This window comes from Wolffia australiana, chromosome 1 (genome assembly GCF_029677425.1).
Source record: "Wolffia australiana isolate 7733 chromosome 1, ASM2967742v1".
Classification (NCBI taxonomy): Eukaryota; Viridiplantae; Streptophyta; class Magnoliopsida; order Alismatales; family Araceae; genus Wolffia; species Wolffia australiana.
In genome coordinates, this window is record NC_135835.1 from 26,909,822 (window position 1) to 26,981,910 (window position 72,089).

At 37.8% G+C, this 72,089-nt stretch overlaps 3 protein-coding genes across 8 annotated transcripts; 2 read left to right on the forward strand and 1 right to left on the reverse strand.

Moving 5' to 3' along the window:
* Nucleotides 1-12,606: 12,606 nt before the first annotated feature.
* Nucleotides 12,607-19,755, reverse strand: LOC144712998 (pto-interacting protein 1-like). Of its 4 annotated transcripts, none has more exons than XM_078587474.1 (9): nucleotides 19,594-19,748; nucleotides 19,476-19,508; nucleotides 17,000-17,115; nucleotides 16,167-16,417; nucleotides 15,952-16,078; nucleotides 14,374-14,641; nucleotides 13,597-13,729; nucleotides 13,333-13,419; nucleotides 12,607-12,959 (listed from the first exon to the last, which is right to left on the reverse strand). In XM_078587474.1, exons 3-9 carry the CDS (start codon nucleotides 17,082-17,084, stop codon nucleotides 12,843-12,845), a joined length of 1,068 nt encoding a protein of 355 aa, XP_078443600.1. In that variant the 5' UTR covers nucleotides 17,085-17,115; nucleotides 19,476-19,508; nucleotides 19,594-19,748; the 3' UTR covers nucleotides 12,607-12,842. The 4 variants fall into 4 exon arrangements, with proteins under 4 accessions (XP_078443600.1, XP_078443593.1, XP_078443585.1 ...); XM_078587467.1 differs by having other exon boundaries at nucleotides 19,480-19,508; nucleotides 19,594-19,747; XM_078587459.1 differs by lacking the exon at nucleotides 19,476-19,508 and having other exon boundaries at nucleotides 19,594-19,755.
* Nucleotides 19,756-30,376: 10,621 nt separating this feature from the next.
* Nucleotides 30,377-34,497, forward strand: LOC144713021 (S-adenosylmethionine synthase 5-like). Of its 3 annotated transcripts, none has more exons than XM_078587488.1 (3): nucleotides 30,377-30,455; nucleotides 31,443-31,935; nucleotides 33,659-34,497. In XM_078587488.1, the coding sequence occupies exons 2-3, from the start codon at nucleotides 31,462-31,464 to the stop codon at nucleotides 34,370-34,372; spliced, it is 1,188 nt and encodes a 395-aa protein (XP_078443614.1). In that variant the 5' UTR covers nucleotides 30,377-30,455; nucleotides 31,443-31,461; the 3' UTR covers nucleotides 34,373-34,497. The 3 variants fall into 3 exon arrangements, with proteins under 3 accessions (XP_078443614.1, XP_078443633.1, XP_078443622.1); XM_078587507.1 differs by having other exon boundaries at nucleotides 30,379-30,434; XM_078587496.1 differs by having other exon boundaries at nucleotides 30,382-30,455; nucleotides 31,460-31,935.
* Nucleotides 34,498-53,261: 18,764 nt separating this feature from the next.
* On the forward strand, nucleotides 53,262-53,850 carry LOC144713033 (uncharacterized). The gene has a single exon (XM_078587518.1). It carries the CDS (start codon nucleotides 53,355-53,357, stop codon nucleotides 53,691-53,693), a length of 339 nt encoding a protein of 112 aa, XP_078443644.1. The 5' UTR covers nucleotides 53,262-53,354; the 3' UTR covers nucleotides 53,694-53,850.
* Nucleotides 53,851-72,089: the final 18,239 nt, after the last annotated feature.

Consider the following 72,089-nt stretch of genomic DNA (forward strand, 5'->3'; position numbering starts at 1 on the left):
CTCAATTAAACACTATATTGATGATTGATAACATGCGAATAAGAGTTAAATAAGTGCTAATTTCATCATATTTTCTTGTTTTAAATGCTTAAAAACATTGATTTTAATGCATGTTATCATGATTTTAGGTTAAAAGAAGAATTTTCCTTAAATTTGAAGTTAAATAATATGTTGGATAAATAATTAGGTCAATATATAAATTTTAAACGTTTTAAAAAATCAATTTTAAAAGAAATTAAATGTTTAATTGACCTATTTCAATAAACAAAAAGAAAGTAAAGAATAAAACATATTTTAGAAATGAATAAATTAGTTTTTAGACATTAAGAAGCAATCTTTACAATTTACTTTAAGTGTTTTTTTTGACAAAACTGTTTTTTTATTGAATCCGGCCCTTATTGGGCCGGTTTAAGCGCTTATTGTTTGTTAAATGTGCAGGGAAACACACCAAGCGGTGCACGGACCAATTAGAAGCCAGGGGCAAGCTTTGGTGCGTGACACGCACATACACAAAGTAGTGTGTGTCGCTCACCACGTCAAGTACGATGCTCAGCACAGTCTGCGCGATGTGGAACAATCACAGTTGACATAACCGCGTCGCATGCAATGCACGACGTGGACCAAGAGAAAAAGAGATCGGAATGAACCCTTCAAAGTGCATTCCGTGAGTTGCACACGCACGCACCGCCGTGCGCACAAAGCCTGATGCTTTACCGTAATATGTGGACCAACCAGCTTGCTCCGTATGCCCTGCGTGAAAAGCAAACAAAACAAAGTTAGTAACGGAATTGGAAGAATGAGTTCTTCCAATTCCATGGCAATAAAAGGGGTAAAATGAAAATTAAAGGGGGAATCTTGATTTTTAAGCTCAATGAACGATCGCCTAGCCTTCTTGAAGACTCAAGACCGCCATGGAGTGATTTGGAGAAAGGAATGAGCTCGAATTCATCGATCCGGCCACCATTCTTCCCCAAATCCAATCTTCAAATATGTGGAAATTAGGTGTTGTTCATTGTGCGGATTCTCCTCAAACAAAGTCCTAATCGCCTCCTGGTACTCCTAAGCATCCTTTGAATTCATTTTGCGTTAATTTTTGCGTTCAATGTTTCCCAATTGCATAGTTCATTTCTGTCCGCCGTTCTTGTTTAAATCCTGATTTTAATTACCTTGTTTTTTAATCAATTAGTAATCCTAGATTAACAATGAATTCAAAGGATATCCATCTCTTGTATTTCTTAAATTATATCCATCTCTTAAATCATCCAAACTAATCTTGTATTTCTTAAATTAGCAAATCGTGAATAAAATCGTGAATTGTATTCACGATTTGCTAATTTAGGACCTCTTTGCCAATTCGAATTAAATAAGGTAAAATACAAATTTTAATCAAAAAATTATTAACATTCTAAATCCGTGGGAAAATTTGAATTAGATTTTAGAAAAAAAATTGGTAATATTAATTACGATTTACTATCTTTTTTCTACCATTTCCAATTAACTAAAAAAACCTCCAAAAACATTATTCAAGTGAATTAAGTGCTTGTTTTAAATAAATGAGCAAAAGCATGATTAACAAGAACCTATCGATCTAGATTTTAGTGAAGCTCATATCATAAAAAAATTTAAGAGCAAATGAATACTTAAACAGTCTAATAGAGGATTAGTTAGTAATTCTTATCAAGAATTGCTAACTAATCATAAAATCTGTTAAAATCTAAAAAATTATATCTGTTAAAACCCAGAGTGCTAATCCCTAATTTTGAGGAAAATTGAATTTCTATCACCTCCCTAGGGTTCGACGCCGTACCTAAACACTAAGGGAAAAATATTTTTATTGATTAAGTTCAAAATCCCTTAAAATAACGACATATAAATACATATTTCTGAACTTATGAATGATGATAATGTGTGGTCATCTAATCTTAAATTTCATATTTTTTTCGTTAATTTTGTATACTCATATTTGTTGAAGCCATTTAATTCATTGCAAATGACAGATCTAGAGAGCCCAAATTCCTTATAAAAGTTTTTCCTGATAAAATTTTCTATGAATTCATAAAAAAACATTTTATTTTTTAAATATTCCTTTCTATCATACATGACTTTGCACTAGAGAGTTCGTGCACGATCAGGTAGTTTACTATATGGGAATAACTTATTAATTTACTAGTGTAAATTGATAAATCATGTTCATTAGAAAATGCTCCTTAGACAAGAAATTAAGAACCACTGTATATTTATAAATATGACACCATCATTTTTTCACATCCATATCTATCCTTTCTCTAAATAAACCTCTTGTAATAATAAAATTTATCTCAATAATCTAAGCATACTCTCCTATTTACTTATTTAAACTTTAAAAACAAAATGATGAGAACAAACTGCAATAAAGCTCTCTAAAAAGCAATGATGGATTTGCTCGAATGAAAGGATAGTTTCTGTTAGGTCCTTTCTATTATTTATGTAATTTACTTGGGAAGCTTATTGGGTCTTCCTAGCATAGTACGTGACCTCCTGTTTCCTTTTCATCCCCTGCATCAATAATAATTGAACTGCAAAATCTAATCATCAAAAAATTTGAAAGGAAAATCCAAGCTAGGAGCCTGAACAATGGGGCACGTATGTGTCTGTGCTCGATATAAATTAAATCAGCATTATGATTTTAAGAAAAGTAAAGTGGCTCATTTTAAAAGTAAGATAAAGAGAGGTTTGAGGATTATATAAAAACCATTTTTTGAATATTTTATGGAACTTAAAATGGCAAGGAAACTTCCATTTTTCTTGACTTGGATGGAGGTGAGAGGCTTAATCACTTAAGCATTGAACACATGGACCTCAAATCTATTTTTGCTGATTCAATCTCCCAGAATTTTTATCTTGTCCCATGAAGTGAGACTTTTACCAACAAAGAACAAGATTTTTTTCAATGCATATTTGTAAAAGATTGGTGAGTTTCACAGACATGCACATCAAAGTTGGTTGACTTCAGATGGATGGAGAATGGCAGTCAATGGTCAGCAGAGATAGACAGTTGGCATGCCAAACCAGCCGAGTATGGAGTGCATGAAGGAGACCAAGAGAACGTGAGAAATGGAGAACGACAAACAAAGAAGATTGGAGATGGGGAGAACGTTGGGGAACATCTGAATGAAGGCATAGAATAGGAGAATGATAGTTCATGGCTGGCGGAGATAGGGAGAACGTTTGATGGGTGGTAGGAAGGAGACCCATGTTCGGAGGAGAACTGTGATTAATAGGAAAGACGTATGATGGGTCGTAAGCTGGAAAAAGGAGTCTTGCATGCAAAAGTCTGTAGAGAGCAGCGATCTGTAGTCTGGACAAAGAATCTGGAATGGAGAGCAGCACTGGTAAGTGATCACCTAAGCTTGATGAAGTTCACTTAGGATTATGTGCACATTTCCTGGCAAGGATGAAGGCAGAACTATGGAGGTAAGATTGAGGAGATTTCTTCCTTCCTGGCATCTCCATGGAAACATACATTGTAATCAGCGTCTGGACAAAACATCAAAGTAGATGCAGAGGTGAAGTGGCTCTGGGTTATACTTGAAAATGGGGCTGTTGAGCAACCGCCCATGACACATATCATTGAAGCCAGTAGAGGTCCAATGGGCTATCAGACATGGCACAAGCTGGAGGTGATAGCCAGGCCATTTGGGCAGCTTCGTGACATCATCTTGACTTGCTTGGTGTGGTGATCTTCAGGTGTTGGTGTGATCTTGGCAATGGTGGTGTTGGGGGGAGGCCAGCCACCAAGGCTAGCCTTGCTTCAAGACCCAAAGTGTAACTTCAGCATCAACCTGACAGTGCAACCCCCTCCACCAGCACCTGGGTTAGAAGGTGGAGTTGGCATAGAGAATGAGGCACTCATGGAGAAAACTAGTGGGGGGGACAGAGGAGGAGAATGCAATGGTTACCCGTCAAGCACCAGACAAACAACAGCCCTCTGCAGATATACATAGGGAGGAGACAATGGCTGCAAGTTTGAGTGGGCATGCACCCACCATCAAAAGTGGCTTGGGTACAAGGCAGTTTGACATCAGAACTCAGAGGTCAACACCAATACCAAGTCTGATAGAGGCCGAGCCAAAGGAGGAGGACAATCCTTTTGTGATTTCACAACGTTGAAGAAGGACAAGAAGACTCGATGGAGTCAGAACGGCGTGGACAAAGAAGGGGAAAGAATACAACTTTATTCAAAGAGAATGAGATACAAAGATTGCCAAAAGGGGGATATTTTATAGCATTCTAAGTAACAGAAATAAGTCTCTTGGAATCCCGTCGAACGTTCTCTCATCCTCAAAAACGTTCCCGTTGATCGCACTCCCCGTAACGGTCAGAATTAACATATCTCCCCCTTCACCGATATCGTGGAGTGCTAAAAGATTAATGACGATGAAGCCCAATGAGCCGTTGACAGAAATCAAATTTGTTCTCGTGAGTACTTATTTTCTTGATACATAAATCTCCTCTCAAGAAAATTTCACGCACAAAGTGATAGCGTACATCCATATGGTTTGTGCGTTCATGAAACATTTGGTCCTTTGAGAGATATATGGCACTTTGGCTACTTGAGAATAAAATGATTACTGTTTCAATATTGCATAGCTCACACAAGAAACCTTTGAGCCAAACGCCTTCTTTGAGTGCCTATAATAGCCATATACTCGGCTTCTGTGGTTGACAATGTCGTGGTACTCTGGAGCGATGATTTCCACGATATAGCAGTTTCTCCAAAAGTAAACAGATAACCAGTGATAGATCTCCGTTTATCGAGATCTCTGGCAAAGTCAAAGTCCACATAGCCCTTGATATTTGCAGATGTTTATCCAAAGCGAAGACATTGGACGGCTTTCCAATGATCTTTCCCTGGGTTTGCCATAAAGTGGCTTTGACTGCTTTAGCAATATCAGGTCGAGTGTAGATCATTGCATACATGAGGGAGCCGACAACAGATGTATATGGAACCTTGGACATATATATTTTTTCCTCTTCTGTTCTACGAGAGAGTGAATTTGAAAGCTTGAAGTGGCCGGGAAGGGGAGTTCTTACTGGCTTTAGTTTCTCCATGTTAAAACGACAGAGGATCTTCTCGATATACCCTTTATGACTTAAGAGTATAGTTCCTGAAGCTCGATCTCTTTTTATTTCCATTCCCAAGTCTTTCATTTCAAATTCTTTATTGAGCTGATACTTGATACTTTGAATGTCCTGTTTGTCCTTGGCAACAAATAAGATGTCATCAACATATAAAAGGAGATAGATGAAAGAACAGTTGGAGTTCTTGAAATAAACACAACAGTCATATTGATTTTGTCTAAAACCCAGGGAAGAAATAACAGTGTTAAACCTTTTATACCACTATCTTGGTGATTGTTTCAGACCGTAGAGGGGCTTGTTAAGCTTGCACACCATCTTCTCTTGCTTGGTGTCAACAAAGCCTTCTGGCTGGAGCATGTAGATTTCCTCTTCAAGTTCCCCATGGAGAAATGTTGTCTTGACGTCCATCTATTCTGACTCATAATCATTATGAGCAGTCAAAGCAAGAACGGCACAAATAGAGGACTGTTTGACCACAGGAGAAAAAATGTCATTGTAGTCAATCCCAGAAATTTGACTAAAACCTTTTGCTACTAGCCTAGCTTTGTACCTGGGTTCTTCAACACCGGGAATGCCTTCTTTCTGCTTGTAGATCCATTTGCATCTTGTAGCTCTCTTGTTGCTTGAAAGTTCAACTAGATCCAAGGTGCAGTTTCTTTGCTGTGATTCCATTTCCTCCTCAATAGCAGAAATCCATTTAGCCGAAGCTCTTGACTGTATTGCTTCCTCAAAAGAAGAAGGTTCGGATGAGTTTTCAATTACTTCAGCAACGGCCAAGGCATATGCTACACAATCTGCATGTGCATATCTCAATAGAGGGTGTATCTCCTTTCGAGGTTGATCCCTGGCAATAGAGTAGTTCGAATTGATTGCTACATCTTGAGCAAGAGAAGACGAGAGGACATGAGTAGGGACAGTTTGTCCAACTTCATGAGAGAGCTTCGATGGAGGATTTGGAATCTCTATGTCAGCAGTTTGATCTACTGAGGGCAATTGTGAATTGCTGATTTCTAAACTCGATAATGATGATCTCATGAGTGCAGCTTCATCAAATACAACATCTCTGTTGTAAATGATTTTGCGGTCCTCAGGCTGATATAATTTATACCCTTTTACTCCGGTTTAAATCCAAGAAAAATGCATTTGATAGAGAGAGGTTCAAGCTTACCTTTGTTGACTTTAGCATATGCAGGGAATTCAAAGATTCTGAGGAAGGAGTAGTCCCCGAGAAATCCAGACCATACTTCTTGGGCTGTTTGTTTCCCAATAGCTAAAGATGGAGATGGATTGATGAGGTACACTGCCATGTTTGTGGCTTCAGCCCAGAATTGTTTGGTAGAGAGGCGTTTGACAACAAATAACATACCTTTTCAAGGATTGTGCGATTCATTCTCTCAGCTACACCGTTCTGCCGTGGTGTATGACAGACTGTGAGATGCCTCAAGATGCCTTCAGATTTACAGAATTCCTGAAATTGATTTGAACAATACTCCATCCCACTGTCAGTTCGGAGAATTTTAACACACTTGCCAGTCTGTTTCTCTACCATAATTTTCCATTCTTTAAACCGTTGTAATGTCTCAAACTTATTCCTCAGAAAATAAACCCATACCTTTCTTGAGTAGTCATCAATGAAGGTTAGCATGTATGAGGCTCCTCCTTGTGATGGGATACTTGACGGCCCCCAATTGTCTGAGTGGACATAGTCCAGAATCCCAGTAGATTTGTGTTGATCTGCTGGGAAGCTGAAGCTAACATGTTTTCCATATAAGCAATGTTCACAAAACTCCAGAGTAGTTGACTTTATGCCGTCAAGTAGGCCGCGTCTGCATAACTCAGCCATTCCTTGCTCGCCCATGTGTCCTAACCGCATGTGCCATAATTTGGTAGTGTATTGTAAAGAGTGTATTGAACCAACCAACGCCGTATCACCCATAACAGTATGTCCATCAAGAACATATAAGTTTGCCACCTTTCGATGACCTTTAAGTATGACCAAAGATCCTTTACAGACTTTATGAATACCTCCTTCTCCGATGAACTTGTAGCCCTAACAGTCCAATGCGCTGAGAGATACAAGGTTTTTCTTCAGCTCAAGGACATATCTGACATTACTCAGGGTATGTCTTGAATTTTGCCATCAAACATCTTGATGGAAACATTTCCAATGCCTTGAATTTTGCAAGAGGAGTTGTTTCCCATGAGGACGACACCGACAGTAGATGGAGTAAGTGAGGTGGATGCTTCTTGGTTGAAACATATGTGGAAGGTACATGCGGATTCCAGAACCCAATCTTCAGATGAAGATGCCTTGCATTTAGCTACAACAAGAATCTCACCACAATACTGCTGTTGGGTTATGTTTGCTGCTAGTTGCTCAGACGAGGAAGACAAATTTGAACTGGACGCTTCTCTCTTTATCTTGTTTTGTAGCTTGTAGCATTCTGATTTAATATGACCTTTATTTTTGCAGTAATTGCAGGTTTTTTCAAGATGGTGAGACTTGGATCTTCCTTTTGACGTTGGCTTCTTTCTTTTCGAGTCATGTCCTCTAACAACGAGGCCTTCGGCTTGAGATGAGGAGGATGTTTCTGAGAACTTGCTCATGCTTTCTTTAGATGAGAGATCTTCATAAATGGTCTCAAGGGATAATCCTTTTGACCCACAATATACGATGTCCCGAAAACCAGAAAAGGATGGCGGCAGTGGCATTAGAAGCAGCGAACATAAATCTTCTTCGATTAATGTGTTCGCATCAAGAGCTTCAAGTTCAACCATGATATCCTTAAAAGCAGCTAGATGGGATTCCAAAGAAGTACCTTCCACCATGCGTAGACCGAAGACTCTCTGTTTGGCGAGATTTCGTGGAGTAACAGTTTTAGCCATGCATATTTGTTCAAGTCTTGACCATAACCTGTGGGCTTCTTTCTCCTTTTGAACATCCCGGAGAATGTCATTGGAAAGATGGAGTTGAATTTGAGTCCGAGCCTTCCAATTGATCCTTCTCTTCTGATCCTCTGGCCATGATTCAGGCATTGTTGGAGCTAGAGCATCCTCCAGATCGAGCTGAGTGAGCACAGCCTTCATCTTGACTTGCCACAATGTAAAGTTTGTCTTCTTATCAAGCTGATGAAGTTCCACCTTTGTTGACGCCATAACACCTTCCCAGAGCTCATTCGATCAGCGAAGATTGAGAAGAGCGAGGGAACCAAGATTTGTCGTTGACTCCTTGATTCTCCGCGTAGGGCTCTGATACCACCTGTTTTAATTTCACAACATTGACGGACAAGAAGACTTGATGGAGTCAGAACAGCGTAGACAAAGAAGGGGAAAGAAGACAACTTTATTCAAAGAGAATGAGATACAAAGATTCTAAGTAACAGAAAAAAAGTCTCTTGGTATCCCGTCGAACGTTCTCTCATCCTCAAAAATGTTCCCATTGATTGCACTCCCCGTAACGGTCAGATTTAACATGTCCAAGCACAACACCAAGGGAGACGATGAAAGAATTGATAGTGGACATCACACTATTGTGAATGGAGATCACAATATGAGGAAAACAACCAATGGGAGAAGCAAATGGGAGCTCAAAGTCACTAGGGTGGACATACGTGGGATGCACCATGGGAACACAATAAAGGGGGAAGAATGAGATAGAGATTGAGCTGATATCACTGCTAGAGACTACTAGAAAGGACAGAGATGAGAAATCTTGGGGAACATTGGCTCATCAGACTTCCAAGAAGATCACGGCTCAAGACCATAAGAGATTTAAAGAGTTGCCTATAAGAGGGGTAAACTATTCTTGAAGGACAAGGGGGAAGGAGAAGCATGGGTGAAAGTAAAGAGAGAGGAGGCATTCTATGGGAAGACAACAGGATTTGTCGAGAGGTCGATGAAATGAATCTCTTGAAACGTGCCAAAGCAAAAAGAGTCCTCAAATGCAGTAAAGACTAGGCATGTTCTTATGCTCAATTGATCTGGTTAAGAGATTGTCCACGGTCGATGTTTGGTCACTCTCATAGCCCTTGTTAGACCATTCACCCATTATGTGACAAACACAAGAGGGGCAGGGCCGATCCACATATTTGAAATTTGACAAATCTTGACAACATGAGGAGCGGTTTTAGATAGAGGTGAATAAGTGGTGGGCAAGACAAGATAGACAAGAGATGGCATTTCTTAAGTTAGCCACAAAGCTAGCAAGGCTTCAAAAACAACTCATGGGAGTCACAAAACACATCCGAGAAGAGAGAAATCAAAGGTGGACATATGCCTTTCTAGGCATCAAACAATTGGACGCCCTCGAAGATACAAGAACACTAACAGAAGATGAGTCAACGATGTGAAGGAATTAACGAGACACGGTCATCGAGGAGGACATGAAGGTGGAGATGAATTGGAGACAAAGTCCAAGACAAATATGGCTGAAGGAGTGTGATGCCAACACCAGATTTTTCAATTCACAACAAATGGACGGAGAAGTGCAAACAGCGTAAGGAAGATGCAAGTGGAGGGCGAGGAGTTTGAGGGGTCTTAGTAGGATGTGTGCTGGCAGAACACTTCTGGCATTCTCCAAGCATGCAACTAAAAGCAAATGGAAATGGAGTGGTATAGGGGCCAATGGAGTTACAAGGGAGCAACATATTAAGTTGGTGAGGCCTTTCACAGTGGACATAGTACAGGAGGCGGAGAAGCAATTGAATGGAGAAGGAGCTCCTGGCCTTGATGGGTTCCTAGTGTTCTCCTTCAAGGAGTTCTGGGATCTAGTCAGAGTTGAGGTTATGGACATGCCGAGGGAGTTTTTGCGAGTAAACTATGACTTTGGAGCACCTTAACAGGTCACACTTATTTCTCCCACCGAAATGCCAAAGACCATTAAGAGTTGGCAATTTTCAACCCATTCATTATCCAACTCTATATACCTCATAATTGTGAAGGTTATGGCCAACAGGTTATGAGTGGTGACCAAAGACTTCGTTGACCTCTTTCAGTCAATGTCCATACTAGGTTGTAGTTATTTGATGAAGCTGTGGTGGCAGGTGAAATCATAGCAGTATGGCAGAGAAATGGAACTAAGGGTTTAATGTGGAATGTTGATTTTTCAAAAGTTGACGACTCAATTGACTGGGACTTCCTATGGGCATCTATAAGGAAGAGATGATTTCTAGTTTAGTGTGTGCAATGAGTTTGGCAATGTGTCACATCACACTTATTCTCAGTATTGGTGAATAGCAGACCAGAGGGCGGGTGGATCCATCCACTTCATAGCATTACGCAGGGATGACCATTGGCACTGCTATTTTTTGTTCTCGTGGTGGGCGCATTGGCTTTATGTACAACAAGTGTACGTGCCCAAGGCTTTTTGAGGGGATTTTTCAAATGGTAAGTTTCCCAACAAGCATCCTACTTTTGTAATATGCAAATGACACTACCTTCTTCATGGAAGGATCAGTGGAGGAAGCCAGAAACCTCTCTACACCACTAAAACTTTTCGCATACTTTTTGGGTTTGCAGATTAACTGAGCAAAATCCATGTTTGTTGACTTTGGACTATCTCATGAATAAGAGATACAATACCCAAAAACTCTAGGGACACCCAACGGGGCATTACCCATGTTATATTTGTGATTGCCACTAACTTGAGGAACACTAAGGAGTACGGACTGGAACCTAGTGATTAAGAGGTGGAGAGGAGATTAGATGGCTGGCAAAGCCACATGTTGTTGAGAGGGGGCTAGTTGGTTCTCCTACAATTGGATATTTCAACCATTCTGTCGTTTTACTTATCATTCTCTAATTTGTCTCATGGAATTGGCAAGCACCTGGAGGCCATGATGGGATTTTTTTTCTAGAAAGGACGGTAAGCAAAAAATGGTAGAGGAATTGCTCAGGTCTCTTGGGCAGTGGTTTGCCAAGATGTGGAGTGAGGGGGGCTTGGGGTGCTATACTTGCGAGACATGAACGAGGAATTATAGAAAAATGGGCATGCAAGATCATGGGTCAGTGGAAGATATGAACATGAAGTTAGTGCGAGACACTCATGGTATAGAAATGAATTGGGAGCGATGAATAGCCCCAATCAGAGGAGTTTCTCCCTTATGGCAAGGCATAAGAATCATCTTCCCTTAAATCTAGATATTGTTTGAAGCCAGGCTAGGAGATAGATCTCTACTCTGATACTGGATGATTGACTAATCACTTGCGGTAATCTATGGGAGTTCTCACATGTATTCTAGAGGCCATAGAAGCTCATGGGGGCGGATGTATCTTCTAATGAGGCATGTTGGGGCTCAATCCATGGGAGTGCAGTTAGGGGACATATGGGATGGGAATGGGTCCTTGCAATATTATGGGCAATATGGCTCCACCGCGACAAGGTGGTGTACAAGGTAAGGAATGACTCGATAGACAATGTCTTACATGACGTGGATAGAGACATTACATATTGGATTGGGAGGGAGGGACGATGAGAGATAAGGCCATGTTGGTCGTGTACTGCACATTCATGTATATCACTAATTCCGTGTTGATCACCGATTTCAGCTGACCTTCCCTCGTTTTTTCAAGATATATATATATATACATATATGTTCTTGGAGAAAAAAATACAACTCTGCCTCTAGGAGAAGTGATACAAGGTTTGTGTGATCTCTCATTTTTATTTCACTTTTCTGACATTAGAATGGACAACCTAGATGATAATCCTTCAAACACCACAAACCACACTAAACATTTCCTTGTGTATAAAATGTTTCAACACTTCTTTTTCCACCAGACACTGTCGCCCAGCTCAAACAAAATTTATCGACAATTTTTTCCTGTCCGCACAACTTCCCAAAACTTTTGCTCTAGAGCATTGAAACAGTTATTTCGATTTATCTTGATTTTTTTATTTCTCCAAATATCCTTTAAAATTCCTAAAAATTGTGTAAAATATTTATTTATCTGAATTGGAATTTTTTGAAAGTAAAATATTTATTTAAATTAGTTCTAACATATTTTCTTTCATTTTAGTGAACATTATTCATATATAATCTCTTAGGTCCAAAAATCTTTAAACAGTTCTAAAATTAATTTTTAAATACATTTTAACTAAAATTTGTTATCTCAATACCTGCTCTCTATGGATTTGTCACTTACTTGCCCTATACTAAGAAAACTGTATAAATGCTGTAACAAATATTAGAGCACTAAACAAAATATTTAACCCATTTTGTATTATACGAGCCATTGTGTGCATAAATTAATGCTAATCAGAACTTATCCTGATAATCTGTCATCATCCATTACCTTTACCAAATTGGACATTTCACTCATTCAGGGGCCAGGATGGGTGATTGATGATGATCCATCATCTGTATAACTCCACTCCGTGTTTGACAAGAAAAAGGGAATAGATGTGGAAAATAATCTTTAAGTTGGAAATTTTAAGGCAGATTGAAATTAAAACACCTTGTATGGACATTCAAACTTTGGATACAATGATTTCAACTTTTCTCATTCATTGGATTCTTCAAACAAGCCATAGTCCAATCAAGGCCCATCCTACACAGAGAGGGAGAGAACAACAGTGGAAAAAAGAGAGGTATACAGAAGGTTATATAGAGATATAAAGAGACGAGAAGAAAATAACAGCCAGAGAAGGGAAAAGATGGATCCATAGCTACTAGAAATGTAGCAAACATAAAGAGATGGTGGGGATGGAGAAACGGGGAAGGTCAAATCTCAGGAGCCCTTGGCTTGTCCAGAAGAGGCTGCAGAGCTTTGACCACAATGCTCATGTTTGGCCGCAAATCCGCCTCATACTGCACACATAAAGCTATGACAGCTGCCATCTGTGAAAGAATTAAAAGAATGCATCAGAGAATAGGAAAATCTACCAAACCAATTTTGAGAGAAGAGTAAAAAAATGAAATCTATCATACCATCGTAAGTCAAATAGCTGAAAAGTTTTCGCATTGATGAAGGATTTTTTAAGAATGATGCTTTATATAACACATTGAAAGAGAGAGAGTGGACAAGTGGAATAATGTAAAAATATGCTCAGGCCAGGTGCCACAAAGTATGACAAAAAGTCCAGTATTTTCACAATACAACTATAAAACAAGTAAAAATAATTAACTTTTTCCCTCTAGATCCAGCAGATCAAGGTGAATAGAAACAGAAAAATGCACTAATCTTGGAAAATCATAAGTTTCCTTTAGTTACCTTAGCAACTGCCTTGTGATGGTAGTTGTCTCCCAGCCTGGGGTCCACGCACTGTTTGACCTTATCTTCACTGAGCTTTGGCGTGGCCTGCACATTCACCCTCATTTTTAAGTACAGCTTCAGATTAATTTTCAGGAGGAAAACGTTTGATCTCACTTGAGGAAAGAGGAAAAGCAATTAGAATTTATTTGATATGAGAATTTTAATTTTTTCGGGTTAAAAATTGTGCTTATTATCTAGTGGGTTGAGTTTAAAAGTCAGTACCCATGTCACAAGGCTTTGCTGCCCGCGAGGTAGTGTGTGATCAACGGGCTTGCGACCCGTCAGAAGTTCCAAGAGGACAACACCAAAGCTGTACACATCGCTCTTAGGGCCAAGCTGCCCAGTCATGGCAAATCTGCCAACAGAGAAAGTGTGTAAAGAAACAATGAATGCATGGAAGTCTAGACCCAAGCCAATAACCAAAGGAAATCTTTCATGAGGGACAGACAGATAAACTTTATATAAATCCTTTGAATTAATCTGCTCTCTGACACCCAATGATCGGGCTTAAGAAAGAGGAGTTAGTGAGGGATAGAAAGGGAGATATATGTAGATAGAGGAGAGAGAGAGAGAGTTAGAGTTGGGCAATGACAATAAACCAGAACTCAATTAAGGAGAGGATGCCTTACACTTATGTAGGGATAGGAATCCTATGAAAGGAAATTGCAACAGTACCCCTTTCTATCCCTCACTAACAAGAAGAATTAAACAGAATATTGAAGTTAATTTATACTGGAGCATGATAACCTAAGATTCAAAGAACATGGGTTGAATAGATTCCCTACCCTTTTCTGGGATCGGAGCCCTAAGAAAGGAAATGACAATAAAGCCATTACTAACACGAAAGAATATTGAAGTTTAATTACTCTCGAGCATGATAACCTAAGGTTCCAAGAACACGGGTTGTGTGGACTCCCTACCTTCATATAGAGATTGGAGTCCCAAGAAATGAATTTACAATAACAAGAGCAATTAGAAGTAATATTGAAATTTGCTTACTCCGGAGCATGATAACCAAATGTTCCAAGCACACGGGTCGAGTGGAGACGTGCCGCCATGTCAGGGGCTTGATTTGAGAGATCAAAATCTGCAATTTTTGCGATGTCATCCGAAAATATCAAAACATTACTGGACTTTATGTCTCGGTGGATCACATGAGCTTTCTCATGGAGGTATTCCAGGCCTCGGGCTGCTCCGACAGCGATTTTAACTCGCTGAGTCCATGACAATAATGGACCTGGCTGAGAGTCCTTCACTCCCTTTCTCCCTATAAACAGAAAGTAGAGTCTTTAGCTTCATGGGCATTTGAAAAAAGCCTCAGTAATAGGCTCTACAAATCAGATCATTGGAAAGAAAAGGAGTGTGAAAAACAGCACTCATAGGAAGGTTAGATAATAAGCTTTTACGGTGCAAATCCTATGTCAGGGATATTTTTGCAATTTGAAACTAGGAAAGTTTCCCTTTATATAGATATAGCCTCGCCTCATGGAAGGCAGGCACAAAGATGTAGACAATGAGCTAATTCTGAAAGGAGAAGGAAGCAGGTGAAACAGTGGAAAGGGGCCAATCTGGGTCTTTCCTCTGTTATCTCTTTAATTTTTTAGTTCTATTTTTCTATCACTCTCTATCCTCCGTTCAAAATCCTATCCCGAAACAAAATACATTAAGATCTCACATCAAAATCTTGCCGTGATGTGAGCACCAGAAAATACTCAGATAATTTAGAAGGTTCTGGATTTTTCAGGGAAGGTCATGTTGCAATAATGAAAATATTGAACCAAAAAGATTATTTTTCAAGGTAAGGATATGAAAGTTAAGAGATTTAAGTTTTTAGGACGAATATGCATAAACAGATGGCCGGAGGCAATTCTAGATTTCAATTTTCAAAGTCAACTATTTCTCTAGAGGAACTTTGACGATGTGTAAAGTAATTATGCAGATAAAAGACTACCACAAATGAACGAGCTACGGCCAGTGACTGCACAAAATCAGAGGTTCAGAAAATAAATAAATAATAATCCCACGTCAGAGTGAACTAAGTAGTATAAACGATTGAAACAAGCCCACAAATCAGTGTCAATGTACAGGGGACAAACTAATTTCTGAAGATTGACAATTTTTCAAAATAAAAATCAGCCACTTCTGGAGGTACTTTGATTTGATATCTTAGTGAATGAAAAAAACAGTGTTCCAGAGACCTCCATATATAAAGAAGAAAATAAGGGAAAAAATGAAATAGCTTATTAAAGAGAGATAATAAAGTTTTTTTCAAAGACTAGTGCTGATTCGGTTGAAAAAATACAATCAAGAACAAGTTTAAAAACGTAAATGTAGCTGAATCAAATGATAATAATAATATTCTGCATATCTATCACTGGTTAGCCTAATTCCAAGTACAACTCATGTCAGAGACATAGGGGTATGCAAAAATGGAAAAATATGTATCCAATATAAGAATTTTCCAAAGGTAAGATTTGATGAAGAGACCTTTAAGAATAGGATGATTTGCATGTTTTATCTATGTCAAAAAGAATATTTTAATAAATTTCAGAGGACAAAGCATGGAAAGAGATAAACCATGGAGAATATCGTGGAGGGACCCCATTGTTGCATATTCAAACGCTAGAGCACGCACATTCCCGTCAACATGGTAACCAAGTAATTCCATCACATTTTCATGCTTCAATCTCGAAACCATAGACACCTGAAAATTCATCAGTAATATCACGTATCCACTCTATAAATGAATTAAAAAACATACAACTTACTTATTTTCATAGAGAATTACAAACCTGAGCAAGGAATTCGTGTTCTGGCTGCTTATTATCATCCAATTTCTTTATAGCAGCCTCTTTCCCGTTCTTCAATCGACCATGATACACTCTACCGTACGAGCCCTCACCAATCAAAGCTGACGGTCCAAAATTATCGGTAACCCTCTTTAATTCGTCCAATGGCACTGATGGAACTTCAATGGGTTGAACTCTGACCGCCTGCACAGTCTTTGGAGGCACCTCCTGGGTTTGATAACCTCTCTCGTTACCTGTAATAAAAATGTATATCATCTTAATTCAACGATGCAATGATATGGATTAGATAAAATTTAGAACGTCTAACTCAGCAGGCTTGGACGGTAATATCATAATCATCATTGTCATCGTCATCGAAGTGACAGATGATGTTGGGGACAATGATGATGACCATGGAAGGCAAATCCCCCCATCTGCAGCCACAAGCTACTCCTCTTTGCTCAAGATGATGAGATGACTATCACGAAATCATTTGTGTCCTAGTCATACGTCTGAGTCAATGTAAGATGATAATGAGATCGTCATCATCAGTTGTCTGTAACTAGAATGATGATGACGAAAGCATCATTCACATTAGTTTGTGACAATGAAAACTTTGTCCTGAGATGACTAACCCTACTCTGCAACCAGTCACAGTCATCATCCCCAATTTTATATCTAACGGGGGTTTGGGTTATAGATGTCATTAGAATTTGAGAGATTTGGTTTCCTTAATGCTTAGTAGAAAAAAAAATCACACTGAATCTGATGATCGAAAAAAAATTTACAGACATAAAACACATTTTCTGAGTTCCAAAAAGAATTATGAACGATACCTGGTGCATTGTTTGTAGCAGAAGGCCGAACTCCAACTGGCGGTCTATGGTAATCCTCGTCTTCACAACACGAGAAGCAACCCATAACTTTTGTTTGCGATGGGAAAACAGCACCTCTACAATTCATAACAAGACGATGGCCCAAGTTTAAGCATGATCAGAAATGAAAATCAAATGTATCGAACACACATATAGCTGATCTTAGAGTTTATACCATTTCACTATTACAAGTGTCGAGTAATTAGAGTTTATGAGGGAGTCCCTCAATTTTCAAAATAAATAAAGCTGATATTTGTACTTGTTCAAAATTTCTCGTGTCAATAAGTAACAATGTGAGGAATCCATTCCTCTCTACCTTTCATTGGTTTTCTACGTAATAAATGAAAGTAAATTCAATTCGCATATTTTTTACAAAATGACTAGTCGGAGGATTATAGAGCAACGACAAAAAACCACTCAGTTGCATTTCCACATTAAGAGAATTTTCACAAAGACAAGAGATAGAGCCTCTGGATTCCAACATCATAATCCAAACCTCATAATTATGAATAAAAGAAGATAAAGAAGAAGAATCTGAGCAACCATAAAAATGAATCAGCCCAAATACGAGGTGTAACGGCTGTTAAATGATCAAAATAAGGAAAAAAACCTATAGGATTAACGGTAATATTTTTCACATGCCTAGGTCAAAATTTGTTGGTTATACCTTTGTTGGCTGCATTTGGTAGACTTACCGGTTATACTAATTAATATCGTAATAGAAATTTATCACTCTAGATGAAAAATATCTTTGCCCAATATTTTACAGGTATACAAAATGGGAAATGACAGATCCATCATTGAACCAAAAGTATGAAACAGACCAAGATGGACTGCAAGATCATATCTGCTGAAGCTTTGTAAGCATGTCACAGTACAAACGATAATAACATGTATCCAAGAAAAATGTAAGACCTTCGTTTCACTATAAACCATAAATAGTGATTTAAGACCACTGCAAAACACTTCAAATATCCTCTCCGCAAGGACCAAGGAACACCTCCCCAAAAATAGTAAATAACCCAGCAAGGCCCTTGGCGAATGCGTTTCACAGATATTAAATTAGTGTGTAGAAGAAATTCATCACTTGCAAAAAAGTAGAAACGCAGAAAGCACCATGAAAGGAGAAAAAATAAAAGAAATGACCTATCTGAACCAAGTAATTTTAGGTAAAATTAGAATCTGGATGTAGACCGAATCCACAAAGCCAACACTCAGCACCACAATCTCCAAACGCGATGAAGTCCAATCTAAGAACAACAGCCACATCTTACATGGATAATCCTCATTACTCCAGTAACACAAGTGAACTCAGAGTTGACCACAATAGTCATTAGAACTGATGATCTTATATTTAGAGAGAGAACTTGCCAAAAGAACAATGAACTACATTCCTCTCAAACACCTCCTACCCCACCTATTTAACTGAATCAAAGAGAAAAAAATAAACAAAGCAGACAACCCACCTACAAACTAAAGTCTCCTATAAACCCAAATCAAGGAATATTGACTGATCAGAGAAATCCAGATTTCTAAATCAATCGAAAGAAAGAATCTTATAGACCTCGGCCTACTTCACCTAACCTTCTCAGGAGGAAACGAACTCCCCCTTTTATTTCATCAGTACTCCCAGTCCACAAGAAGTCAACTGCGAGTTGACCACAATAATCATCAGAACAGATGATTGCGATACTACCAAACGACTCATGAGTTCCGTCCATCTCAAAACCCCACTTTCACCGCCAACTTAAGTGAATCAGAGGAAAAAAAAGCAAACAAAGCAGACAACCCACCTACAAATCAAAACCTCCTTGAAAGCCCAATTCTTCAAGATCCAAGCCCAAATCAACGAAGACTGACTGATCAGAGGAAACCCAGATTTCTAAATCAATCGAGAGAAACAACCTTGCAGCCCTCGATCTGCTTCACCTAACCTTCTCAGGAGGCGAAGAATTTCCCCTTTTATTTCACCAAAATAACCATCAATACAGATGATTGAGATATTGCCAAACGATTCATAAATTCCATCCCTATCAAAACCCTCTTTCTACCGCCAACTCAAATGAATCAAACAGAGAAAAAAAAGAGAAACAAAGCAGACAATTCACCTACCAATTAAAATCTCCTAGAAAGCCAGGTTCTCTCAAGATCCGAGCCCAATTCAATGAAGATCGACTGATCAGAGAAAACCCAGATTTCTAAATCAATCGAGAGAAACAACCTTGCAGCCCCCAATCTGCTTCACCTAATATTCATCTTTTGTTTCATCAGTACTCCCAGTCCACAAGAAGTCAACCAAGAGTTGACCACAATAATCATCAATACAGATGATTGAGATATTGCCGAACGATTCATAAATTTCATCCCTCTCAAATCCCCCCGCCTTTTCCGCCAACTTAATTGAATCAAAGAAAAAAAAACAAAGCAGACAACACACCTACCAATGAAAACCTCCTTGAAAGCCAAATTCCTTCAAGATCCGAGCCCAATTCAATGAAGATCGACTGATCAGAGAAAACCCAGATTTCGAAATCAATCGAGAGAAAGATACTTACAGCCCCCGATCTGCTTCACCGAATCTTATCTAGAGACTAGAGGCGGAGAAATTCCCCTTTAACTTCCTCTTTTTCTCTCAAATCTCGACGAATCTTCGCTTTCCCTTCCTCTTCTACGCGGAATTCTTCCCCTGTCTGACCATTTCTGTTGATAAAGATCTCAACGTTCTCGGGACCCACGTCAAATTTCTTACCTTACAAGAAGAGCAAGCAAAGATGGATCCGGTCACCGCCTGAACTCCTCTTCTGAGTGGTCAACGGACGGTGACCGCATCCGCCGTTCTTGGTCAGATCTTCTCTTTGAGTCTTCTGGTCAACTTCGATGGCGCCAGCGAGGCGCTCAACCAGGATTTCTTTTATTTTTTTTAAAGATGTTATTTTTCTTTTATTTTTTTTGACGTCATATTTCTGTTTATTTGACCCATCTTCCAATATAGACTGAACGCTGTTATTAATTTATGTTTTCTTTTTATTATCTTTCTTTTGTTTTTTGATGAACCCATAACTTTTTTTTTAATCTAAACACACACCTTCCAATTTCAACAATGAACGCTGGCTTTAATTTATGTTTTCTTTTAATTATCTTTCTTTCTTTTGGGAGCCCATTTTTTTCTGATCCATCTTCCAATTTAGACAATCCATCCTGCTTTTAATTTGATGTTTTCTTTTTTTATCTTTCTTTTGTTTTTCGATGAATCCATAGCTTTTTTATCTGACCCATCTTCCAATTGAGACTAAACGCTGCATTAATTAATGTTTTCTTTTTATTATTTTCCTTTTGTTTTTTTGATAAACTCATAACTTTTTTAAATCCAAATCATCTTCCTCTGTAGACGATGATCTCTCCTTTTAATTGATGTTTTCGTTTTTCATATCATTTTTAAAATTTTGATAAACCCATTTTTCGTTATCTTACCCATCTTCCAATGTAGACAGAGGATGGTGTTTTCCATTGCTGTTTAATTTTGTTTTATTTTTTGGAGAACCGTCTTTTTTATCTGACCCTTCTTCCTGTTTAGAGAATGGACACAGATTTTAATTACTGTTATTTTTATTTTTTGTTTCTTGATGAGCCCATAACTTTTTTATCTGACCCATCTTCCATTCAAACAATGGACACTGCTTTTAATTGATGTTTTCTTTTGATTATCATTCTATTGGTTTCTTGATAAACCCGTGTCTTTTTTTAATCTGACCCATCTTCTTGTGTAGACAAAGAACGATGCTTTAATTAATTTTTTAAATATATTTCTTATGTTTTTTTATGAACCCATGTGTTTTTTCATCGGACCCATCTTCCAATTTAGAATATGAACACTGTTTTTCATTACCGTTTTCTTTTTATTTAGTTTACGTTTTACTTTTTAATGATTTTTCTAAAATCTGCACCATCTTCCCGTTTAGACAATTAACGGTGCTTTCAATTACTGTTTTGTTTTCGTATTATCTCTTTTTTTGTTTTTTTGACGATCCCATGTCTTTTTAATCGTATCCATATTCCAATTAGACAACGGAGGCTGTTTTCAATTAATGCTTTTTTTTATATATATTTCTTTTATTTTGTATGAACCATACCCTTTTTATCTGACCCATCTTCCTTTGTAAACGATGAATCCTGCTTTAAATTGATGTTTTCTTTTTCTAATTTTTTCTATTTTTTTGATAAACCAAATTCATTTTTTCATCTGACCCATCTTCCAATTTAGACATTGGACGCTGCTTTTAATTCATGTTTTCTTTTAAGTCGGTATGTATGAATATTATATGAAATAAATGAAATAAAGAAAGATAATCAATTGGATTGCCTGAGGAGTGTTCTGTTAATAAATACTCAACCCATTTCTTATTTTCCGTTTTGGTATTTTATATTAATTTATAAAACTAAGGCCTTTATTCTTTTATGTTTGTCCCACCATATTAAAAGAACAATTTTTACCTGCCCATGGGGAGGAGAATTGACTCATTCATTGGGTCCAGTTTGCCAGCTGTTTGACTGGTCAAGTCGGTTTTGATACTTGGCAATTTGAGAGAGTTAATTTTTACCTACATATTATTTTGATGGGATGAGTGGCTTTCGGAATCAGCATGTCTCATTTTTTTCATGCAATCCGACAAAAAAATCCCGGTATCCCTCCATGGAAAATCAAATTAATCATCTTGATTCAATTAAACAGGCTCTAGAATAAACATTCAGATCAAACAAAAATCAAAAAGAAGATTTTTAAATTTTGAAGTAGTTTAGTATTATTCAGATTATCACATGGAATGTTATTCTGCTGTTTTTTGTGGTTTGTCAATTTACATAGATTGGCTGGTATAAGAGGATCTGATTGGATGAGTGAACTCAGCCAAGATGGTAGATAAAAAATTGTACTCAAGTTTTTATCAAATTTTAGCCATCATGATGGATCAATAGGAAATCTATGTTAAAACCAAAAGTAGGATGGAGATTAGAATTTAATTAAATATATTAAATTATTTCACATTTTTTAACAAATTCTTATCTAATATGAATTTTTCGATGCAATATTAGATTGATTCTCGATTACATGAATAAAAATTGTATGAATAAACTTTCTTTCTTAAACTATAATCATCAAAATGAAAGTCAAATTGTTCATCTTTCTCTGTTCACTATAGTATTAAAATATTTAGTAATCAATCCACATATTCTAATTAACAGCATACTTTCCGCTTTATCTCTAAGACATAGAAAAGCTTAACCAACAAAAAAATATTTAAAAACATTGACATGGCTCGCTCACAGATCATATTCATGAAAGATTAACCACTATTCAGCAGCAGCAAGCATGATTAACTGATAGGTGAACCAGAATTTTAAAAAAGACATTAATAAACTTAAATAAACATTATGAAACAAAACTTCAGTAAATAATTAATCTAAATTAGGAAGATGGCAATCTTGCCAATCTAGAATTGCAAGTGGTATGATCTCATTCATTCATGCAGTTAACTTTGTAAGTCAAAGGCCATTTCTTTGTAAGTCAAAGGCCATTTCTATGTAAGTCAGGACAACACCTTCGAGGCCAGTGAGTTCAGGATTTAATGGCCGGGCCTGTCTCTCCGACAACACAAAATGTTTTGCAAGGGACAGTTGGATCACGAACAGTGACGGGTTGCATAGTCATTGTGCGGTGCAGTTAGAAATTTTAAACTACCCTTCAAGCATCCCTTGGAGTGTCTATCCACCTCACACATTGTGGAGTTCCATGAAGGTTTTTTCAAATAAGAAAAAAATGTTACAATCTTAATGACGCCATCGTTGTTCCACCCCTTCCAGATGTAGCTTAGAATCCCATTTGGTGAAGCCCATCAGCAGATGGTGAGCCAAGTAATATAATCTCCTAAAAACTATTAAAATATATAGACAGTCACCTTGAGATGCACAAAATCCTCTAACAGATTCTGCACCTGCCTTAATATGCAAAATATTGCTGCTTCACTTCTTTACAGCTGAAAATATTATGTTTTATATCTTTAAATGTTATTGACCCACACGATAACATATGATAGATTCTGTAAGTCCCATCATCTTCAATAGATCTGATCAGGCATATAAGGTTTTTGATCCTCTATTTTTTCTTGTTAGTGATAATTTTCCGATAGTTTAGTTGTCCTTTGAAGATTACTGTCATTTTGGATGGCCCTCTTCCTTCATTGGTCTATTTGAGGCCCCATCAAATTTCTGAAAGACACAATTTGAAGTATAGTTTTGTTCTAAGGACCCTTTTCTGCTCATTAGAGAGTACTCCAGCGCTTGGGGATTCAATCATACCTCCCTAATGGGCTCAAGGTTTGATGAGGCTTGTTTTGTGAATTCATGACTTAGTTGTTTCAAGTAGAGTAAGGCTTGTGCAATCAAGTTATTCTGCATGGTTCCCACACCAAGGTTCCATAACTTTCTCATTTCTATTTTCATTTCTCGTCTCTCTTATATCTTGTCTCTACCATTTTCCTATCTCTCTCTCTCCCTCACGCACTCTCTTCCTCAATCCCTCTCTACATCTCTCCCCCTCTATCGCTATCATTCTCTTTCCCTCCCTCCCTCCCTCTATCCCTTTCTCTCTCTTTCCATCCCTCATTCTTTCTCTCTCACTCTACCCTCCCTCACTCTCTCCCATGTGAAACTAGAAGGGAGAGCTATATCTCTTGAAAATATAAAACTCATTTTCAAGAAGGGCGTCTTAAATTTTAATGTATTTCCATGAAGTAAAAGGTGATAAACACAAGGGCTAAATGGGAGAATTGATGGATATTTTGTGGCCATCAATTCAATGGCACTTTCATGTTTTAATTAAATTAAATGAATATTTATTTAAAATTTGTCTCAGGTAATGTTTATAATGGAGTCCCCGAAGCATCAAGTGACTTATTGAATTATGATGAGATCATAAAACAGTGATCACTAGTTTTCAAGCATGTGTGGTAAATATTCCTATTCGTTGGATACTCGAGACAGACATCAAGTTATCTAGATAGAATAACACAATCTAATCCTACTTATACGATAAGTATGAATGATCATGTAGCCATTAGTATGGAGACATTAAGAGAAAATGGTGGGTTCTCTTAAGAGAAAAAAGTTTATCGAACTGATCCCTTGATGGTGTTATACCTAAGTGCCAATGAGGTGGATTCATTTCATGATTATATAAGTGGTCCGTTGACCTGTGATGAGTCGTGATTCAATCATATAAATCAACACTCATTGGGGGTTTTGAGAGGTCAAGAAGAGGGAAGAGGCATGCGTTTCCGTGTTAAAATTCCTCATTTATGCGATTTTTCAAGCATAATGTGCATCATTATATTTTAACAGGTTTTTGTATTAACAAGCATAGAAATCTTTCAATCACTATATGCAACATTATATTCTACGGCTAAACGAATGAACAAAAAGACGAAAAAAAAGAAGAATAAAAGATGGGTCGCATTCAAGTAAGCCAAGGCGCAGCCCTGGCAAAGCCGTCCTGAACTCGCTGCCGCAACCGCAAGAAACGTGCGCAGCACAAGCCCAATTAACGGCCGCGGCCTCAAAGCAAGCTATGGAGATTTGTCAGCGCCCAAAGGTAAGTGTCGATTCAATTTCATTATTGGAGGAAATGCAAAATTTATATACCAATATGTATTTTAAAAATCGTCGATATGAGATTGCGGAATCCCATGTCTCACATGCAATCGGGCTGGGCCAGTGCGGGAAGAGAACGATCGTGGCCCATCGGGCCGCAATCTAAGGGGAACGAGATTTAAATTTTGAACGGGCTCCGAGCTGACCTGGCCCGAAGCCCATGTCAGTTCGAGCTTTACTTAAAGCCATGTCTTAATCTTGACCGTCCATCTTTCTTCGGAAGATCGAACGGTCAAGATTGTCCTTATATTTTGTCTTTGTTTTCTTTTATTTCAGGTAGACAGCTCAGCGTCGTGCTCCATCCTGGACGAATTGGAGGAGAACAAGCAGGCAGTCGACGCTGACATGGAATCACCGCTGGAGCAGGGGTCTACCGAACTTAAAGGGGTCCACGGCTACGATTTAATCGTAGCCGTTGAACCCCTAATGACTCAGACCTAACGACCAGGGGATCTCAGCATCTTCCCCACCGTCGACCGCTGGCTCTGTGGCCGGCGATATCACTCCGGTGAACAAGAAGACTGTTTTCTACCGATTCGCCGCCGAAGAATCCCCCTGAGATATCCCATACCGGTCAGGCTGGTCTTCGGACCATTACTGACCTACAAAATGGTTGTGAATCGCGGGAAAATGGATTTTTTTTTTTCGCCGCCGAATTCAGAATCTACAAATTCACGTTTTTCTGCACGGCTGAACACCCTTTCTCCCTTCTCTCGTTCGTCAGTGGTGACAGCTCCGCGACCTGAAGGGAGTGCTGAAGGAGGAAGAAATTCACGGAAGATCACATTTTCTTACTTGAAGGAAGACGCGGCCGGAACAGAGGTCTGAAGCCGTTGGCGACCTCCGTCCCCCGCCAAATCCGGTAAGATCAATACTTCTACATTGTTTTGGATCAATAGACCATTTCATAATTAGAAAAACTAAAGAGTTAAACTCAATCAAGTACTCGAAATCGAATCGAATCGATTTCGAGCAAAACAAAAACAGGAAAAAGAAAACAAACTAATTCAGGCATTTCGTCGAGCAATTTGCAGTTCATCTTTGAAATCGATTTTCTTTCAACCCAAATTAAATACTTTTAAGACAATTAAAAAATCTCCAAAAATTACAACAAAATTAAAGGATATATAGTTCTTAAAATACGTCCATCTTTCTATAAAACACTTTAAAAATTCCCTCTCGTTCCTTGTAAGAAAAACACGAAAATTAGATATTCTCTTTCAGACATTTCAACAAACACCTTGCAACCGTAAATTCAACTCTCTTTTGTCCCTATTATCTAATCTCTAAAAATTCCATACAAATATTCAAAAATCATTAATCTACTTCCTTTTCTAGTGTATAAAGTATGAGATCAATATAAAATCTGTAGCGAGGATTTTCCTTATAAACAACCTTAACAACTTCTCTTTAATCTTTCTTCATCATTCTACTCATTAGTCGAATTCCATCTCTAAGTGCCAATCCCTGAGGAGACGACCTTGCTCATCATTATATGATTTGAGTAAGTTACACAAACATATTTTCATTTGATTGAAAGCAAAAATAACAACGACGATTTACTCCCCATTTTCGCCTTCATCAACTTTGAATTCAGGTGTAAATCGTCGTTGTTATTTTTGCTTTCAATCAAATGAAAATATGTTTGTGTAACTTACTCAAATCGTATAATGGGGTGTTATACCTAAGTGCCAATGAGGTGGATTCATTTCATGATTATATAAGTGGTCCGTTGACCTGTGATGCCAAGGAGAACTTGTTTATAAATGGTCATGTTTTGACTGAGACGTATGACTCCCCAACCGTGGGATTCAAACACATGTTAGCTTGGACATATCAAGAAATAATCAATAGTGATTGAGGGGTCACGAGGGGATCATCCACCCACTATATAAGAGGAGATTTACTTGAGGAAGAAGATGCATCAAATCCCTGTCTAGGGTAGTAGAGATATTGGAGAAAGTGTTCTCCAATGAACCCCATTACTCATCAGGACTAACTGAATGACAGATAAGGGTTTGAGAACTATCCATACTCTAAGTCTAGAGCAGATGAATGATTATACATTTATTGTAAGTTATGATGGTAAAAGTTCTATGAGAGAGTTGATTTGATACTTTTTATATTCCACATCACAAGGTGCATCTTGGCGCCCATGGGCTGTAAACTTAACCTATCAATTGGGTTAAATCAATCCCGGATTAAGCAATCTATATGTTGATATAGTTAATTAATAAGTTTGGGTAATAATTTTATTGGGAATATAAAGTTATTAACCATATTGATATATGGGCCTAGAGGCTCACACACATAAGATTATAAGACGTTGGAAGATATACTTTATTAATAAGAACGTTTATGAAAAGTTCTAAATAAGTATAAATAGGCTGGGTATTCTAGGTGCCCATGCCTCCCTTTTATTTATCTCATTCTCCCCGCCTCGTAAAAGTACATTATTCTGAAGACATAAATTAGGTCTTCAGGAAGAGTTGGAAAGGAGAGGAGATCCCATTGATCGCTTGGATATTTCTAGAATCAGGGAATGTGAACAGCTTCAAAACACTCTCATAAGGATAAAGTCAAGAGTTGAACAAGTTCCAGAAAATGTAGTTTTAGTTTACTTTTATTAGAGATCAAGTGAGAACTACTTTTCAGCCTATGCCTCTCAGAAAAGAGTTTTCCAAGCTTCTGTTCATGGGCCAGAACCCAAAAATAATATTATGCAAGAATAAAACTTATAGAAATAAGAAAAATATGATACTTACACATGCAAAATAGAAATAAAAAAGAATGAAGAAGTATTGTATCTTTAGTTAATAGAAAAAACCAGCGCCATGTGAGACGAGTTAGGGGTCATATATTAAGTTTGTGTACTTTGCCCGTCTTTCATTTTTTTCTTATAAGTGTACCTTCATCAAGTTTTGATAGAATGGATTGAAGTCCAAGTAGAAACCAATCCATCAGGAATAAGACACTAGTACTCCCAATAGCTAGCTTTAGAAATAAGCAGATAATATATATTACGATCAATCTAGTTTGCCCAATTGACTACTCACTAGGAAATCAGAAAATGGATCCATCGATTACTCGAACAAAATCTAAGCAGCATTCCTCCAGGTCTTCATACATCAAGATTTCTTTCATGCGAAGGTAAGGAGGTGAGGTTCTCATTGTGAGTAAACAATGCGTCAAATCCCTCTTTGAAAGCCCTGATACTCGACCAATGCCCTTTGTTCCCATCAAGGAATGCACATAACTCAATAAATTATGGTACATATTTACCAAGATGTAACACAAAAGGAAACATTATAAACACCATCTAAATATTCTTTCTCTTGAAAAATTCTGAAAAAATATAATTGGAAAAAATAACCAATACAAACAGTGGCAAAGAATTAAACTAGAAGCTAAAGGATGAAATCATCATCCTAACCACATAGGGGATGACTTCTCCATGGGCTTTGTCATGTGAAAGAGAAGAATATCTCCATGGTCTTTGTCATGTGAAAGAGAATAATATTTTCATGGCCTTTGTCATGTGATAGAGAATAATATCTCCATTTTTTCATCCTTGTCATCATCCACTATGAAGGTGAACTCAACATGTGATAAGGTAAAAAATGGAGCTATTATCCTTGTCCGAATTTGATTTGAGCATCAGACCAGACCAAAGAATGGAGATATTTTTGTATTTTCATAGAGTAAAAAATATATTAACTGACTTTTCTTTTCCCCAATCTTGTATGCTGCAGCCGCAAGCTTGGCCCTCATCGTCACCACCCAATTGATTGCCGCCTATGCCACTGCCACAGCCCCCATGTAGGTTATCTTTCCGGTCATTGCTGCTTTGGGAGCCATTCTTTCTAGCTCTAAATGAATAACATAATGTGGCAATCTCTGAACATTATTTTCTAAAATGCATGCCATATATTCTTATTTTTATTTGAAATGCCTGGCATATTACTCTTGTCTTTAGCAGCATGTTTGATCTTCATCCTGTTCATTTTCCTCTTTTACTTCCGAGGGAAAATTTTCTATTAAGTATAAATTTCTTAAATTTTCATTTCATTTATTCATTTTTTTTGGGAACCATTTTTCTACCCCTCAGTCAGTTGCATCACATGGCTGATCATGTCTACTTTTGTTAAATGCATGTCATGTAATATTTTGGTTCCATTTGAAATGCATGGTATGTTGTCATTGGGAGTGCGGACATGCCTGGGTATATCACCTTGATGGAGAAACAGGGTAAAATAACTAGTTTCTTTGTTTCATCTTGATCCCGCTCTTTTCTCTCATTTGCTCATGCAAGCATTTTGTGGCATCCTATTATGGATAAATCAATGCCTTTCATTTTCCATTCACATATTCAATTTCTGCTTCGTTAACCATTCTTTATACCTTTAAATTGCAAAGACGTCACTTCTGCCTCTACTGAATTACATTTTCAGACACATATCATGCAATATTTAATTTTGTCTAGAAATGCATGTCAGTTGTTTTGTGGAGCCTTCACACGTCTGGTCATGACACCTTTTATAATATATTATTCCTCCTTGCAGATTTTCATGCCAATATTTTATCTGATTTGTAGCATTGGTTCTATGAGCAAAATTGCAGGTTTATCTTTTAATATTAATTCATAATTCTTAATTTCCGTTACAAAGTTATGGCTTTGATTCTTCAAATTTTACTTGACACTGACTAGTCAACCTGACTCGGCCAAGACCGGACCAAACTTCTTGTCTAACTCTACGTTCAAGACCAAGAGTCTCAAATGAGAGTGGGCCCTACAAACTATGGCTTTGACTTTTTAACTTTATCTTGACACTGATTAGTCAACCTAATTGGATCAAGGCCAGATAAAAAATCACATCTAGATTCAGGACTCAGACAAAAACTATCAGTGGGCCCAACTAACGATGGCTTTGACTTTATAACTTTGACTTTGACACCGACTAACCTGACTAGAGACCGGATCAAACATCAAGTTTACATTCAGCACCGACGGGGACAGTGGGCCCTACAATCTATGACTTTGACTTTGATACCGACTAGTCAACCTGACTGGATCAAGACCGGACCAAAAGTCAAGTCTACATTCAGCACTGAACATGCAACAGATGGACCAAGGCCGGACCAAACTTCACATCTACATTCAGGACCGAGGCCGGTAACAGAGAGTGGGCCCTACAAACTATGTCTTTGACTTTTTCACTTTATCTTTGACGCCGAGTCTTCAGCCTAACTGGACCAAGGCGGGATCAAACTTCACATCTACATTCATGTCTGAGACCGGCAACTGACAGTGGGCCCAACAAACTATGGCTTTGACTTGTTGACTTTGACTTTGAAACCAACTAGTCAACATAACAGAACCAAACTTCACGTCTACGTTCAGGACCGAGATGGGCAACTGACAGTGGGCCCTACAATCGTACCATCAAACGGCCCTTAATACGGACAACTGGCGTGATCCTGTCCGTAGGATGAGCCCTTAATCTCTCATCTGATGGCTGAGAGCGATTATAAACCGTAGGATCTGACCCATTTACCAGTGAGAAAAAATAGAGAGAAATTTAATCAAGATAATTGTCAGAGCGACACGTCGCATAGCTATAAAACGGTGCAAGAAGGCGGGAGAAACCGCTAGAAGGCCTTTCATCAGCTAGTTCTAGGCGGAGATTTCAGAGCGGTTTGATCTCGAATTTTCTAGGTGATTCTCGCTGTTTCACTTTGATTTCGCTTACTTTTTGTTTCACGCATGCTGATTTCTCCTTTTCTTTGGATTCTATACGTTTTCTGTCTCAGTTTGCTGTTTTATAGATGGCCTAATGCAAGTTCTTTTCCGATTATTTCGTAGTTTCTGTGAAACTCGTGATTTTTCATCCGCGATCCCTGGCTGAAAATGCAATTTGCCCATTCGCTCCTCCGAAAATTTTCATTTAAGATGATAAACTAGTGCATTACTGTGTAGGATCGATTAAGAGTTTTTCGAGGCTTTTTATGCGGATCTGATGTTGTTCCCCTGGATCGAAAATACCGTAAAAAACAGTGCGTGCAAGTATACAAAAGGTTTATACAATTTAATATTGAAGCGAAGCAGCGAATTTGGAATGATTCCAGCGACAGAAACCGATGACAGTGCTGTGAAAACCCTAAGCCGCCGACAGATGATACCATTCTGATATTTTTCGTGTGGAGGAAGCATAGAGCTGTGTTCTGTGCTATGTTTTATATGTTATGTGTAATGTGTTTTATGTAATGCGGTAAGCGTTATGTGTTATTTGTTATAGATTATGTGTTATGCATTATGTGTAATGTGTTGTGTAAAGTCCTATATATGTGTCATTTGTTATGTGCTATGTGTTATCATGTGGTATGTTTTGTGTGTTAGTTGTTTTGAGTTATGCATTGTGTGTTATGTTTTATAAGTTATGTGTTATGTGCCGTGTGTCTTGTGTTATCTATTGTGTGTCAGTTGTTGACTCATGTGTAATGTGTTATGTATTGTGTGTCGGGTGTTATGACTCATGTGTAATGTGTTATGTATGTGTTATGTATGTGTCATGTGCTATATGTTGTGTATTAATGTGTTGCTATGCACTATATGTTATGATTTGTTATGTGTTATTATTTGAAATGTGTTTTATGTTTTATTGGCTCAACTAAGACATGGAGTAACTCACTGTTTCCTGAACAGTGTGGTCCATTTCTCAGATATGACCAAGGAAATGGACACCTTCCTCTTCACATCCGAGTCCGTAAATGAAGGGCACCCAGACAAACTCTGTGACCAGATCTCAGATGCAGTTCTAGACGCGTGCCTGGCACAAGACCCAGACAGCAAAGTGGCATGCGAGACATGCGCCACAACAAACTTTGTAATGGTGTTCGGCGAGATCACCACCAAGGCTGAAGTGGACTACGAGAAGATTGTCCGTGATACATGTCGCTCTGTGGGCTTTGTATCTGAAGAGGTTGGTCTTGATGCAGATAACTGCAAGGTTCTTGTGAAAATTGTGCAGCAGAGCCCTGATATTGCACAGGGCGTTCATGGGCACTTCACTAGGCGGCCCGAGGACATTGGCGCCGGCGACCAGGGCCATATGTTTGGTTATGCAACAGATGAGACCCCAGAGCTACTTCCCCTCAGCCATGTCCTTGCCACCAAGCTTGGCGCCCGCCTCGCCCAGGTTAGTGCAATTATAGTTCCGGATCGTCCCGGATGTGGACGATGGACGGGACGGGACGAATTTCATCCCGTCTGACGTCCAGAGTAAGTTCAGGGATGAAGGACGGGCCGGTGTTTCGTCCAACGATTAAAAAACCGTCCCGTCCAATCATACCGGCACAGTTTTTCGTCCCGTCCAGTCCTCCCGGGATGAATTTTTGTCCCGAAATTCATCCCGGACGAAAAAAACCCATTTTATATTTTTAATATATTAATATAGATTTTTCTAAGTTTTTTAAGGGAAATATGGAGGAGAGAGAATAGAAATGGACATATGTACAATTAATTCTGAGCGGCGTCGGTTTGCAGGTGCAAAAAAATACAGGGTCCTTGATGCAAATTGTCATAGCGAGGCCACGTGGCGAGATCTCAACCATCAGATGTGAATCCGGAGGTTTTTCGTCCACATCCGTCTGTCCATCATCCGAGACCTCCGGACGGACGGTTTTTTCATCCCACGGGACAAAAACCATCCCGTCCGGTGGTCCCCGGGATAAATTTTAGTCCCGAAATTCGTGCGTATCCTCGACGGGATGATTTTTTCATCTCGGGATGAAAATACCGTCCTGTCCGCATCCCTGAACTATAAGTGCAATACTCGAAACATAGTTTAAGACAAGAGAGGATAGAAAAGAAGTTTAGAGTTTAAGAGTAAGACTTCTATGCTAACATTAGGGGGTAACCCAAGCATTTATAAAAGATAGCTTGTTGACATCCTTTATATCCTTTATCCATTCTTTAGATATGATTGGACATTCACAAGTTGTATCTATCTTGTACCTCTAACCCCATTTTGGCATTCTTGCCCATTAGGGGCAATTTGGTAATTTAACCTGCACAAAAGGAGAGCCATTTTCCCTTCTACAAACACATTTTCAAATCCATTACACTGACCTATTTCAGGTCAATGAAACCAATTCAAAACTTGGTTCAAGACGATAGAATAGAAAATAGGTGTAGAGTATAAGAATAAGATGGAGATAAAGCGGAGAATAGGAGACGACTGTAACTGAAGAAAAGGTCAAAAAATAAAATACAGTCCTTTGTAGCTAGACATTTCCCATCGGAAGCAGACGCCTGATTTCAGGATGTCATTTTCCAAGATTATAAACATGTCTGAAACTTATAGAGAAATTAATTTGACATCATTGACACCCAGAATGTTTTGAACAGTTTTTTTTTTTATAAAAGAATTCTTTGAACAAAGCACCGTGAGCTCTTGATAGATAGATGATGTAAATAGTTTGCTATGCTATGTAAGAGATAGTGCGGTGGAGAGGGTGTCCAATTTCTTTCCAGTTTTTGGTCTGTTGCCTGATCAGTGATAAGTCCTTTTCATTATAATCCCAAGTTAAGGTCTTGGTCATATCGTAGACAATTTCTTATGAAAACATTGCCTTTGTAGAATAAAACGGCAATTTTTTTTATTAATATTGAACTTGTTCCCAATTTCTTGGCTGGTTCCCTGGTCTAGCAATACGCCCTCTACAGTTTAAACACAATACAAGGTTTTTTTTCGTATTGTAGTAAGTGTATTGCTGTTTTATAATAAAATGGCTACGATATTACTAATATTGTGGTGGAGAATGTGTTCAAGTTGTTTTTTTCATATTGGTGAATATGAGTTCACATAAATTTTGAGTTAAAGATCTAATATTTAATTGGATTTAAAAAAATTGACACAGGTGAGAAAAACTGGCACATGTCCCTGGCTCAGGCCTGATGGCAAGACCCAGGTAACGGTCGAGTACCACAACGAAGGCGGCGCAATGGTCCCTATCCGGGTCCACACCGTGGTCATCTCTACCCAGCACGACGAGACCGTCTCCAATGACGTCATCACTTCAGATCTCATGCACCACGTCATCCGTCACGTCATCCCAAGCAAGTACCTGGACAAAGACACTGTCTTCCACCTCAACCCATCGGGCCGGTTCGTCATCGGTGGGCCCCAGGGGGACGCCGGGCTGACAGGGAGGAAGATCGTAGTGGACACGTACGGGGGGTGGGGGGCCCACGGCGGTGGGGCCTTCTCGGGAAAGGACCCCACCAAGGTCGACCGGAGTGGGGCCTACGTAGCTCGACAGGCGGCGAAGAGCGTGGTGGCCTCCGACTTAGCAAGAAGATGCCTTGTGCAGGTGTCGTATGCAATTGGCGTACCGGATCCGTTATCGGTGTTTGTGGATAGCTATGGAACGGGGACGATACCCGATAAGGAGATTTTGAAGCTGGTGAAGGAGAATTTTGACTTTCGGCCGGGTATGATCGCCATCAATCTTGATCTCAAAAGAGGGGGAAATCGGTATGTTAAGACTGCGGCTTACGGCCACTTTGGCCGTGACGACCCTGACTTTACTTGGGAGGTTGTCAAGCCCCTCGTATACGAGTCCCAGCCTTGAACCCCTCCCTCTGTCTCTCTCTCTCTCTATTTCTCTTGTGTCTCCCCCTCTCTCTCTTCTCTCTCCATATTTATTTATCTCTTCATTTCTCTCTCTCTAATTATATCTATACCAGTCTCTCTCCATTTCTGTCCCTCTAATCTCTTACTCCATTTCTCTCTCTCTAATTGTAGCAATACTAGTCTCTCCATTTCTCTCTCTAATTATATCTATACTACTATCTTTCCATTTCTCCCTCTAATTATCTCTCTCCAGTTCCTTCTCCCTAATTATATTTATATTGCTTTCTCGATTTCTCTCTCGCTTCCATTTCTCTCTCTAATTATCTCTCTACTATCTCTCCATTTCTCCCTCTCCCTCTACTTCATTCCTCTCCATTTCTCTCTTTCTCTGCTTTTATCTATTTCTCTCTCTTTATCTCTCTCTATTTCAGCCTCCCCAGTTCCCTCTACTTATCTTTCTCCATTTCCCTATCTAACTATCTCTTTCCATCTCTCTTTCTATCTCTATTTTTCACTCATTAAATCTCTTTTCTTGATTATTTCTCTCCATTTCTTTCTATCTCATTATCTCTCTTTCTCTGTCTCCCTCTCCTTGTCTGTCTCTGTTTTTCTCTATCATATATCCATCTATTCTATGTATGTATCTCCATCTATTGTACTTATATTTGTATTCATATTAATTTCCATATACATACCCATGTACATAGTTACCCATATCCATCCATATCCATCCATATCCATTTCCTCATTGGTACTTGTAATTATAGTTTTAGATTTAGTATAGTTATCTTTTTGTTCCTTTCAAAGCCCCATAGCTACTCCATCCATGGTTCTTCTCCCCAGATGGGCCTCTCTTTTTGTAGTTAAGGATTGAACCAGTTCAGATTAAATTTTAAGTCACACTATTTAACTTTTCGGTACAATCGTTATAATGATCTCTTGAAACTCCACAGGGCACAAAATATCATTTAAATTCAGAATAATGCTTCGGTAATATTTTAACCAGAACATCAATGAATCAGTTAATAAAACAAGGTCATGAGATTAGCATGCACAAAAATGAATAGATGATAGATGTCACTCAACTTTCCTGCCAATACGGTGAATTCCAATCACACACTATTTACATTCAAGTTTTTCTCCTGTACAGCTAAATTTAAAATCAATGGATGGCATTGGTCCAAAGTATAGTCTCATTTAATCTAATTATGTACCAAAATATAAATAAATGTTGGTAGAGTTTATTAGTTAAGTATATCTGATGTGGACTTGGATTAGGATAGGCTAACAGATGTCATTTAGAGAAAGAAGTGTGATGAGCTAGAATTCGAACGAGAAGATTAGATGATGAGGCGGAATGTCAGTGAAATTGATGCGAGTTAAAATCTGGGAAAGTGAAAATTTATTAACTGTAGGTACTGTTCACATTTATTATGATCTAAATGTGATTGGAAAGCATGGCATGTGTCAGCACATAAAACAATTGATTAAATGTCAATTCAAAGTCTGAAAATGTGTGGACATGTGGTCTTTTATTATTGCCCAAGAATAGAAAAATATATTGATGTGGCTCTGAAATGCTGATTTAAAAGTGATATTTTTTATATCATTGCACGAGAGGCAGGTTGAGGAATATCCAGGGAACACATCAATCATTACCAAAATTTTAGAGAATCCTAGGATGCAGGTTGACATGCAAATTATGATGATTAAACGTAAAAATTGGAGTAAATTATTATCTGAATCTGAGGATTCCTCTAACAAGCTGGCCTTACATGTGGATCCAAGAAGAGAGAGAAATCCAACAGCTCAAAAATATCCACCCTTCAAATGACATATCTGATGACCAAGAAAGGGTCTTGGGCTGAAATTTTGAGGGTAGCTTTGTCTCTCTCTCTCTCTCTCTCTCTCCTCTATCCATCCATATCCTCTAATCTAGTAATATACCCCTCGATCCGTGTAAAATTCGATGTTTAAGAAGTATTTTTTTCTCATTCCCTAATCATTCTTTAGAAAGGCATTGACTTGAATTGAAAGGTGTTTTTTGTTTCGAGAGATTGATAGTCTTTGTGAAGTGAATTGAACAAGAAAATATGCAAATTTGAAGCTTTAAGATAATAATGTAGATTGGGGTATTTTTTAGCTAACTAGAGTTTTTTTTGGAATTATATATACATATAGTTTTTTCATTATCTTACGGAATTTTCTTACAATTAATCAAATATGTTCCTCGTTGTCTATCTGATTCACTAGTGATTTAATCCAAAACTTGTATTTACTTTCTGTATGCATGAATAATCAGCACCGTACTGATTTGATGATATGGTTTTTCTTGTTACATTTATGTCATTATATATAATGTCAACTGGGTATACAAAATATGGTATTTACTGATATTTTTGTAATATTGATCAGATCCAAATGTAATTTTTTCATGATTTCAAAATGGGATAAACAAATGTACACAATTTTGACAATATAGCTACCACAGATAATGATAACTTTGATTGGGGGGGAGAAATGATAAAAAGTGAGGGGGAGTAAAGAATCTAGAAGTGAAATTTTGCCTTCTAGATTTAAAAAGAATAAATCCTGAAAAATTAAAATCAATTTGTACAGTTTTTTAAATCATCAGAAAAGGGGAAGATTGTTGAGAACTTTATTAACTCTTGTGATATTATTTAGTTGATTGAATTCATTATTTGGTCTGTTTTTATTGTTCACACTCTTCCGCTTTAAAGAATGTGGAAGGTATCTATTTTTTATTTTGGGAAAATTTGGGATGACAGCATGAAGAATATGACAGTAAAAGTTTAGAAGTTGTTTTAGGGTTATTAAACTATTTGAATTGATAACTCAAATTGTTATTTATATAGTGAGAAAATTTTTTTATGAGCTGATATTCCAATATGTCCATTTAGAAGTAAATATGAATTAAATTTTAAAAATATGGTGTTCTTCCTCTTTGGTGAAAAACAATTATCTCTCCCTCAACAGTGTTGCATTCTCTCTTTCTCCTTGACCTTTCTCCAATGATCTATCTCTCTCACACTCTGACATTCTTTATGAATGGCATCTCTCTCACTGTGGCATTCTTTCTGGACAGTATCTCCCTCACATTGATATTCTTTCTGAACGATCTCTCTTCACTAGAATTCTTTCTGAACAACCCAGAGCTACATTTATGATAGTAAGACCCTAACTCACTTTTTTCTATTGCTTTCTGATTCTTGATGAATTCTCTCAGTCAAACTCTACCCTACAGTTAGGAGGAGGAGAATCAACAGACAAAGAATAAGAAAATGATAACTTGTCATAGGATAAATCTGTTCATGTGCATCCCTAGTTGATAATAAGGCATAGGACATGTTATACACCATCAGATTTCCCAAAGAGCCTATTACATGTCAAATAGGAAAGTCTACTAAAATAAGATTTGCAAGCTAACAGCCTCCATCAAGCTGTTAGGTAGATGCTTCTAACTCTAAGCTTGAGATCAATTTTCTCCCTGATAAAATATGCTTCTGGGAACACGCTCGGTGAGGAAGTCTACAGCCTGATTGGTAGTAGACAGATACTCGACCTTGGCCAACTTCTGATATATATTCTCCCTGATAAAATTTCAATTAATTTGAATATGTTTTGTTCTGCCATATTTTGTATGATGTTGACCATTTTTAATTTCCTACGATCATCACAGTGGATGATAACTGTTGAGTCAAGTGGATTCTGCAGCACTCTAAAATCTTCAAGGATGATACACAGCCGTACACCTTTGTAGATACCCTTAGCAAGAGCCCCGAGTCCACTTCTGCACTAGAGAGAGCAATCGTAGGTTTTTTATTTATCTTCCATGTAATTAAATACCCTTCAAGGAAGAGACACTTTATGTGGTTGACCAGTGACCAATGAGAGATCCTCCATATTATAAGTTTTTAGAAATCTCCAGATTGATTCCATCATTTTTCATGTACAACAAGCCATGACCTGTTGTGTCTTTCAGATATTATTACACTCTGTAAGCTGTCTGCATATGGGATTCTCTATGACTATGCATACATTAACTTAGAAATCTAATATCAAAAACAATATATTGTCTGTTGTGGTTGAGATAAAATTTAGTCTCACCATCAAATGCTGGTATCTCTACTTATTCATTGGGGTTGACTGTTCACTTAAAACCAAATTAATATTAGATTCAAGTGGTGTTAAAGGAGGCTTTCAGCCACTTATATTGTGAGATAAAAATCCATTATTTTGAGTATGCAACCTCAATACCAAGGAAAGACCTCAATGGTCTGAAGAGTTTAATCTCAAAGACCTTCGACATGCAGACAGCAAACTATATCTTTTTATCATTATATGTCATAATAACATTATTCACATACACCAGGAGGACTGCTACTTTTCTAGAAGGAGATTGCTTCGCAACTCGGGTGTGATCACCATGGTTTTGAGTGTATCCCATGTTCTCTAAGCTCTGAAACACCATGGTTTGGAGCCTGTTTGGTACCATACAATGTCTGTTTTATCTTGCATACCTTAGAAACATATAGGTCATAATAATATCTAGGAGACAATTACAAACAAATTTCTTTGTCTAACTCTCAATATAGAAAGACATTTTTAACATCTAATTGTCCTATTTGCCATCCCAAACTCGATGTTACTATACTTAACTTTGTTACTGTAGCAAAGGTTTCATCGTAATCAATTCCATAACATTGAGTATAAACTAAGGCAACTAACTGGGGTTTGTACCTTTTTACAGATCCATCAGCTTTATATTTCACAATATATACACATGGACATCAGTCTATACACCTTTAAGTAGGTTGCCTATTTCCCATGCGCCACTTCTCATGAGAGATTTCATCTTGACATACATGACTTCTATCCACCTGTCATCTATGAGAACTGCATTAACAATTTTAGGAATAATCATTGAATCTAGTGTATAGAGAAATGTCTGAAACTTAGCGGAGTTATGGTCATACATCACAATATGCAAGGGGGGATACTTATCTCCTTTGGTCCAGGTCAATCCAGACCAGGTAATTTATTACATTTAAAAATAACACATTTATTTAGATTAGATTAATGACTCTGGGGCTACCAATCGTATGAATCCTTGTTGTGCACAATTTTGCTCATATAGTTCATATGATGGAGATAGAAAAGTTTTTACTCCTGGGGAAGACATGCTACATGTAAATGTTATTGGTGATGTAAAGGTGGAGAATTGGGGATAATTTAAAATTTCCTCCATGTACACATATTGAAGGTTCAGATAATCTCTCATCAACGTCCAGTTCAATATATTGAATGCAAACTAACTATTGATCCTATTAGTTGTATTGTTGTTTGATTGGATGACTCTCCATTTTCTACGTGACCTCCTCTAGTATCCACAGAATGAGTTTTGTTTTTTTGGAGGTCCCCCTTGCAAATCCCAGCAGTTGTCTTTTGTATGCCCTTGCCATTTGCAGTAATACACACAATTTTGCTTTTGTAGACTTAATCTCGTTGATTCTTACTATTCATATCAATACCCTCGTGCACATTGGCATTAGTTGAACCTTTAGAGTTTAGAACTACAAAAGTCTTTTAAACCTTCACCATGATGGAAATATATGTGGTCGGCAAGCCAATCACACATTCCACATCTAGTTCCATATTCATTATAACAACATTTTCATTATAATGCACGTCTGATGCTTATAATGAAGTCCATGAATACATGATCTGACTTAGTGAATTATGATGCGTTCATAATACAGAGATCACTAGTCTTTAAGCATGTGCTCTAAATATTCCAATTCGACGGATACACGAGAAGGACATCAAAGTCTCTGGATAGAATAACGCTATCTAGCCTCACCCATATGATGAGTATGGTCGTTCCCATAGCCATTAGTGTGGATACACTAAGGGTTAAATAGTGGGTGCTCTTTAGTGTAAAGAGTCCATTGAATTGATCCGTATGAATACTTGAATGGTATTATACTGAACTGTCAATCAAGTTGATTTATGTCACGATTGTGTAAGTGGTCCTTAGACTTGCGACACCAAAGATGTCTCGTGGATGGACAGTTGTACTTTGATTATGATCTACAAGTCCCTAATCATGCGATTATGATATGAATAGTCTCACTTCTGGTGCATCAAGAAGTTCACAAAGATGATTGAGTGGTCAAGATGGGATCTTCCACCCTTAGTATAAGAGGTGAGAGCTCAAGGAAGATGTTGTGACGAAGTCCTTGACCAAGGATGTGAAATATCAGAGGAGTTCTCCGATGATTTTCAAACGCATTAGTACTAACTCAGCTGACCAATTAGGGTTTGATAGTTGACAATACCCTAAATCGTCCTAGGAGCATCAAGTGGATGAGGGACTATACATACACGATAACCGGTATACATGGGCCTAGAGGGTCACACACAAATGGTATTTTGGATGTCAAAAGATATACTTAAGTTTTGAGATTTTTTGTAAAAAATATCGTCTTAGTATAAATAAGGGAAGGCCCTGAACGAAATTCATCCAGGCCAGAACCATTCATGGGCCTTCCCCTTCTCCCTTCTCCCTATGACTCCTCTCCATTCCCAATGCGATTGGGATGGCGTAATGATGGCGATGGAGATTGAACGAGGCTCATCAACCAGAAAGAGGAGATTTGACATGCCGAGGACCGCATGGATACTTCTAGAGGCTGCACACATGAGCAGCTCCATGTGACTCGTTCGAGGATCAAAGGAATCATGGATGAGATCTATGTCAAGGTAATTTTTTTCATGATTTTAATGATGTCGTTTGATTCTATTATGAGTCTTCTGTTGCATGGAATCCTCGTCTTCATCTAGATCAAGGCCTCTAGAACCTAACACACGACACCTATCAATCAGGTTCCATTCTCTTATTTCAATGCACTAGAAGCCTCCTGTAGTTGACCTTACTTCAATATACTATTAATAGCCTGTTTGAGATCGAGAACCTTTTTCCATGTTAAGAATCTTACTTCCTGCTAACTCATATGCTTAAACATCATAGCCATGCGGGTATACTCCCTAGCATCCAGATTATGAATTTTTTGGTAGTGGTCCCATTCTAACCAAATAACCTGAAGTTCATTCATATAATCTCTTTCAGCCCTGTCACCTTGTTGTAAGTTCCACGCCTTGATGACAAGATCATAGGCCCACCAAATATTTCTCTACTTAAGTACATTCTTCTGAACAAAGTCCCTTTTTTTTATCTTCAAAAGGTACATCTTTAGAAGCTGGTCCTTAGTCGCACTTCCCATAAGAAAGACATGAACATTTGCATCATTTTACTTCCAAACCTTGTATGATGAATCAGATTGATCAAACTATAAAAATGATAACATGGATTTGAGTTGATTAATGTGATGATATTTACATGTTTACTTGCATTAAAGTTATTACACATGAGTGTTATCAAGCCTAAAATGATTCGATCTCATTTTACAAGGATTCTTTGACATGTATGAGTTTTAAAGTATTTTTACATATTTTTATGACATTATATTCTAAAATTAAATATTTTCTGCGTCAAATATGATTTTTCTATATTTTTATATCATATTCATGAAGATATGATATTTCAAAGTCAAAAAGTACATTTAGTTATATTTTTTTCATTTTATTTCATTTTATATGACTTATGGGATTAACCCTGACTGGGCCACGTGGCATGATCTGAATTGCTAAAAAGGGATGAATCATTGTCTTCTACAATTATTAACTCACGAATCATTGTCAAAAGTTCCATTATGACATCGCAAATTGTGACGCAAAATGGCCAATTATAAATGGTTATCTTTTTTAAATCGTAGTGATGATGTGGCCCAATCAAATAAAGGCAAGACTTAATTTGCAATAAATGTGATTTCAGAAATCAAGAAGATGAATAAAATACTTCTCCCCTTTTGCTATTTTTTTTAATTTTGAGTAGTCAAAAGTTATGGTGCCAACTAACACGTCGCATGACACATGGCACCAGGTTTACATGTGGTGCTCATGTGTATGCATGGAAATGATGTGTCCAATGACCACTTGCACTTAACGCAAAGTATGTGGACATGGCATGCGCAGATGTGCCACCATATCACATGTATCTTTTATTTTTTAAGATATTATTAATTATAATATTATTATAATAAGGATTATACGTGATGATTGGCATTATGTGTGATAATAATATATCATTTTCTCTTTTTCTGTCTCTTTTCAGAAGGGACACATGGGTGACGTGAGACATCGACTGAGGATGACACTGAATCAACGTAGCCAATCATTACATTTAATGCCAAACTAAAGCCAAAACCCAAAAAAATGATGTGGTAATGATGACCATGATTGAGAGAAATGTTTAGATTAAATCAAGGAATGGGAATCATCCAACTTCAAAAGTTGATATCCAACAAACAAGAAGACAGATTGAGCTGAAATTTCGAGGATAGATTTTTATTTCTCCCCCATCCATCTATATTTATAGAGCCTCAAATCTATAAATTGAGCCCCAGATTTTTTTAAGAAACATCTTTGAAGCCACCTCCTCCTAGAGAGGTAGATTGAAGGAGAGTGAGGTTTTTGAAGAACTATCAAATTTTTCTTGGTTTATTGAGTGCTTGGCGAAGGTCAATAGAGAATAGGAGAGGTTGTTCTACATCAAAAAATTTACCCAGGTCCAAGAAGAATGTAGGGATCTAAGGGTAGTGTCTTGCCTTACACTAGCATTCCCCATTATCCATATTACCTTCCTCATCATCACCCTTCCAATCCATCACCATTCATCAACATCCATCATCACCATCGCACACCTTCCACATCATCATAATTATACTTATTGACCTATTGTCCATTTAAATCATAAATCCTAAATCATCACCTTTGTCTCCTTCCCTTCTTATTCATCTCCTATATACAACATTTTCATCTATCTTATTCCCTTAATTCCATTAATCATATTCACATCATCCTACTTCTCTTCTTCTATACCAGCATAACTGATGTAACACGATGGTCCTAATAGACACTTCGTGTTACGTCAAGTAAATAAGCACTAAATGCAATGTTAATAATGATGATTAATGCAAATGAGTTGAGAAAAGAATAACAAGAAATATGTCGATCATCGAATGAAGCAAGAAACAACTCAATTGGGCGACACATGATGGGTGCTGTCAGGATCAAGCTCCAAAGATGTCCGCACCGTCCTCATAAAATAAAAAGATCCAAATACAGTGAAAGAAAATTTAATGCTATTAAGATGGTGGTTATTCCAAAATTCCAAGTCAAATTCACTCTAGGTAATGATTAATTTCGTTATCGGTACTGAAAGAGATAACTAACACTGTAAATGAAAAGGGAGAAGAAGGTCAAAACCTGACGGACGAGTTCTGGATGCAATGATGAATACTGATCGTAGCAGATTTGAAGAAGAATTCAGCACTGTGAACTTCCTGGTTCAAGGAGCTGTAGCAATTGTGTCTAGGAGGTTGTCCAAACAGTTCCTTATCCGGCCAAGGCGGCCGTCTGAAGAGAGAAGTATATGCCTTCCCCTAACGTACACTATCAATTTTTGTGTCAAAATATCTGAAAAATATGAGGCAGTTTGTATTATGTTTCTGTCACCAGAAGGGGACCACTGGTGGCGGCTGAAGATGATCGACCTCGTATGAAGGGGGAATGTAACCCCATACAAGTCAGAATACATTCACCCGAGGCCCAATCTTATTCGTGAGTTGTACAACGGGAAGAGCAGAGGGGAATCACCGACAGCAATATTCAACCAATGGCCCACGACTACCAATAGGAGAGTCAAGTCGATGTTCCAGTTCGATGATAAAGCTACCAACAGGACATTCAAGAGAGTAATCAATTTGAGGGCGATCGTCCGAGCATAATGATGTCACAGAGATGAATATTTCTTGCTTCTTCAGCTGATCATGCAAATTATCCCAGCGTCGGTCCCTTTCTCTTCTTTTTTTTGTTTTCTTCAACCACAAGGGCAACGTTTCCAGTGACAATTGTCTTCTTCAATCGTCCTTGCTAGGATCGGGAACGGATTTCTTCTTCAATCACAAATCAAAGATGATGGCTCGATCAACAATGGGAAAGAACCACGGGGACGACAAAAGCTTCCTCAAAGAAACCCTTTTCGATAAAATAAATTCATGACTTCTTCTTCAACGAAACACAGAACAAAAATTTCCAAATGCTTCTTTTCCAATGCTCTTCTTTTTCTTCTTTCAGAAACGAAGCACGATGAACAAAGAAATAACTGCCATATGAACACATATCTGAATTTTCAACAAGACAACAAGCCTTCCGTTCATAACTTCCACTTCCCCCTCTTCTATATAGAGAAGGAGTGGCAGTTATGGAAGCTTAATTGGGCCCCTTTTAAGGAGAAAACCTATTGGGCTTCCCCTTAATAGGGATCTTTAGGGGGGGAGAAGAAGCCCAACATGAATTTTTTCCCCCTAAAGATGACAATTAACTATAATTGAAATAAAACACGTAGGAGGGTAGGCTGGTACTCACGCAGGAGGGGCCTCCCGATAATCCAAAGATGACGAAAGGAAGAAAAGAACGTAAAGATACCCGACACAAAGCGATATGACGATGTCGCTTCTCAAGCTTGGTAGTACAAGAGTCGATTGTTCACGTCGGCTAGGGCTTCATGACGTGGCTGGCATCGGATCGGGGCGTGATCAACCGGATGGTCCTCCATCAATACCCAAATTACTTAGTACCTCCCCTCTCATCTCACCATTTCCATCACAACACTACCTCTTACCTTACATGTATCTCTTCTCACCCTACCCGAATCACTATCTAGAGATAGTTAAATCCCTAAGGTACATTCCCTGTGGAGATGACCCAAACTCATCCACTAGCTAGAACTATTACGTGAGTATTGGTATATAAATTTTATTGATTAAACTTAAATGACGGCTCCGCAAAACAAAACGCTGACAACAACAACCTAATGTGAGCCATAAATCTGAGTTTATCACTGATCAAGTAGTCACCTAGAACCCACCCAACAAGAGTATGCTCCACTATCTACTCCCACTAGGAACATTTCCTCCTATTATACCAAAGTGGTTCAGCAGTAAGAGGAATTATAGATGGTGCAAATGTACGACTCTTCAAACGCTCCATGAAGTCCTCTATTTTCTTTAGATGAAAACTCACCAAATGACATCTCGAACAATATTGATATGTTGAAGGCAATGATCAGCGCAAATGTGGAGGTTAGACTGCACATTGAGGGTATGGACATGGTTTCCTCTTTTCGACAAAGATGCAGTGTTGACAATACATATGCAAGACTTGGATCTGTGTTGACGGCATGACTACGGTAGCATGATGTTTTGCCCACAACATGCATTACACAATTCACTCTAAGGTTACAATGGTGACTTTGGTGATTATTTTCATGGCATGTTGATAAACTCAAAATTAAGGGATAAAATTGATTCCGTTATGAATTGAGTTTGATCAATAATATGTACAAGCCTTTACTCATGAATAATTTATCTAGATAATGATGAGCATAGTTTGTCTTCACAAGTAACAGATATTAAGGGTAGTAGCTCTTTCGAAGTAAATTTTAGAGGTGAGAAGGATTATGTATAGCGTAGAGATAGTGAGTGGATGAAGATAGTAATCACGATAGACATAGTACTAGTAATTTGAGAAGATGGGGTGAGTAGCTTACAAGTAATGGATTGTTATGAAGCTAGCGGGACTAGAGCTTTGGGTGAAGGAAGACGTGAACAGAGGTGGGGAGAATAGTTTAGAATTAATGATAATAAGTAGCTACTTTAGTGCTTAATAATTTAGGGTTTACTAGCTTAGGGTTTAATAAAATATAAGAGGCTGGGAGGGTGAGACTGGATGAAGATGATAGTGCTATGAGTGATGATGAAGATAGTTGAGTAGGACTAGATTGAGTGAAATGGGAGTATAGTGATTTAGGTTTTCTTGAACAAGTACGGAGGAGACACGTTATGGGAATGTGACGACATAGGTGACACATGAAGTGGATGATAGAGGATGATAGATAGGGATGATAATGGATGAGGATGGATGACCTACCTAAATGTGTTGAAGAGGAATTAATGTAAAGCAAGCGGATAACATTATATCCCTATGTTTCACTGGGATCAACCTTCCCACTTCTTTGTTGACCCTCTCCAAGCACTAAAGACACCAAGAACGACCTTGATAGACTTTTTTCTATCTACCTCTCTAGGAGGAAGTGAGCATAAAATATGCATTTACACAGATTGGGAGCTCAATTTATATATCCAATTGTATGGATGGATAGAGGACATAATGATGAAGCTACCTTTAGAACATTTCAGCTCAATCAGAGTTCTAGATCATCAGATATCAAAATATTTATCTACATATTTCTCTTTCCTTGTCCTCATCAGCGCCATCATATCGTTCTGATAGGGTTTGTCACATCATGGCATTTAATGTGATGATTGGCATAGATTCTTCCTCATCACATGCAATCGACGGCTCTCATCGCATCACATGTCTCCTCGAGAGGAAGATAAAATTAACAGATAACCATTAACATTAAAATATACTATTTAATATGTCATAAATGATGTGGCAGCTGTCAGCGCATTCTAAGTTAGCACACTCCCCTTTAAAGGTAAATGATAGAATGATACATGCATGCCACATGTACAAGTGGTGACATGTGTCTTGTGAAACTTGGGCGTAGTGGCAACTTTTGACTAGTCAAAGAGAAAAGAAGGGTGTCTTTATTTATTGGACCACGTTATCCTGACCTGCCGGGATCGAGCGGTTCGTGTAAACACCACAAGGAATGGAGGGCAGAGCGGCGGAGCGGCAGCACGGTTCCAATACCACAAAACAGAAAAATCGTTGGGTGTAAATGGGAGTATACCATCAAGTACCATTCACATGGGTCACTATAATGCCATAAAGCTAGTTTAAGGGCTAAGGGCTACACCCAATCATATGGAATTGATTATGGTGAGACATTTGCCCTGGTAGAAAAAATGAACACAATGTGTATATTGATAGCAATGACAGAAAAATTAGGATGGCGGTTACTGCATTTTGATGTAGAATGCTTTTCTTCATGGTGATCTAGAGGAAGAGATCTTCATGGATCTACCACCAGGGTATTTCCCTTAGACAATGGAGAAGAAGGTATGCCGGTTGAAGAAAGCATTGTATGGTCTGAAGTAGTCTCCGCACGCATGGTTTGGCAAATTCTCTTTGGCTATGAAAGATATGGGATATAAACAAAGTAATTGGGATCATACTGTCTTTCGTAGGCATAACACTTCAAGGAGGTTGGTAGCGCTACTAGTGTATGTTGATGATATTATCATCATTGGCGATGACGAGGTAGAGATCCATAATTTGAGCACTCAGTTATCAAATTTGTTCAACATCAAGTCTCTTGGCCTTCTGAGATATTTTTTGGGCATCGAAATTGCTTTCTCTAAGGAAGGAGTGCTCATCTCTTAGAGAAAATATACACTTGATATGTTCAAAGAGACAAATATGCTGGACTATAAACCAACCACTACTCCTATTGACCCAAATATGAAACTTGGAAGCTATGAAGATGACAGTCTTGTGAACAAAGATCAGTATCAAAGGTTCATTGGAAAACTCCTATATCTAAGTGTGGCGATCACACACGCCACCCTTGCCTTGACGATCACACACGCCACCAGCACCCGTGTTAACACCTTCGCGCGCAGTTTGGGCGATGCTGTCGCATTCGACGCCCCAAGCTGGGCGTTGCGCGCCCAACACTACCCGTGCGAGCGCTTTGCGCCCTCTATGTCGGATTGGCGCTCTCAGTGCACCACATGCCTTAGTCTCTTGGCGGGATGTCTCCCAATCCCGCATTTCGCACACGCAATGCGTGCGCTGCTTGCGCGGCCGCTGCGCGGCACCCCCCACAACTCCTTACGCTGCACCTGTGGCACGCCGCCCGTCTTGCGCGTCTTGCGCCCACGCGCAGAAATTCCCGCTCTCGCACGGCGCTTGGCGCTCGCGCGTAGCGTTGGCGCCCGCGCATGGCGCTTGACGCTGGCGCATGACGCCTGGCGCGCACGTGCTCACACCTGTCAGCCCGCGCACCCAGCATGAGCGGACTTCACCTGATCCGTCCTGCCTTGGGCGTGGACGGCACGCGCACCGTCTGTTGTGTATCACCGCATACAGGGGAGATGACCTGAAAGATCAGGTTTGGGCATCGCTACCCATTATGACTCAGTCCTTTAATATCGCGAGTCTAGAACGCGAACACGCCCTCCGAATAAGCACGCATGCCTCTAGGCAGGGAATGCCGCCTAGTAAGGGGCTTAACACTAAGACGTATGAGGCCAGATATCTCTTTTATTATGGGGACCTTAAGCCAGCTCATGCAAAACCTAAAAGGAGCACTTATGAATGTTGCTCATTGAGTACTAGTGTACTTGAAAGGTACAGTGGGACAAGGCGTGCTACTCAAGAAAGAAGGTGAAATTTCTCTAGAAGGGTACACTGATGCAAACTATGGAGGGTCTGTCGTGGACCAAAAATAAGCATCAGGATATTGCTCATTCATTGGAGGGAGTTTGGTAACTTGGAGTGGCAAGAAGCAAGATGTGGTTGCCAGGTCTAGTGCCGAAGCAGAATTCTGAGCAGTTGCCTAAGGGATTTGTCAAGCTTTGTGGATTAGGGGAATCCTTACAGATTTAAGATTATCCTAAGATAAACCTTTCATACTACATTATGACAGCAAGGCTGCTATTGACATTGCCCGTAATCATGTCAACATGATCGTACCAAACATGTCGCGATAGATAAGCACTTTATCTGGGAGAGATTGACAAGGGTATTGTGAAGATGTAGTTTGTGCCATCAACCAATCAGGTGGCTTATATCTTTACAAAGGGGTTGGTTGGGAGCACATTTCACAGACTAGTTGGCAACCTGGGACTAGCATCTTTACCTCCCAGCTTGACGGGGGGTGTTAGAAACCTGAATTTCTTATTTCTTGTCTTTCTTTCTGTCATAACCTTGAAAGTTACAATATTGTAGAAATACACTTATGAGATCTATCTTATTGGATCCATTGTATTGGGTTCTTGACCCAATTACAATGGAACCCAATAGAAATATTTGGGGTTGTACGATTGAAAGAAACAAGAAGTGTTTTTGTGTTTTGTCTACAACGGCTAGGGTTTAGACAGGTGAATCAAGGGGAGTGCGTGAAGTCAACCATAACATATAGGCTATGATTCATAATGCGATAAATATTTGTATTTTTATTTTCATTTTGATGGGCTTGACCGGGACTACGAAATTATCTCATTCCACTGCGTATAAGCTTCTATAATTATCCGTACAATCGTAGCTGTTTTATGTGATTATATATTAGCCTAACATCATGGGGAATACTGTTCTTTCAAAAAATATAAATCATTTTTGTTAATTGTATCTACGACATTCCCATTTTTGGAATGGGATGGAGGAAACGGTGGACCTAGTGATTTTTGTAAAATTTTGACTAGTGCTTAATGCAGTCTTGGACATCCTAGAGTTGTGACAGACATAACCAAGTCTGTTTGAGGACCCCTCAAGCCAAAAAAGTTGGAAATAGGGTGCTTTAACATGGACATAAGTAAAATAAATTTTTTTGCTGCAGCCCCAAGGCATTTTTCCACCTCCTCCAAGTCTACCCCCAAAACCTTTGGGCTGAACCCTAAACATTGAAATCCATATCTAGAGCTCTGTATTAAAGAGTGAAAATTAATTATGAAAATTTATTCCAAATAATATTTGAATTAACTCACATGAACACTCAACCTTTACATATATTTATTAACTGTTTCACAAATTGAAATAAAGACTTTTTTATGAATACCATTTCCTCTGATATTTATGCACTAGCTTCAGCGTGAATTTATATCTAATAACTTAGACGACATTGAATCCTATGAATCCAAACATACCTCTTCAAATAGGATCTCCAAAAGATACAGAATGTAAAACCTTGCTCAGTTCAAATATATGTGTCCTTTCTATTGTAGTGATCTTCACTCTGATCAATTTCTTCTTCATGAGTTTACTGATCCCTTCGTCCTTCTGATCTTTCAATTTTGGTATATCTTAAATTCTTGCACCAAATAACACAATCCAAAAACATATGGAATATTCTTATGTTAGGAATGACTTTCATGTTCTATGAATACTCAAAAGTTTTTCTTAATAATCTCTGAGATGCAACCATATGAAATACATTGTTGAAGGGATTGATGTGCTTTAATAGATCCTATAAATCCACCACACACAAACTCCTAGAAGCATCCATAGGGTTTTAAGTATAGATCAAAGAATCTTTATACCATATATAATAAAATAATTGATTCATTTGATTTAAAACATAAACATTTGTGGTTATCTAATCACTAATCTCCTTTAACTTTTGACTCTGAAGTAATCAATTGATGACAATGGATCAAACTTAAGACATGATCTATTTCTAAGTTGGATGTTATTTTCAACAGTCATATGATTTAAATCATTCAAGAAGCTGAATTCAGTTGGTAAAATAAAATAAATTTTGGGCAGAGAAAGCTTGTAGACAATATTTTGGGCTATTTACGATTTGGGGAAATTAGAGGGAAAAGGTTATGAGAGTTTGGTAACATATATTTGTCATGAATGAGTCAAATTACTTCTTAGCTTTGTAAGAAACTAAATAAATCATGTGTCTTTTATTATAACGTGATGATGACCCTCCAAGATATTTAATATGACATTTGATCCACATATGGTGATCCTTTCTTGAACAGAGATTGGTTATGCACTTTGGATAAAGAGTTGGACGAAACATATTGAAAGAATGAATAAAGTTTTTATATTTTTTAAATTTTATTATTCTTTAAATTTAATCTAAAATAGAAACATCTAGAGTTAAATAATTCAAACCCTCTTCATTGGGTGATCAAAGCCTCAAGGTAGCTAGAAAGAAATATATTTTTATGTATCATTTACGTATGTATTACAAAATATGTAAGGGTTATTTAAATATTTCAGACAGATGGAGTGTATTTAATTTTATAATAGGTAGTAGGTTCTTGATTTAAACTTTTTATATTCACTAGAACAAGTAATTTTTTAGAAAGAAGCTTCATATTTTTCAAATTTTCTCCCTCGTATTTTTACTTTTTTATAGACGTTCAATCGTTTTGAGTTGGTATTTTCTCACCTTAAACATAAAACCGTACGACTAAAACTTTTTTGCACAGAACAATCATGTAAAATGTCTTGTTACAAACCATGACGGCCAATTTGATTCTATTTTATGCAGGATGCATGGGTGCAATAAAATTAAATGACTCATCACATAATGATTTTTCAAGGCAATTGTTTCATACATCATCCATTAAATTTAGTTTTCTCATTGAATTAGTCTTCCATTAAGATTGAATCCTCGATATCAACCTTTGAACTTCATATTTAACTCTTAATTTTCAGAAGCTTAATAGAGAAACACAAGGCCTAAATAAAAAAGTATTGAGTGATCCAAAATTCTAAAAGATTTTTAATGGAAGAGGATGAAATTATCTAGAAGATGAAATATTTTAGGAATTCTCTCAGATCCCTCAACAATAATAATTATTAAAAACATATAAAAGGATTTTAATTTTAGGATCTCCCAAATTATTCCAAGTATTTTGAGTAATATTTTGAATTCTCCTATGCACATTACTAACATAAATTGAGTTTCCTAAGAGTCAGATTAAAGTCAAGTGTATGCATACTAATGCATCTTCATTATATATATTTTAGTTCAAAAGTATACATTCTTATCCACTATATTTAGATTTTCTGAAGATTGACATAATGGACCTGACATTAACCCTACTTTTTTTTAACAAAAAGAAGTATGAATAGTTTCCTCAGAGTCGAATTTTAGCCAAAACTGTCAATATCAAATCAGCATTAGGATATTTATTTAACTTTACACTCTTACATTCTTTTATCCACTAAATTTAGATTTTTTGAAGATTGACATAATGTACCTAACATTAAATCTACTTCAGTGTGAGATTCAAATAAAAACTACACATACCAAAGCAACTTCATTGTATTTCTTTAACTTTATAATCATACATTCTTATATCCATTATATTTAGATTTTTTGAAGATTGACATAATGGACCTAATATTTTTTTTTTCTTTAGCAAAAACACGGCGTCGAGTATGGCCAACCCAAGGGTTGTGCCCGTAGACAGATCCAGCCGTGCCCTAAACGCTTATAAACACTTCACTTAGTACGTAAAGTTAAATAAAGATACAAATGTGATATCGGCGACGCTCTCGGAGAAGGCCGCCGGCGCTCATAGCGTGCTCATGTCCCTTAGAGGTGGTCATTATATAAAGGACCTATCATTCACTCTACTTTAGTGTCAGATTCAAATAAAAAACTATACATACCCAGAGCAACTTCATTGTTTTTATTTAACGTTACAATCATACATTCTTACATTGATTACATTTAGATTTTTTGAAGATTGACCTATTGGACCTAACATTTACCCTATTTTTTTTGAACAAAAAGAAGAGAAAAGAAGACGAGACAGAAAACCCACTATACCAGCTTACAAGCCATATTGGGATAGTCGATCCAGCAGGGGTTGGTCGCCGCACTGCACCTTCAAACCAGCCGTTTAATGAACGCTTCTAAAAAAGGTGAGCCGAGTTATGACCCCTCCAATTCAATGCAGCTTCCTCAATACGACAACGCTCCCACCCACTCCCCTCTGCCCCCTCTCCCTATAAAATCCCACTCCTCTCTCTTCCCCTACAAACTCTCTCCCACAGAAGAAAGAATCAAGCAACCGAGAGACATCAAATCTTCCCAACTATCTTCAGAGAGAGAGAGAGAGATGGAGAAGAAGAGTTCAAGTGCAGCAGTGTTCGTTCTCGCAGCGCTGTTCCTCGCTGCTGTTTGCAGTGCAAGGGAAGCTCCTCAGGAGAAAGTGTTACAGCCGGAGACGTTTCCGGGCTTCCCCGGTGGAGCTGCAGCCGGCGCGGCGGGTGGTTTTCCCGGCTTTCCCGGCCTGCCCGGCGCGGCCGGGGCCGGCACGCTGATGGGTCCACTGGTTCCTGGCTTTGGTAACTTGGGTGGGTTCGGTGGCATGCCCGGCGGTGGCGGTATCGCCGGCGCTGGAGGTCTTCCCGGCATCTTCGGTGGAGGCGGCGCCGCTGGCGGTGGGAACCCTTGAAAGAGCGCGGTGGAAGTCCTTTCTTTGTTCTAGGATTTAGTTCTTTTGGATGATGGTGCTTGCGTTCGCACCAGGAGTGTATCGTGGTGTGACTATGACTGTGAATGAGTCTCATAGTGTGGTTTTTTCATTGAATATTATCGTTTGTTTTTATTAATCTTGCTGGGTTCGGACTTCTCATGGCTCTTCGGTTTATTTCGGTTGGATGATGGCGCTTGACTATGAATGAGTCAAATAGTGCGGTTTTTTCATTGAATGTAATGGTCAGTTTTTTTTAGTCTCGGACTTTTCTTTGGCTTTTCGGTTTTGTTTATTTGAAAGATGGCGCTTTACTGGGAATGAGTCTAATAAAGTTGTTTTTTCACCGACTAATATCGTCAGATTTTTGTAACTTGCTGGGTTCAGACTTTCTCTTTGGCTATTCGGTTTAGTTCTTTTGGATGGTGGCGCTCGACTGGGAATGAATCTATCAGTGTTGTTCTTACATTGAATATTATCGTCAGATATTAAGATCTTATTGGACTTTGTCTAGGTATCTGGTATTATGGGTATCTGTAGATCTTATGGATGCTGACGCTTTTTAATTGAATGTTACGGCGAGTTCGAATCGTGTTTGTGTTCCCTCTTGATCTTTAGTGCTTAACATCATGTTTGCTTTTTCCACTCTATTCTCATGCATCTTGTCTGACGAGGACAGTGAAAGAGTCTGTTAGTTTTCAAAGAACAGTGTCGCCAAATGTTTGAATCTTACTGGGTTCAAGCCAGATATTCTCTTCTCTCATGGATCTTTTGTAACTGCGACTGTCGACGAATCATATTATGTAATTTCTGAACGAATATCATTATAGTCATGCAGTTGAAAGATATTTGGTTGTATCTACAATAATGCGTTCTCTCGCGAGTGTTCTCGTAAGTCTCTATCGATTGAATCATATTCAACCTACGAATGATGATCATGGTCGTAGTAATATTTTTCTAAATTTTCGACCTATGCGGAGATTAAGGATCTTGGACTATCGTAACTCACATTCGTGAACACTGATGCGATCGAACTGATCTAGTACAACCTGTACATGGCCTACTAGACACTGTATACAAGTACTTCCCTTTCTCCTACCCGTAAATTCACGGTAACTTCTGCTCAGATCTAACTTATGTTGGGATTAAAAAGATTCTACAATCGTAAAAAATATTGTGAAATATTAAAGATCCAGCACTAGCTGATCATGAAGAACATAGTCATGAATTTCATCTTCGCCTGCGCCGGAGGAACACCATCTCGTAATAAAAGCACTCTTTTCACTCTCTCTCTTACTCTATACCCCTCATTCTAGATCACTTACCATACCCTAAATTGACCGTACCATGGACCATTCCCTAGGTTAACAACCCTTGAAACTTGGTCAATAAAACTAATTTTTTATAGTTCTACATCCTCCTCCCCGAACTGTTGTATCTGCTGTTAATCTTTGGCCCTTTTGTTTCTCTCTACTTCTTTAATTAATCTTAGATGTTCAGGTCAGCCCCACCTTGAATCTCCATTGGCTGTTTCTTTCATATCTTCCTTCCTACTAAAACCACGAGACTCTCCTACGGCTGCAAATCGAGTGTCCAACACCTCAGCAGACAGCCTTCAGGTATCACTGACCGGCATTAAATGTCCTTTCCAAAAACCTTATTTATTTCAATCTTCCTATCTTTCTCTCTCTTCATTCTCTCTCTACTCTAAATACCGGGACGATGCACTGTTGCTAGATGCAGCCCAACACCCTGGCCTCTCCTCCCTGTTCACATCTCCTTCTACCCATGCCTATCTTTACATCAATAACCCCATTCATGCTTTTCCTGAAGCGATTTTCTTTAATAACCCATCTCTCTCTCTACACAAATGTCTATCCTATGTAGTAAATTCAAGGCCATCTCTCTCTCTCATTTTCTGAACCCTATAATAAACCACATCAACCAAATGGGAGGTTCAATTGGTCTGCATTGAATCTTTTGGCAGAGACCATCTCTCTCTCTAAATGTTTTCTCTCTCTAATGTCCCTATTTTCTCTCGGAAATGGACAACATAACCCTACAACTGGACAAGCCAGTGCCTCATCATAAACACCCATTAGTCTATTCGCCATTTTCAACTCTCCCCTGCCTTGAATATCCAACATTTCTGTATATACTCATGTCTCTCACCATGCATCGTGCCAATCTCTTTTGATATATACCTGCAATCTAACTGTAGTAAAAGACAATATTCTGGAACCGTACCTTCAACTACATAGGAGGCTAGCATTTACCTGCATTGAATCATTTCTCTCTCTAAATATCTCATTTACTCTTCTCTCTTAATTCTCTGCACTTGCAACACGACCCTGACATTTCTAGACCCATCTTGCGCGATCATATCTTTTTTCCATCTACGTTACTCTCTCTCTCTCTCTCTCTCTCTCTCTTTCTATCTATCTCTATCTCTTTCTGTCTCCCACTTTTTATTGATTCCAGTCTTTAAATGAATCTTCTCTTTATCTATGTCTCCCTCTAGATCTCTCTCTCTCTCTCTCTCTCTCAAGGAGAGTACAACTGGCTTGCAGAGCTCGTAGGACGCGCCGAGGGTGGCAGAGGCCTCTTAAGTTTGGTCTGATGCGCCAGTACTCCTGCCATGCAGTAAATAAAGGATACCGTCGACATTTATTGTCCCACAGATCTCTCTTACCACCGAACGTCATTTCACAGCTTTCTTATCCCAAGTCAATTAATTTCCCCAATTATTTCCATTTTTAAATTCTTCACAAGACAATTTGAGATGCAAGATTTTTTTCTGAATTTTGATTACACTTCATTTAATTTCCCCAATTATTTCCATTTTAAAATTCTTCACAAGACAATTTGAGATGCAAGATTTTTTTCTGAATTTTGATTACACTTCAATTAATTTCCCCATTTATTCCCATTTTTAAATTCTTCACAAGACAATTATGAGATGCAAGATTTTTTTTCTAAATTTTAATTACACTTCAATTAATTTCCCCAATTATTCCCATTTTTAAATTCTTCACAAGACAATTATGAGATGCAAGATTTGTTTCTGAATTTTGATTGCACTTCAGTTTACTTTGGTGAATTTCATTTTAGAAGACGTGGGGGATGTGTTTAATACATTTTCTTGGGTTTATTTACTTGGGGCTGGTTACTCCTATGGTTACCTTGAAGATATAATTGTTTTATCAACTTGGCCTTCTATATCACAGAGTAGTAATTGCTATAAACATATTTGGGGTTTTTAAGGGTAATCCTGCAGAGGAATAACTTGCAGTTCCATGGGTGATATGCTTTAGGTACTTTTCCCTCTTTACCTTTGATCGACTGTGTAAACCACCTAGAAAAAAAATTTATGGTGTTATGCTTTAAGCAATTATGGGATACGTGATTTTTTCTGAATTTTGATTTACTTCAGTTTACTTTAATTTGGCGAATTTGATTTTAGAAAACATTTGGAATGTGTTTTTATACATTTTCTTGGGTTTATTGACTTGGGGCTGGTTACTCCTATGGTTACCTTGAAGATATAATTGTTTTATCAACTTGGCCTTCTATATCAGAGTAGTAATTGCTATAAACATATTTGGGTTTTTTAAGGGTAATCCTGCAGAGTTAACTTACACATTCGATGGGTGATATGTTTTAGGTACTTTTCCCTCTTTATCTTTGATCGAGTGTCTAAACCACCTAGAAAAAAGCAATTATGGCGTTATGCATGAAGCATAATAATTGAGGCACTCGAAAGTATATCGAGAATTATATTAGTGATGTTATCCTTAAACTCTTAGTACAAAAAATCCTACAAAAAATCTTCCAAAAAGTTCTATAATTGATATACCTCTAATTAAGATTTTTCATGCATCACATATAAACCAAGGTATGTTATTAAGATCTTTACTAACGTTACTTTTTCCTTAATTAATTGATTTCAAATAGTTTACCAATTATCTACATATTCCAACTTACCAATAATTTACAAGATCCAATATTCATGGCTTCCCCTTGACTGAGAAACAAAACTGGATCAAAACTGTACCCGAGTTTTTTTTTGTTCAGTTCTTATGTTTAGACTTAAACATGGAACTGAAAACACCACAAAAGTTGGTAAGCACCACAAAAAATGCATAGTTATAAGATGAACGAAACAGGAGACTGTCTTCCATTTTTTTGTTTCATCTAGTTGAGTGTAGCTGCAAATCCAACTTCACCTGTCATTGGTTTTTTAATGCCAAAGATCCAAGTGAATAGGCATTGGCTCCATGAATTTAACTCCAGTAATTCATTTAGTAAAAAATAATCAAGTTCTAATTTTAAATGGCTTATGTCAATACCTAATATCTTTATGTTTATGAATATATTTTACCATTAACAGAAGAGGAGACACACAAAACCTAACACTTAGACATCAAGTTTTTGAAACCAAAATTTGTTGTTTATCATAGATCAAAACTTCATTATATTTGAATTTACTTGAATTATTAAATGGCATTTATTGGACTTATGCGTGGTTTGTATTAAATTTTTTAGTGAGAAAATACTAGGATACAGTTATTAAATTATTCAATAAAATCATCTCTATTTTAAAAATATTTAAAGGCTATTTTGGTTTTAAATAAAAAGTTATTGCAATTATCAATCCCTTGAATGGTTCGTGTTCAAGAAAATTTACCAAAAAATGTGTATGTTAGTGCTCTGACAAGTATTCAAACGTATGAATTCCTAAATGGTGACTCATCAAAACTTGGCCAATTGTTTTGACACTGGTGAATGACCAACCAAGGAAGTATGTCTGGGCTATTGAAAGAGCACAATCATTGAATTAAGAAAATAATAAAACTAACTCGAATAAAAAGAGTTGAATTTTCATTCTAATGTCTTTGAAATAATCTATGTTCATTGAGTTTAAAATTCCAGTACATGAGTATTCTTGTGCATTACAACCATGCATCATATTTTAGAACAATCTAAGCTAGTTTGACTTATCAAATACAAAATAAATTCTCAGATGTATGATTAGGTCAGAATGATGAAGTTATTCAATCTTTTTCTATATGATAGAATAATGGATACAAAATATTTCTATGTTTTGAATTAGTATCATTTATAGTTTAGAACTAAGTTTTTAGTCATTTTGGGCAGACTTCACACAATGAATTAAGGTTATTCTCAAAGATAAATTAAGATAATCTTTTACACTTTTGAATTAGAAATTTTGGAGTGACATTGTCGGATGGATTAAGGCTATTTGCAAGGATAAATTAGGACCTTCTGATATATTTTAGAATAAATTTGTAGGAAATTTTAGTTTAAGATTGGAAGATGGATTAAGGTTATTTTTCAAATAAATTTGGATCATATGTATGTTATGTAGGGACATTGGAGAACGGATTAATGTTATTTTAAAAGATAAATTAAGATCATATTGTATATTTTAGAATGAAGTTTTATAAACTTTGGAATGAAATTGGAAGATGAATTAAGCTTAGTTTTAGGATAAATTATGATATTCTTTTATATTTCAATTTTAAATATTTAGTATTTTTTATTAAGGCTATTTAATTATTTTTACTTGATTTAAAATTTATGTTCATCAGATCTAATAAAAATCTGAATGTTTGGTTTTAAAATGACGTTTTGACCAGTGAAACAAGAGAATGTTTTAAATAAATAATTATAGGGAGGAATTGTCTTTCCATTTCAATCTCTCATGACATCATAGAAAAAAAGAGATTTCTTATGTTATCTCATGAAATTTTATATCCATCAAAAAGATAATTGAAAATATGAGATTCCTCTGGAACAGCCAATGCATTTTAATCTTGAGAAGAGATCTGAAAAACCTTCTTGGATTCACACTTATTTTAATGATTCTTTTTGCGATTTTGGATCACGAAATAGAAAGACATGCCTGGACTAGTGCCATCCTTTGAAACTCACATATCTATTGTCCTTATCACCTTCAATTGATGCAATCACTAAAGTCAGAGTTTCATATTCATCTGACAAAAAAGGTAGTCTGGAGATGCAAGATTCTTGAAATGTTATATGGTAAAAACAACACAATCTTAAAACTCCAATATCAATTTTCTAGATATCTTATTTCCTTTACTCATTCCTAACAAAAGAGTATGTTTCATATTTTGATTAAGATAATTATTTTCTATATGCAATATTCTTATTTATAAAAATTTGAGTTTTTTTCCAAGACAGGAGAAGTGGAAAAAGAGTGGCATCCTAAAAACATTTTATTACTTTATGGGAAATCACATATTCACATATTTTATTCTAGGTATAAAGATATATATTTTATAGGAAATCACATATTCACATACTTTAAAGGAAATCACATATTCACACACACACACACATACATATATTCACATATTTGATTACTTTATAGGAAATCACATCAAATAAACCTTGGTCAAAAAATTAAAAAATCTAACTCACAACCTTTTGATCATTTAGAATATTATTTTTAGAATTTATTCTAGGACTAAAGATAACTATGGAAGATTTTAAGAAAAATAAATAGGGTTTATATGGTCTCACATACTGATTATAATAGTTTAAATAGGGATTTGATTATCAGGGATGTAAATATTTACGATATGTTTTTATTCTATCAGAGAAAGAGTAATATGCGATTAGAAAAATATAGTGTAATTAGTGAGATATGGTGACAATTGAAAAGTCAAGGATATATATTTGAAAAAACTTCAAAAGATTCAACACCATCACGAAATATTTTATATTTTTGGGAAAAGGGTGTACATACTTAAATTAAGACTTCTAGTATGATTTTTTAAGGTAGAAGAAAATAAATAATCAGGGAATAAATAAGATAAAAAATGGAAGAAAATAAAGAACTTTAAGATTCATGTAAGATCATTTTTGGAGTTTGATATTGATGCCGGGAGTGTAAAATGTCTAAAATAAGAAATATTGTATTACTTTTATTTAGATACAAGATCACGAAAGAATGGATGTTTAAGGGTAAAAGAGTTACCCTAGGTATGTTTATGTCACCTAGACTGGGATTTTTGGATGCTTCAATACTTCAAGAATCAAGAAGTGTACTTCTTAAAATAATTTCCAGTACATTTGTGAATGCAGATTCTTGGTGAGTGATCACTAATATTTCTTTATCCTTTAAACAAAATATGGGTTGCAGGAATTAAATTATAATAATCAAGTTGTGAAATTGGTATTTGGAAAAATATCAATTGCACCACTTGAATTTGGAGTTAAGGTTGCTTGATAGAGAATTTGGAGTCAATTTAATAATTTAAGGAAAACTTTAGTTGCGGATATAAATTATAGTATCTAAAAATATAATTTTAATTATTATAATTTAATGAATATTGATAAACCATTATTTAGGGTTAACTTGTTATTTGAGAAGCGGTGGCTTGTGCAAAAAATTATAATCTGCTTATGTGGAGTGCAAGGTTTAATTCTTGAGGGGAGCACAAGTAATGATACAATACATGTTATTTGAACATTTTATTTTTTAAAAATATAAAATATATGATGGAAATTAATATTGTTTTAAAAAATAAAATTAATTTTATTTAATTAAAATTGATGACTATAATTACTATTTTTATTGAATTTAATACTTAAAAATTAAATGATTTAATCAGCATTTAATGCCATTCTAGTGGCAGTTTATGACATTAAACTAAGGGTGTGGGGTTGCTTGTATGGGCTCTCTTCCAGAACTCACATAGGTGACGTTGTTATAAGGCAGCACATAGATCATGGGCAGCAAGCGGCCAGTGTATGGGAGTTCAAGTCGTCATGAGTAGGATACACAAAGTGTGCTCTATGGGAGACTATTATGCAGTATACATCTGGGTGGTGGTTGACCAAGTTGTTGGGCACAAAAGTTATTATGACATGTCTATAGAAAACAAGCGGCAATCTATGGGAGACTGACAAGTGGCGAGTGGCAAGGCATGGTAATGACAGGTTTTATGGCCGTGATTGCTGATTAAATGACGATTCACAAAGAAAAATAAAATGAATTATGATTGAAATTTAAAGCTAAAATAAAACATGTGATCGGTGAATCACCTACAAGGAACCAAATCTAGTACCCTTTAGTTCAGTGACTAAGTCGTTCGGAGATGATATGTGCTGGCACAAAATCTTCTCATCTTCTATATGAAAGGTTCTGACATTTCTCTAGGAGGATCTTCTCGTGATTCAAGATGTACGGGAAGGGGAGGGGACCCATGGAGAGATGGGAAAGGTGGGTCATCCAATGAAAACATGGCATGTGTATATTTGCTTTGAAATTTCCACCCTTAAACTTCATTAGAACTTATCATAAAAGACCATGTGCTTGAAGTATATCTTTTAACGTCCAATTAATCTTGTGTTTGATCCTCTAAGCCTATGTGACACTATAGTTAAAACCCCATAATCCCAAAAGCTATGTGTAATTCAATCTGATCAGGTTTAAGGATGTAAAACCTTTACCTGAATCAAATTTAGTACAAAGTTGGATATAAAACTACATATAGATTCGTACATATCATTTTAGTGTAGGCTTTCTCTTAAAAACACCCATAATCTCTATGTATCGTCTTCGTACTATTGAGAGCAAGATTGAACATAGTCCATCCACTCGCGCTGGAAGCAAAAGGGGGTGCACCTAAAAAGGAGTTGTATGGATATCAGAAGGGGGCACCCCTCGCCAGGTATACTCTTAGGGAATTTTTCAAAAAATTGGTTGGTAAAATTTCATAATAATGTTTGTCCTGAAAAAGAAGTCTAGAAACTAAAAGTATATCCAGTGTTAAAAAATATTGTGTGAGAACCTCGTGACTAATGTATTCGACCCAATAACTTTTATTGGCAAACCTTATTACTTAGCTATATAAAGACATAAATTAATTAATCAATGAGCACTTGTACCCAACTGATAGATTTAGTTTCCAGATTGTGGAGTGCCAAGCTACAAGTCATACTCTAGTAGATACAAACAGGTATGTAAACTCACATGAAACCTTTACCATCACTAGTAATCATGCAAGCTTAATCCTATAATGACTTAAGGTATGGTTAACAGTAGATTCATAATTGATCATTCTATTTAGTACTGTTGCATGACATAAATCATCAGAAAATATCTTCTCGAATATTTTCAATACTATAACTAGGACTTAACATTATCTTATTTCTTGAGTCTATCTCCTCTTATACCAAATTCAGGTGATCCCATATTGACCATGAAACTATCTTTACAAACTTCTCTCCAGATTCAATCAAGGACTGATTTAATCTCATGGTTAGACACTTTCAGGCATAGTCAAGACACAATTCTCCGTCTACGCGGTATATTTGGTGTCTCACATCTAAGAACCACTTACACAACTCCAACATGCACCAACCTAGTGACGTTAGTAACTACCATTCAGGGATTTATATGGATAAGTGAAATCATTTTTCTTCTCAAAGAGCACGAAGAATATGCCACATCAATGTATCCATAGTAACAACTACCAGATCAGCCATATCATATGGAGGGGACTAGATATTGCCATTATTTCAAGATAGTATTCTTGAATGTCAATGGGATAAATTTTTTTATGACAAGTGACCTCCATATTATGATATCATCATAAATAGATGTATTCATGGACAAAATTTATAAGAGACCAACATACATTATAATGTGATGTAATACGATGTGCTGGGATCGAGCGACTCGTGTCACACCATAGGGAACCGACAAGAATGCGTGATGCAACGATAATAAATGACACATTCGTTTGAAAATCAATGAGGAGAACGAATAAAAACCAACTGGCCCGGGCATAAGCACAGATAACAACACTTGGGATCAGGACATGGACAAGCTCCAAATGATCCGAGTGATCAGATCAAAGCCCGACGGAGTGAGGAACGTCCACCGTCCTTGTGCATCCACGCCCTTCACTGCGAGCGATGCCGATCTGACATGGACGAAAGGAGGTCCTTAACATAAGTAAGGTGGCTACTCCTATAACACGTATAAAATCTCTCGAGGCAGCGGAGCAGTCAAAACCAGCATCGATGAAGGTAATAATACTATGAAGGGAAAAGAGAGAGGACGTGACCTGTGGACCGTGGTCTGGATGTGTGAGGTGGGTCGCGACCGTCGGGAGACTGGGAGGTAGCCCACGTGCACATGTGGCGGGCGCAGTCGACGCATTGCAGTGGAACTATGATCGGCGGGCCGCGAGCAAGTTGCAAACGAACTCGTCGATGGCCATAGTCAAGACCGTTGGTGGCGGGAGAGGCGGCAGGTGGTACCGTGGAGAAGGGCGCGGTAGAGGTAGCGCCAAGGAGTGGCGGGGCCACAACAGGACTCCACGGATGGCAGTTGCCGGGCCGCATTTGGAAGGATAGATAGTCATTTCTTCAAGTCTTGAGAACAGAATCACCTGCCCTTAAACCACCTAAAGCCAATTTGAAAACCATGTGTACTACCTTCATCACCCTCCACCCAACTTTCCCCACCTATTTATTTGTGAACTTAGATTTTACCCTTTTTATCTATTTTCCATTTTACTTAGAAGATACCCAACTCCCAAATTGTTCTTCTCCTCTTCCCCTTTGTGATATCATCTATTGATGATATATTTTCATAGTTATCTTCCTCGTTGTTTCTTCTACATCGTCTCATCTTAGTTCGTCCCATTCTCACTTGCATAGGATGACTTGTTTTTTTTTCAATTGCAAGAAATTCATCCTGTGTGTTTGTGTTGTTTAACTTCCTCTCATGTGTGGAAAATAAAATTATCAAGGGAAGGTTAATTTAATGGTCTGAATTCTATACAATTATTGCACATGCCCCCGACATATCAGGAGGATTTAGCTTGAACAACATTTCGTTTCTTCTCTTGGAGAATATGATCACATATGTATTGTTCTTTGTTCTTCACCCCTTCCAAAAAAAAGGAAGAAGAATAAAAGAAATTAAAAAAAAGAAAAGAAAAAAATAAAAAATGAAGGAAAAAAAGGAAAAAGAAAGAAAATAAAAAAAATAAAAATACTATTATGGGGTTTTGTTTGTTTACTTCTTCATTCTGATTTCTCCCATAATTTTTTGGTCATTGTTATTACCCTTGCTTATGTGGATACATGTCTATCTCGAGTGACGATATCAGGTTGGCGAGAATAATCAGGCCGCCGCGGTGTTTACAGGAAGCATGGCAGTGAGCTGCACCGTTAGGGTTGAGTCGTGTGGTGGTGCTTGTCCAGAGTGGAAACCGTCAACGTGATTCGGGTCTCGGGGTGCAGACAGTCTTGGTCAGCCAGGAGGTTTTCTACCAATCGCAGGGAGTGCGGCTAGAACACTTGATAACAAGGTCATCAGTGACCTTGGTGGCTGCAAGCGGTGACGACGGGTGGTGCGGCTAGAACACCAGTGGTGCACGTGATCGCACTAGGCAGCTCTGATCAGCGACGATGATGGGCAGTCATCTTCTACTGTGGGATCAACCTACAAAGCAAAGAGAGATAGAGCACTCCCCACGGAGGGGATGTTGGATACTCTAGTGCAACTCCAAAACAACGATAGGTATTCTTCTTCTTCAAAAGGGGGTCTCTATCGAGAACGATAACCCTACTGATGCAACACAACTTTGGTCAAATACTGGGGTGATAGCAGATGTCGTGAAGATGTCGTACGTCTGGTTTGGATCTACAGAGATGCGACTACGATATGCGAAGACTCCTAGGCGGATGTACGTGCAAACCCCAACTCATGGGGTTCTCCAAGCTCCAGGCTCCGGGGCAGGTGACCGATGAAAATAACGATCTCTTGACCCTCATCGGAGTGACGATGGTGTCTACGGTGCCAAACGGACTGAGTCTGTGGGTGCTCTCACGTACCGGACGGGCTCGACCCGTACCTAGGGAAAATGCTCGGTAGGTTCTCTCATGTCCATTTATCCTCTCATCTATTCTAACCCGAGTGCGGTGGAGTGCAATCAAGAGATATACGACAAAAGATAATTTAACTAGCGGACGAGGGGAGTGAGGTACCTCTGTGGTGTCGTAGTCCCGGAGTCATGGTACTTGTCGATGCAAGAACCGGTGGACGGAGTCGGTGGAGTTGTGCCGGAGACGGGCACGATGTCGCTTGATGGGCAGTGTTGGCGCAACTCAGGAATCGTGATGCAAAAATGGAGGAGGCAGGGAAGTGAAATAGGGCAGTGCAGATGCGCGAGCAACACTACGGATGGCGCGGGCGTGGACAGCGCGGGTGCGGTGCGGGGCACGAGCAACACTGGAGTGGCGTAGGGCGTTGGCTAACGCGGCGTGCAGCGGCACAGTGGCGTAGGGCGCAGTGCAACACGAGCGGTGCAGACGCGGGCAGCACTAAACGTGGCGCGGGGTGCAGCGTAGGGCGCGGGCGACGCAGCGCACATAGGCAGCGCAAGGCGCGGCAGCTGGCAATCATGCAGTCGCACGGTCCGGGCAGCACTCGGCGATGGCACGTACGGCGCGGAGGGGGCACAGCGGCGGCACTGGGCGTAATGTGGGTGGCACGGGTGGCAACGGCAGCAGCGCAAACGACCGCGCAGGCGGTGCAAGCGGCATGGAAAACAGTGAATGGGTGGCAGTGGCGTTGTAAATTCAACTTGACTTAAGGCTTAGGGCAACATCTCCATCCCTTATATTGGGATGGTGATGGGCCCTAAGAAAAAGGGTCCCTAAAGGGGCCCATTAGGCATAGGGGCCCCCTCTAAAACAAGACAAAACACACAATAAAACATCGGTTCGGGGGGGAACTGAAGGGCCGTGCACGAGGATATGGCCCAAAACTTACGAGTGATCCAACAATGGACTCTCCCCTAATATTCAAAGCAAAACAACAAAAAAACAAAGCAAAACAAAATAATTTGAACACGGGAGGCCCGTACATGGAAAGAGGGCTTCCATAAAGTCAAGGGGAGATAAAATGTACCAGAAAGAGACGACGCGAGGAGGCTGTCATCGCACTTGATATCAGAGATTTGGGCTCCGCGACACGGCTCTCAATCTTTTGGATGGTCCTCCATCATAATGAATATGCAGTATCAATGAATATTAAAAAAGAGGCAGAACCTGTGATTGGTTTACAAGCCACAAGTATTTTCATCATTGAGATATATCTCATAGGAATGCTACAAGCCATATCTTGTCTCAACACATTAAAAATCCAATACTCTGGTCATTTATCATGTAGGTAAAACAGCATTCTAATCAATCTTATGGTAGAGGTGTCAATCTCTAGAGCCCAATTACTCATTAGGGTCCATAAGAGTGGTCACATGCTTTGAAGCGAACTAAGGAAATTTCTGAAGGAAGTCAAGAGCATACTGTATGTTGAGATATACATATCCCTTCTCTAAAATGAGTCACTTCGATTTGTAGAAAGTGGTGTTGACTTCTAAGATCTTGGTGAGCCACTTCTTCATAGGTAAGCCACTTGACGATGTGATATGATCACTCATCCTCATCACTAGTGATAATCGTATCAGTAATTTACAACGCCACTGCCACCGAACCCATGAGTCACTTCGAGCCTTTTAGGTTTCATGGCCTCTTACTTGGGAATGTCTAACAGATAACATGTAATTTACAGTATTACTTTCATACATATTACATTTTTATTTGCACTCGGTAATACTGCTCTCGGTAATTTTTTGAGGCGTAAATATCCTATTTCATTGAAGTTTTTGTGTATTAACTTGTTTTGGAAGAACAAAGTGGTTTTTTGAAAATTTTCAGATGAAATAGGAGTGAAGGGGCATATACCCAAATATTTATAGAGTGGCTTCCAAATAAAATTTTGCAAATGTGGAGGGTTTTTCTGCAAATTTTGCGCAGAGAGAGATGGCCAAAAGGATCAAACGCCTTAGATTGCTCCAAATTCAAATCTTTATATCTGAAGATCCAACTGTCGGATTGAGGTCAAATGTTGTAGGCAAGCTCTTCATTGTATCCTCTTCCATCTGTATGGTGGGATCAATGAGAAGAGCCCCAAAAATAAAGAAAATTACGGAATAATTAGGGGAAAAGATGGAATTGTCTTACCCCTCTACCCTTGGATAAAATCCCTAATTTTCTCTCTTTTTTCAATTCTTGGATGCTCGAGCACTCAAAGGGGAGCTCTCCTTGTATCAAATTTTTTCCTGGTATTTTATTTGACTTTTAGTTTCCATATTCATTGATCTTGATTTGCGTTCTCCTAAATTGCCTTGGATAGGGCAAAATGTACAAGTACTTGTCTTGATTCAAGAAGGAAATTAGCCAATGATCAAAATCTATTATTAGATAGAAGAATACTCTAAAAATAGCTGGATTATGTAGTCCTTACTTTCCTGTAAATCCACACATTCTTCACCAACCAGTATTGTTTAAAAACCCTATATTAAGTACTCTCCTTATCTCATTACACTTCTGATTCTGGATCTTCTTTGGAGGATCAGGGGTAAATGAAGTGAGGGCCTACATTCTCTTAATATTCTCTCATTTCTCCTACCTTCATCTTCTCAATTTTCTTCCCTTATGATCCTTAAGGATCTACCCTATATTTTGACATGAAATTAAAAGACATCATCCCCATTTAACCTTGGAAATATGATATTCACTGAAGATCATATCTATTCAAGATCAAATATACTAAAATGAAATTCTAAATAGATGGAATTAAAACTATGGAAGACCCCTCTACTCATCATGAACCTCTTAAGATAGAGGGTTCATTATAAATATTCTTGGATAAGTTGATTGGAAAAAATAATAGTTATTAATCTACTTAATTACAGTAAAATTCAGCTTATCAATAACCATTTACCCTGAGGGAGTGTTAGTGCCTTCCATTTTTTGTTTTTATCAAGGTCCTTCGATTGTTATTTCATTGCTTGAATAAATGGTATAATGCCCAATTATTTTGCCACAAATTATTGAATGTCAGTTGTCATCATATCGGCCAAGAAAGTATGATATGATGGGCTCAATAATTCCATAGGATATGGAATTTGACATCAGATAGTAGTGTCTTTTATACAGTTTTTGACATATTTCCATATAGGAACATGCCAATATGATTGTATGTTCATTTATCCTCTCCAGCTCTAGGGTATGTAGAAGCAATACTCACACCTTGGGCCCTTTACCTAGGATGACTGGCTTCTAAACTAGAGTTGGCATCACTGCTTTTGGGCAGATCTCAAATCTGGTCTGAGGGAGGGGAGTCAAATACCAGGGGCATTTTCCAATTATTTTATGCTCATTGACAGGGTACTATAAGACCATATAATCGTTAAATGGGCTCTTCAAACTTGCTTTAGGGAATTTACACCTACATAAAATGATTCTATCTCATCAAACATGACACAAGTAGTGATATAAACTTGTTGAACACCGGTTGGTAAAACTTTTATCCCTTTTTACTAGATGAAAAACCCACATAATTTAATGATGGACCTGGCATCAAGCTTCCCACACATATTAAGGTGTCATGAACATAGGGGATGCATCCAAAAGTTTGGGGTAGGAGATTACACTTAAACTTTATGTGAAAACAATGTTCGTAAAGTTTATGAAAAATACCCTCATAGGAAAAATTCCTAGACGGTATCACATTTATGAGATGATTTCTGGGAAGAAAAATGTCTCCCCAATAAATATTTGGAACATGACAATGCAAAAGTGAGGTTTTAGACATCGTCTTAACATACCCAATTATTTGTTAGGCGACATCATTGTATTGGGGTGTGCTCGCACATAATGATTCATAAAGAATTCCCTTGAATTCAGTGTGCATTGATTCATCAGCATTGCATTCAGGTGGGCTCCCTAATGGCAGACCTCAGAAATCTCCCTCTGGTAGTGGCAGAAACCCCCAAGTGCATTTAACATGCAGTCTTCTTGCCCTCTACATTTTCATTATCAAGAAATCATCATGACTAAAAATAAATGAGCAGAAAAAATCAGAAAGTAATTTTGGAGGGGAAATTAAGCAGGCTTTGAGTCCTAGCACATGTAAGACAACTTTGAGGGTAGCAAGGCCATCGATCTTAATATCACCAATGCTTGCACCAAGGAGAGTGCCCCTCAAAAAAGGCAATCTTCTAGTTATGTTCACCTTTCGAGTAGTAATAAAACAGTGAATTTAGGGCATCATTTGATCCATCATCCCCATGTCAAAGGTCCGACAAAAAGTAGAAATATATCAAACGAAGTACTAAGTAGGGTGCTACACTCATCAGAGAAGGGGAGGGAGGTAGAACTAATATTGTTCTTCAATTGAGTGAATATTATTTCTAAGTCGACTGCCTACCTGGAGATCAGGGCATCCTTGGGCCCAAATGGGCTCTCTCTGATATTATAATCATCTGATGGAGCCACATAAATTCTTCTGATCTCCCTCCGTGATTTTCTGCCAGACATCTTGAAATATTTTTCCTTGGTATATCAACTGCACTTGCAATGAGTGCAGTATAGACTGTCCTAGAAATTCCCATGAGAGACATTCGTGGAGGCGAGAGCATTCTGTTACTTTTTTTCAGTCTTATCTTTAACAAGGTGTGTAATTTTCTTGGAAATTTTTACTTATGGAATCTCCTTTTTCCTATTCCTTGCACAACACATCTAGTTTTGTATTTTGAAAGCTAGTGAATGACCTCATCCAAACCAGGGACTTTACCTCAATCAAGAATCTACTATTTTACTTTTTTTTCATATTCTGAGTTCAATCCTGCTATGAACATAAAGAAATGATGTTCTATATCTAATGACAATCTTCACAGTTGGGTTGCTTCATTGACCAGTAATGGTCAACTTCACACCATAAAGTATGTAATTCATAGGCGTACTTGATGATATATTTATTCAATCAACTTGTGTTCTTGGTCAGTGAGTCCGTATTTACGTGATGTGTTGCTATTATACAAACAATCAGGTGATCCATACAGTATAAAAATGGATACAAATGGTTGTAGCGCAGATAGATGCAAGACACTAAAGGATTGGTCTGCTCTCGTACGTGAAATGACATTAGCAACCTACTTGTGGAGTGGAGGGAAGGCACACACATCCACAAATGATTGTTACAGTCCTTTTGATACCTCTTTTTCAGGATTTGCTACCATGTGAATCAGTACATGGGCATTTCATTTGTGGATGCAAAAGTGCAACTCAGGGGTTTTGAAACAAGAATATAGAATTCTTAACTAAGTGACCAGTGCCCAGTGGCTTAAATACCAGTTACATGGGAAGGGCACAGTATGACTAAGTCACTAATGGGCCCATAGTAATAGAGACAACTAAAATTAAGATATTTGTGTTCAACAAACCTACATCCCAAACCTGATTATGAGAAAAATATTTTAAAACAATATCGTGAAGGATGTTTGTGTTCAACAGACATGGTTGACAAAGTTAACATTATTCTCCCTCCTAGTTTCATGTGTATAATATAAACCATCTGAGGAAGAATTCTTGGTTTCTTCATGTCATAATCTCATCTTGTAATGTTCCATGGCTAGGCCCTCCCTTTAGTTCATAACTTGCGCTTGCATTGTATTTTTCTGTCCACTAGTACTCCCAATGTAATACAATAGTTGCATGATGAGGAATTTGATCATGTAGGCTGATAACATGCATCTTGTGCATTCATTTATATTACCATTCACAACATTTAATGCATAATTATCATGATTATGATGCATGTTATCATTACTAAAAGATATTTTCACCATTACAACAGCATTCTACTAAGTCTTAATTTTTATATTGTTTGCAGGTTCATTATATCATTTATTCATGCTTGAACTTTCTCAAGATTGGACCTTTCTAAATTTACCGGATTTATTAATTTCAGTTCTTACATGGCTTAAGAGGATGAACAATACAGGAAATAAAAAAAGAAAATTAGCGGAATCAAACTCACTTGAAAAAGTTGTCCTAGTTTAACTTTTCAATTTCAAACAATGACTCCTACAAGCTAAAATTTTTCTTTATAATAATAAGTTTTCCTAGTTATATTATTTGCTTCAGAATTTTATAATTTTTAGGGCCTAAAAATGAAATATATATAGATGTGGACCCCTGGAAGCAGCTGACAGGCTGTACCTATGTTGAGGCATTCTTACAACTAGCATAAAAACTCTCGACCTTCCTATTTCATCCAAAGAAATGGACAGCCAAGATCTCTAACATTTAAATAAATCTCTTTAATTTTTTTTTCTCCTCACAGGAAATATACCTCACAAATCCTCAATTAATCGAGCATGTAGTCATGTTTCTTTAGTCAAGAATAGAGCTATTTTCATTGTTGACTTGGCGATGCTCATGTTGTTGTAAAAACCT

Coding starts and splice junctions, on each gene's coding strand:
- LOC144712998 (XM_078587459.1), bottom strand. CDS start 17,084: ATGGGTTGCTTCTCGTGTTGTGAAGACGAGGATTACCATAGACCGCCA. Junction 16,418..16,999: donor TGCTACAAACAATGCACCAG/GTATCGTTCATA, acceptor TTTTTATTACAG/GTAACGAGAGAGGTTATCAA. Junction 13,420..13,596: donor AGCAAAGCCTTGTGACATGG/GTACTGACTTTT, acceptor GTGAATGTGCAG/GCCACGCCAAAGCTCAGTGA.
- LOC144713021 (XM_078587488.1), top strand. CDS start 31,462: ATGACCAAGGAAATGGACACCTTCCTCTTCACATCCGAGTCCGTAAAT. Junction 31,936..33,658: donor TTGGCGCCCGCCTCGCCCAG/GTTAGTGCAATT, acceptor AAATTGACACAG/GTGAGAAAAACTGGCACATG.
- LOC144713033 (XM_078587518.1), top strand. CDS start 53,355: ATGGAGAAGAAGAGTTCAAGTGCAGCAGTGTTCGTTCTCGCAGCGCTG.